Source organism: Phalacrocorax aristotelis, chromosome 4 (assembly GCF_949628215.1).
Source record: "Phalacrocorax aristotelis chromosome 4, bGulAri2.1, whole genome shotgun sequence".
In the NCBI taxonomy this organism is placed as follows: Eukaryota; Metazoa; Chordata; class Aves; order Suliformes; family Phalacrocoracidae; genus Phalacrocorax; species Phalacrocorax aristotelis.
In genome coordinates this window covers 60,383,035-60,455,123 of record NC_134279.1, presented here as the reverse complement: position 1 = coordinate 60,455,123, position 72,089 = coordinate 60,383,035, and positions in this window count along the sequence as shown.

The following is a 72,089-nucleotide window of genomic DNA, read 5'->3' as shown; positions in this document are numbered from 1 at the left end:
GGGCTTGGCCGTCCAGCCAGTTTTTAACCCAGCGCAGAGTGCACTCGTCCAAGCCGTGAGCAGCCAGCTTCTCCAGGAGAATGCTGTGGGAGAGAGTGTCAAAGGCCTTACTAAATTCCAAGTAGACAACGTCCACAGCCTTCCCCTCATCCACTAAGCAGGTCACCTTATCATAGAAGGAGATCAGGTTAGTGAGGCAGGACCTTCCTTTCACAAACCCATGCTGGCTGAGCCCAATCACCTGGGTGTCCCGCATGTGCCGCGTAACAGCATTCAAGATGATCTGCTCCATGACCTTTCCTGGCACCGAGGTCAGGCTGACAGGCCTGTAGTTCCCTGGGTCCTCCTTCCGACCCTTCTTGTAGAGGGGCGTCACATTCGCTAGTTTCCAGTCATATGGAACCTCCTCAGTTGACTGGAACTGATGATAAATGATGGAGAGTGCTGAGCAGATCCTCCACCTGCTTGCACCTCACGCAGGTCCTGTCTTGGGAGCCCTCCATGACTGGAGCAAGGCTCTGGCACTCCCTGCAGCCAGAGACCTGGGTGGCTGCATGTTTCAGCGGCAGTTCCATCTGTGTCGCCACATACCTTCTGGTGATAGCTCTTGTCCGAGCGGAGACCATGGCTAAGTCTTTCCCAGGAGGGTGTAGACCCTGAGGAGAGCTCGCCAGCAGCCTACTCACCCTGCCTGTGCCAACTGCCGCACCACGCCCTTTCTGGTGCACCACGCCCTGTTTGCCTGTCCTGGTCGCCGCGTTCCTGGTCACTCGCGCTCCCTAGGGGCCCGTTTAAGTCTCCCCCCATCACCCCAGCAATCCCCAAGCCCCATCTGCCTCACTCGTGAGAGCAGCCAGTTGTTTTTGGCATGAGGGCCCCACCGGACTCTTTATCGGGTTCCCTGGCACAGGAACCGCCCTTTTATACCCCAATCTAGCGCCCAGTCGTAGGACTCTGCTGCTCAGGCAGAGTCAGTTAAAATAGTTTACCCAGGACCCTGTCCAAATGGCTTCTGAGTATCTCCCAAGGATCTCCATACCCTTCAACCTCTACTACTCCACCATCTACTACTACTCTACAACCTCTGTAAGCAACCTGTGCCAGTGCTTAGTCATCCTCGCAGTGAAAAAGTGTTTCCTGTTGTTTGTATGGAACCTCCTGTGTTTCAGTACCTATATCTTTTTCAGGTTTGTGTATTTATCTCATACTGCAGCCTTTGCATGCTCTCCTTTTGCTATTCTATTTCTATATGCAGTTATTATTTACCCTTTTTGGTCGGAATGTTTTGGTCATTATTTAGAAAAAGAATGTAAAATGTAGGAATAATATAGCTTTAGTTTACTGTGAATAACTGAACCAAAAGAAAACTCTTAATAGCCCACAAGGTAAAGTACCCACAAAATATGATGACAAAATAGTCAGGGTTTTTCTGTTTGTTTATGTAATCTCTACAGGGCCAAGCACATACATGAAATGGGAAGTTATGCATGCACACACTGTATATGTTGCACGCATTTCAATAGGAACTCAGATTACTGCAAATGTAAAAATAGAGTAATAACAGAGTAATAACAGAGTACACGGTGGATGTTAGTTGGATAGTTAAGAGAAGAAAAGCAGAGTGAAACATTTCAGACAGCTTACCAGTGAAACAGAGAAACTTGCAACGAATTCTCTGTCAGTCCCAAGCATATGAATGTCTTCTAAAAATTTTCCAGCTGCTGGGAATGTTCATAATATTCCAAGTTAGGGGGGAAAAAAGTAGAATATGCATTTTTATAGTCAGTTTGCTGGAAGCATTTATCATTTCGTATCTCAGAAATTTGCTTTTGGGGAGTATAATCTCATGAAAAACATAGTCCACTAATGCTGCATATGTCTTGCTCTTCAGAAGAAATAGATTTTAATGTCTAAAAGTTCTATTCAGCCATAATTTAGCTTCGATTAGTCAGTTCAGTTTGGGTGGGCAACACTTCACATCCTGCCAAAAATGCTGACACTAATAATGCTTGCCACGCAAGAGGCACTCTTCAGTTAAATCCTATACAGACACATATCAAGGCAGTTTAAGCAATCTAAATTCAAGGTGCATTTGATGTTCCTATACTGTTTATTCTCAATACATACAGTTTTTAAAAAGTTGGCAATAATAGCTGGACTAAGCTGTTTTACAGTTTCTTCTCAGCTATCATTCTGAATTAACAGCTACTTCAAATCTCATCACTTTTTACTTCTTGTACAAAAAGAATTCCTTTAACATTGCCCTCTTAATAAAAATTTCAGTCCTGACTTCAAAATATTTTCAGAAGGAAGATGTGGCTGACCAACAAACCCCTACGATGGAGGAATGCTCAGAGGAGATGGGCAAGAGAGATGAGCCCATGAAGCTCAGGGAATAATGGAAGCTGTGACTGACCACAGCTATTGCAAAGAAGCTGGCTGTATCTCAAAACAAAGGGGACCAGAGTGGATCAACAGGTTGTGTAAATGTTTCTGAGTTCATTAAAAGAGTGTGAGTGTGCTCTTAAGTTAGCCAGACTGCCATGGGTGGGGGGAAGGAGTGAATATGTGAGTCAGCACAGAATAGAATATAAAAACTAGACAACTAGCAAAAGTATTTTGAAGGCAGTAAACAGGCTTCAGCTGGCTTCAGCGCATGTATTCCTTCCCAGTGGCTGGGGATGCCCAGTATCGTGATGGCGAGAGTGACACTGGTAATGGGAATCACGTTGGTATTGTGATTGAACTGTGTACTGCAATTGCTTTGTATTTTGTTAAGTGTAACTTACATTTGGTTTATGTTATGCAATATTGTAAGGGACAAGCCCCAAGTGGCTGTACTGCAAACAGTGTCAGAGACAAAGTGCAAGTCGTGGGGAGGGGCCTAGTGTCATTCCTTTTACCTGACTGATGCCTCAAACACTCCAAGAAGCTGAAACAGTGGAAGGTTCTAGAAGTACCTGGATGATGGCCATAAATAGGGGCTCTGGCTTGCTCTGGGTGGGTTCTCTTTACACCAAATCCCTTCATTAGCAGGTCTGATGCTGGATCCATGATTGCTGATCTCTCCCCTTCTCTCAAAGTTGTTAAGTAATGCAACTTGATTTCCCATAAAGCCTCATAGCTTAGGTGGATATAATTGTGAGAGGGCCAATGTGTACAGAGTACTTTTTCTATGGAAATCTCCCATTGACACTGATGTTTATGTACAGACTTTGAGTGATATCTCTCCTTAATCCACACCGAGGAGATCAGGTGGGATGTGACAAATATATTTTGTATTTCTTTGCTTAGTCATAAATCCTGTGTAACACAGCTATCTTTAGTATCAAGTTTACTTATTAAACATTACACCCTCCATGTGTGGAATATCTAAAAGGTCAGAGAGTACTGGACTCTGACAGAAGAGTAACATAATGTGTTCATATGAACATAATGAAAAACAAGTAATTTAAAGTTTTCCTGGAAATGTCTTAATAGGATCAACATCATCGACTAACAACCTCAACCAGACTTAGTATTTTCTTGTCAGTCTTAACATCAAAAAAAGTGAACGAATAGTAATCATAAATGAAAATAAATGTTGTGCAATATCTACCTTTCATGCACCTTTGTACTGGTCCAGAGGATTACTTTTTGTCTTCTACACATGATGATTAAAAGTATTTTCAAAGCCCTGTAAATGAAAAAACCATTTAATATATTTAAATCATAAAATGAAAAGTTGCATATATGACTATTTCTATGTATTGTTAATATAACTAATAATTGAGATAAAAATATTTTTTTAGAACTGAATATACAGACACTAATATACATGGTCAGATTCTCAGCTGTTAAAAAAGGATGGAATATTTCTAGAGTTAGTGGCGCTTACTAAAGTGTAGTGATGATTTAGAAAAGCTTCAGATCTTGTCTTGAGAATACAGTTGCTTTTATATGTCTGGATTACCAGAGTAAACTGATACTGTCATGTGTAGTCTGTGTTTTTGAAATTATGAAATTATTTATGAGACATGTAGAAGACAGAAACACCTTCTTTTCAATACAGCATGTAATATCCATATTAATTGCTTTTTTTTTTCTTTTATGTTTTCAAAGTTTTTTCCAGAATTATTTAGGGATACAATAATATTGTCAGGCTTTGTCAATCTTCCGTCTGGAAGCAACTAAGTCCTTCTATTTTATCTGTGTTTTCTGAAGATTAACCATGAATAGAAAGATTTACATGAAACTACAAGCAGCAGATAAATCCAGATCAATGTTACTGATGTTTAATACTAACTCATAGAGCATTTACTATTTTCTCCCACTTTCTTTTACTTGTAAAGCTATAAAAATAATCATTACTATTTCAGTTACTTTAACCTACATTCCAGTTTATTTTTGTGAAATATCTTTGATTTAAAGTGATGCTTCTAAACTATTTAAACAAAAAGGAATCAAACTTGCTGATATTCTGCTATTGTACTGTAGAGAATATGCCACATCTTACTAGCATAACAAAATTGCAAGCATGGTGCTGAATAACATTATTCATATTGAATTATTCATATTCATCTCAAATTAAACTCTGAACTATAAATCTAGGTTGTCTGTTTGGCCTTTACTAGATTTACTTTGGCCTGAGAACAGAGTATGACATGTTGAATTACTTGAGAGTTTTCCATGCCCCTTGTTTCCTAGAAGCATTTGGTGCTGTTATGTTTCGGTCTTTTCCTCCTGTACATCTATGTCAATCCTGCAACTCTTGCCTCATACTATGCCGACAAGAGAATGCAAACGTACAGCGTGAGGTTCACAGATCAGTGGCATATGAGCAGCAGCAGTCACCTGCCAGCAACAGGGATTTACTCAATCAGGGGAATCCTTCTGTGCTGGAAGATGGAATCTACAGCCTGGAGAGAAGTCTGTGATTCTTGGATATTTTACTTCCTTTCAGGCTGTTAACCAACTGCCAATTGTCTTACAATGACACGAATGAAGAATTCTTCTGTCACCAAAGGAATAAATGAGAGCCATTTATTTATTTATTTATTTATTTATGTTTAACTGTTCCTTGGTTAATTAGCTTCTTGATCTTTGTATTGCTACCGCTCCTCAAACTTTTTTCCCCTCTCACCCTTCTGCTCACTTCTTGCTTTATCTTTACAAATCTTTTCTCTTTATCCTTCACTTTATCTTCACTTCTTTCTACCTACCAAATACATCCAATGAGTCTGAAGTATCAAGCAAAATACGAAATTGTTTTCAGAAGAATCTGTGCGTTATTTTTAACATGTTATTCCCAATTCTTTTCATTTGAAGTTATGATACATTGTATTCACTTTTGAAATAAAAAAGGCAAAAAATTTTTAAAATTTAACTGGCAGATTCCATCTGGTAACAACCCTTTACAATATGATTCTTATTCCTAGTCAAATAAGCCAAGATTTTGAAATCTGTGTGCTTAAATTAGGAACCTAAATAGTTGGCTATATAATGTACTTCAACTTTTAAAATACCTAGAAATTTCTAATGAGATTAATGTAGTTTTTGGCTTTAGCCCAGTTCAGTCTTACTGATTTCACAAATAAGACTTTATAAAATTCTATTATTGGTCTCTGAAGTAGCTTACTTTATACTGATGACCTCAGATACAACCGCCCTAACTTTGGGCTACAAAATTAATGTCATTATTTCTCAAAAAATCCATCCACAGTCACTTCTCCGTCTTCATGAGCTTCACATTTTTTCCTGATTTTGTCACACTGAACTAACTTTTCCAAAGTATGTGACTATAGTAATAGGAATACTATCTTAATTACATGCAGTAAAACTCTCATCATTACATGCTGAAGGTTTTGTTAGGTAGGCATGTATTTATCTGCATGCAAATAACTTATTTTCATCACTACCTGAATATGCTGCAGTTACAAGCTGTAAAATTCACATTAAATTAATAGAGAATTTTCCTTGAATATTTGTGAATACTTGCCATGAATGCAGTCCTATATACAGAAATAGCCCATGAATTCTTGACTCAGGCCTGCTGTAAGAAATAGAAGCAGACACTTGCCACTCTGCATTCAGGGACTTGACACAACCCTTGAAACTTGTCACTTCATATTGCTTAGTTCTAGTGAAAAGCCAAGTTCACCAATATTGTTGCTTTCCCTCTCACAGTGACTGTATGATTTTATTTTCAGGAAGATTAACTTGTAAACCAAACAACAATAGTTACTACAGATTATGCAGTCTTTCATCCATATGGTTACAAAAATTATTTGCATGCTATACCAATTAAATGCAGTTTGTACTTGGTGAGGATTATTTTTGTCTGAAGGGGAAAGATGCTCTTTTAGATGAGGTGCTCTTTGCTCTTAATTTTCTGCGACAGAAGCAGAAGTTACTCATCTGCCTTTTTTTTTTTCCTAGTTACTGCATTTGCTCCAGGGATGCTATTCATTTCCATTGCATATTGCTTGGAAATATACTACACCCCCATGAACTCAGTCCTCTCTTCTGACTTTTCTAAAATTTTCTTTTGAATTAAAAGTGTTACTTTAAACAAGCCTATCTTAAAAACAGAAACCCCCAAACCCACTTTCCAACAACTTTTGTAAGCTTATTAAATGGCTTGTACATGAACCCTTATGCAGTTAGATGCAGACTCACGTGGCTTTTTACTCCATGTTCTAGCTAAACTACTCTTTCCAAAGTCTCTATTATCTGCTTCTCGGCCAAATCCCCAAAATAGAATTCTTATGATCTTTCTCTTTGTCCTAGTGTAAACACGTAGCCCTAAAGTACAGTACTGACTAGTGGTGGGTCATGAGTTTTGTACTGAAGTTGATGTCACAACTGATGCTTGTCAGACTTGCTTGGTGTGACCTTTTCTCAGCCTTTCTGTAGTTTTATTTTCACTTGGTTTAGCTCTAATAGCATTTTCTCTAACAGACCAGGTGTCTACAGCTAATTTATTTTATCTGTGGGTGGTATAACGCAATTTTTATATAGAGAGCAGTAACAAGTAGTTATTCTATGCAGAATGAGTTATTTACCTGTACAATGCAGTGTACAGGTCTGATAGAACAGCAGATGCCTTCAGAAGTGGAGACAAAGGAGGTATTGTAGAAGAGTGCAGGCATGGGATAAGAGAAGGGATGTAGGTCTGGCACAAAGGACCCCAGGGCTATGAACAGCTCACCCATAGTCAAGTGAAGAAATGCATATCTGGACAAAACTGTCTAAAAGACATAAAAGGCACCATATAACATAAACTTGGAGTAATGTGTAGCTGCAGACCAATGAAGAAAGACCAACGGTGTAAAAGCATGTTAGCAAACATGTCAACATTGTTCCAAGTGGATCCTAGAACAAGAAAGAAGAAATCACGAACATGAGCACAGTATTCTTCCCAGCAGATGCTAACAACTCACGTGGTCCCCTCCCCATCACCTTCCCCCAGCCGACTACCTTAGGACACACAGAAGGGTACGGTAACAGGGAGCACGATACCAGAAAACAGATCCTTCCATAAAAGCCCCTGATACCTCCAGTATCTTTTCTTTAACTTGAAGAGCTTTTTGAAGATTACAATTAAGTGTTTAATTTTATTGCTGATAATAAAACATAAGATTACCTTACCTGCTGGATATATTCACACAGACACACGCACATGCATGTGAGGTGAAGAAATAGCATCCAGAAGTTGTTTATTACAGATTAAGTCCTGCTGTCCCTACTCACCTTTGATATTGGTAGGGATTTTGTCCATGTAAAGTCTGCAGAAAGGAAAATACATAAAATTAGAAAAATGGTGCTATTTTACATAAGGCTAAAAAAAGAGTTACATTACTTCCAGTGCAGTCATCCTAGATACAGATTTAGAGCAGAAAATCAAACGAAATTGTGCCATTGCTCAGGCTTAATAGGGGGATCGAAGAATTATCACCCATAATATTACCCTTTTTACAATATAGAATTGATGAAGCATCCGATACTGGGTACTAATATTGCATTATGGTAGTGATGCAGCTTTCATCTAAGAAACCACGCTGACTATACAGAATATGTGCAGTGCAATGTTTTAAAACCAATCACAGCTTTTTCTCTTTTTTACATTTTTTTGCAGTGCCAGGAGCATGCCCCCCTTTTTTTCTGCATGATTTTATGATTATTGTTAAGAGTAATGAGCATGTTTTTTTACACCTTTCCAGTTCTTTCTGCTTCAGTCTCCTTCAGTGAAGAAATTTGTTCATAAGACATCTTCCTGGAGGAAAGAAGTGGGGGATAGAGCAACACATTCTTTATTTCTGAGGTTTTCTGCAGCAGCACAGCTAATGTATTCATTCTCTCTGACGGTAGTTAAAGCTACACTTTGTCATGGAAACTTCTTTTTTTTGTTGTTTCCGTAGTATTTTAAGCAGACATGCGTTTGGGGGGATATTTTTTTTTAAGAGACAATAACTAGTATAATGGTTAGAGTACTGTACATATAGAGCACACCTCATATCATCGGCTACTTTCCTAAATATTCATCACCTAGCTCCTGCAATAAAACTGGCTTATATTTTGAACTAAGCATTTCTTCCATTATTTCACCATTTCCTACTTTTGCTAAAAATTTCTCAAGCTTGGTATTTCTATTCTTTTTGGAAATATCTTAATTTTGAAACATGTTGTCTTCTGGACAGCTCTAGATGTCAGCTCATAATTGATACCCTACCATCCTTTGACTCTGAAAAGGCATAAACCTACACCCTCTGATTAGTGGAAAGGCTGACGGTCCCAATACTTACAGGAGGCTTTCTTTCTATGTCTTATTTTACTGTAGGGGTGGAATCCAGATTCAGTTGTGATTTTAGAATGACTATCTAATTATGATTTCATCAAGAGCATGCCACACCCATAATAGAATAATCAGAAGAAGCTCTGCAGCCTTCAAATTTCTGTTTTTCATTAAGAAAACATTGGAGAAACAAGTAAAGAATGCTGGAGAATCAAGTCAGACTTGTTGCTTGGGAAGACAGGAATGACATCTGCATTCTCTCCAGTAACCTATTTATAATAAAAACCAAATGATTCATCAAGGGTGCAGGTTATCTGAGGACTTGTTTTCATGTACCAATACATTGGAAAACTGTCTTTTATATACTTTAAACAATTATGATGATGCAATGTATGTTTCCTGACCAGTGTGTGGCTCCTAAACAGGTGACTAAGTAGCAACCATGGATTTGCAATAGGACTGAGATAAAACAAGCTATGACAGAATTTACTGCTTAAGGAGATATGGAGTTAGGAGAAAGATTAGAGAGCACAGGGTCATACAAAGGAAAGAGAAAGTTAGGAGATATGATTACCATTACTAATTTTCAGAGTTCTCTTCTGTTTCTTGACTTAGGTATTTGGTTGATTGACTATAATGTAATCAAATTAATACATAAAGTATTACTCATTTCTGTTTGTGTGTATTTACAATGAAACTAAGAAAATAACATTGCAGGGAACTAACACTTCACTTTCTCAACATAGGGGTAGGGCCAGAGTGAAAGATTTTGACTTTTCCATGGAATCCATTTAACAACTGAAAAAAAAAGATACAGGAAACTCAGTCGCCATCACTGCATTTTTGCGCCAGCTCCAGCTCTGTTACTGCAGCCACAGCTTAATATTGAGTACTACTCTGAGCTTTTCACACTGACATAGAGTTGCTGATATCAGTGCAATAGTATTTTGAGGTCCTGTTCTTTTCACCTCGAAGTGTTGGAGGACTAAAAAATTTTCCCATTAATTAAGCTTTTACATTTGAGAGCATAATATTGAATTAAGAGTATTATTTAATATTAAATAGTTCAGTGACGTCTGACTCTTCCTGGGGAAAAGTATTTGTACTTAGTTCTAGAGCATTTATTAGATTGCATTTTCTACCTTTCTATGGCATGTAAAAATAAAAAGAGAACATGCAAAAGCATACCAGAAATAATGCTTTTCATCACAATCTGAAGGTTATACTGCCTGATGAACAATTGCTTAAGACTAATTCTTTACTGCATGATTACCTACCTTCCCCTTCTAAAAGTCCCTGAACTATTCAGAAAAATGGCTGAGGTACCACAATAATGTGCAGACAGAGTTTGTCAGACACACATGAATTAAACCTGACCAGAAGACTTCCATATAAATTGAATTTCCTTGAAGTTTGCTAGTCCTTCAAAATGAAAATATTTAATGGTGCTGTACCAGTGCCTGTCACCAGTCACTACTGTAAATGCAGCTCAGAAGGAAGGATCCCAGTGAGTTCAGTACTTTCCCAGCACATTTTTCGATTCATGGCAGTTGATACCAAAAGGAATAGTACTCAACTAGAAAATTCAAGTGATAAGAAACTAAATGTTCTCCTCTTCTCATTAGTATATGACCGTAGTTCTTTCAATTCCAAGTTCCTTTCTGAGAGGGACTCTTTTTTTTTTTTTTTCCTCTGAGTTCCCCTTTAGGTAAGTCTAGGATCCAACATGTACCTGAAGAAAGATTTTTTCCTTCCTTTTATCTATTTTGCTCAAAAAAGGCTAGGTTGGCTACAGTTTGTCTGACTCAGTCCTGTGAACTGCATGATGTCCTCAGTGAACATTAAATTCAGTGTGCCCTGTTACAGCAATAAAAACCTTTCTAGTGTAATACATGGTGTATGTTGTACTTCCCTAACAGCTGAGCAAAGAACGAATTGTCATTTAGAAAGATAGACTTCTTTCAGGCCTTAGCTTACCAGGAAATGCTCAAACACATGGTAGAGCTTGCTCTGCCTGCCCTTTCCTGCTTAAGTAGCATTAAACAAATATTTTCTACACTAACCACACAGACGGTGTTGTGGTTTGACCCCAGCCAGCAACTGAGCACCACACAGCCACTCACTCACTTCCCCCCACGGCGGGATGAGGGAGAGAATCAGAAGAATAAAAGTAAGAAAACTCGTGAGTTGGCATAAGAACACTTTAATAATTAAAATAAAGTAAAATATTATTAGCAGTAATAATAATTATTATAATAATTATTATAATAATAAACAAAGCAAGTGGTGCATGATACAGTTGCTCAACACCTGTCAAACGATGCCCATCCCATCCCTGAGTAGTGATTGCTACCCCCTGGCCAACTCCCCTCAGCTCATATACTGAGCAGGACATCATATGGTATGGAATATCCCTTTGGCCAGTTTGGATCAGCTGTCCTGGCAGTACAAAACCCAAATAAAGCGCAATGCCGGTGTTTTAACAACAAATCTCCCAGGCAAAACATCACTAATCACTGCAGAGCACAGCAAACTACAAAACACAACACTGATCTTTAACATGTACAACAGAAACAAGAGCATGATGCAGATTGGATAAACTAATATTGAGAAAACATGAATCAATATGGTGACCAGCAACTGTTAACATATATAAACTCCTTAATACACTCTAGCTAATCTGTTATTATGTCAAACCCTTTGACGTCCACATTGGGCACCAAAAAGGACTGCTGTGGTTTAGCCCCTGTCAGCAACTAATCACCACGCTGCTCACTCACTTCCCCTCGTGGTGGGATGGGGGAGAGAATCAGAAGTGAGAAAACTCGTGGTTTAGCATAAGAACAGTTTAATAATTGAAATAAAGTAAAATAGTAGCAGTAGTAATAATAATAATAACAACAACATACAAAGCAAGTGACAGATGATACAGTTCCTCGACACCTGCCAACTGACGCCCAACCCAGCCCCGAGCAGCAAAATCACTGCCCCCTTGGCCAACTCCCCTCAGCTCATATAATGAGCATGATGTCATTAGTATGATGTCATATCCTTTTAGTCAGTTTGGATCAGCTGTCCTGGCTACGCTTCCTCCCACCTTCTTGTGCATCAGTGTGGTATCAACATTATTCTCATACTAAATCCAAACCAGGGCACTATACCGGCTACTAGGAGGAAAATTAACCCTATCCCAGCCAAAAAGAGGATAGATGGAAAACCCAGGCTGAAATTGCCTGAGCATTTTGGTTTGGAACTGCAGAATGAAAAAAAAAAAGAAAGAAAGAAAAAAACAGTAACATTTTTAATGCTTATCTTGCAGGACTGGGTCTTTTGTGGGTTTTTTGCATTTTTCTTCTCCATGTTGGTTTTTAATTCAGAATTTACCAGATTATGTATTTGATCTGTAATCTAATACGTAACTCTCTGAACTGTAGAGTATATATAGGTCCTTCATAATTTCAGAAGTGGTCTAGTTAATGAGTTTTGTAAGAATGTCAAGGTACACATATTAATAATTATAATTATTCCTAAATAAAAAAATTATTTCAGAAGAAACCCTTTTCTAATGCTTAAATGAAAGTTTGATAGTAAAGTACTTAATCTATTGAATATATATATGGCTTCTAGTCTCTGTAACATGAACTTCTTTGTTAACAGGTTTGTTATGTGACTGGAGATGGGATGAGAACCTTATTACTCAAAAGTATCAGCAGTAACATTAAGTAAAAGACTATTAAAAACCAATTTCAAGAATAATTCAAAGTCAAATATATGAATAAATAAATGATTGAAGCATCATCTGCTTGAAAACTTCCTCATGCTCATCGCCCAAAGAGATTTCTGTCTTGCTGTTTTCTAGGTTATTGTTCTCATTATCATAGGTTTGTTCTTTAAGTTTGACCTCCCATTCTCATTCACCCCAACTTTCTACTACACAATGAGGGATGCTGGAGTACTCACATTAGATATGGGTATAAGCTGCAAAAACATTTTGTAGGGGAGTTTTCTTGCAAGATCAGCATTCCCATCTCCATTCTGCACAGCTGCATTCAGAAGAGTAGAGCAGTGATGCCAGGACATACTACATCCTTCAGTTTTCATCAGCTAATGGAAAAAAGAAGGTTAACAGGTAAGGAATTAATTCAGAATCAAGATAAAACATTGTAATGAACATAGCAGTGGTAGCAATGAGTGCTTTGATATAAATTGAAATAAGAGGTACATGCCCTCAGACTAAAAAAATTTAATTCCTTTAAAACTGGGTAAAGTCAGTAAAACCTAAGCTGTAGGTCCTTTCACTGTTATATTGATAAACATAGGAGGAATTAGAAATTATATCATCTCAGCTCAGTTTTCCCTTCAATTACTGTATATAAACCCACAAAACAAACAAACAGACAAATAGAAACTGTAGAGTAAAGGCATGTATAATTCAGTTTTAAGTGTCAGGTTTCATTTTTGTACTGTCCGATGAAATGTATCTAACTCCTGACACTCAAGAAATAACTGAAGCATTAAAAAGGCTTACCTCATAGTACATTTCCATCCCTGTATAAATAAATATATATTTACGTATATATATAAAAGGCTTTCTTTCCTAGCCATCCAGTTATTGCCATCCTTATGTCATTTGACTCTAACAGGTTATGTCAGAAATAAAGCACGGTCTTAACATTTGAATCTCAGAAATGGAGAAAAATTCATGAAGCTAATGAATCTTTCTGAAAATAGATTCTAAAATACACTACAGATAAATCTTGCAGATGGGATCATAAACATGTATGATAAGCATTTTTTTATAACAACAAATGTTGGTTTATACAAATAAATTATTCTATTCCACAGAATACCTGGAAAAGTATGAGGTAATCTCAATCAATCAGCCAGTGAATAAGGAAATGGAAAAGGATAAAAAACTTGACAAGATATGAATTTAAGGTTTTATTCAAAGCCCAAGGATGAAGGAGGGTTTCTTCTCAATTTCTTCACTGGGCCTGTGTGCTGAGCGACACACTGTTGCCTGTTAATTAAGGAACAAAAATATGGAACAAACAAATACCTTGGCTATACTATAGATGTCTGTCTGAGATAGGTAAAGCACTAGGTTTTATTTATGTATACTTTTAAAATGAAAGGTTTTCTATTGGTAGTCAGAAATTCCATTTAATACCCATTACTTTTTTCTGTTGTCTTTCAGTGATGAAAAAGTCTAAACTACAGAGCTGAATTACTATGAAAATAATACAAAACACTATATATTTACTGTTTATTAAATAAATTAAAAAATCAATATACTTTTGGTTTCTCACTTTTTGCTGGAACTGTAGAAATGCAATATTCCGGGGAAATCTTAATCATATAGAGATGAACAATATGTTCTTTTCAACAGCTGAATGTAGAAATCTACGCCCAAATAAAATTAAGGGCAGAATACAACATAAGTAATCCAGACAATTTCATTTAAAGTTGGCATATCCACAACTAGAAGTTAATTTACCATGCAGCTTGTCTCTATGTATACTAGAACGCAGTATAGGGCAGGTCTGATGGATACTCAGATTCTAATAGGTTTCCTGGCGTTATGAACAATATCTCTGATACAAAAACTCGTTCTTGTGCCTTTTTTAGTGTCTATGCAATACCGAAAAAATTTTTGATCTGATTTTAGAATCAATCGCAGTACACAGCATAAAGCGCTCATCTTAAGTATCTCATTTCCAAAATACCATTAATTGTGACAGAATATTTTATAGTTTATGAAGTACTTATTATTAAAAAAAATTTCTTATTAGAGGGCTATTTATTATTTTATTCTTGTGGTTCTCTAAATTTATTTTAATATACTTTTATTGCTACAATTAATCTATTGAAATCACTAAATATTGTGACATTTAAAACATTACTTTTGCCACAACAACAACAACAAAATCCACCTCTGATTTATAGGATGATTACTGTTTAACATGGCAGTTTGGGGTACATAAACTCCAGTGAAAATATGTTAGACCTGAATGTCTGTCCCCTCAGCCTGAAACTCAAGTCTAAGCACGTGGGTGGGAAGAATAATGGCAACAGCTTTTATATCTTGTCAAACAATAATTGCTTTAATTTGTTCATGTGGCAAAATGCATTTGTCACAAGATAGAATAATCTAATCAGACCTTTTTCTACCTGTGGGACCTAAGATATTTGATTATGTAAGAGATTATGATCCCATAATAATAGGAAAACCAGAAGACACTTAGGAAAATAAATATAATGATTGGAAAATGAAACAAACCCGGAACAAATGCAATCTGTCTTTGGTCTGACCCCTTCTTGATCTTTGTTTTAGAGGTTCAGCTCTACTCCATGAGGACCTAACCTTGTTATAAATAAACCAAAATAAATGCAAAGCCTGAGAGATCTTGAGTGAATGAAATACATTTCATTGGTCTAAAGATGCTGAAAAAGAATCATATCGTCAGATTGGAAAAAGATGTTAAGAATGAAAAATTTAAAAATACAGTATAATAATTGCAATGAACTATGTGTAGAAGGGAACACAGTTTCTCTACAGATGCTTTTGTATTGTGCCCTGGTCCTTTGTTAGTCTGGAATCACCATGTTTCATTATGTTTATCCACCTTCTTCAAGGTTCTTTTTATAAGGGCTCTGAGGACTGAAAACACCTATTACTTCACTGTGAAAACCAGTATGTACAATTCAACTACACAGTATTTGCATGTTACAGAATAGTAGGATGTAGTTTGAGAACACATGTAAAAAGAATAAAGTTAGATACGACAACCACACAAATGCAAGATTGAGACCTTTGAAGTGCCTTTTCAGCTGATGTTTAAACCTGGAAATGCCCAAATGCTACAAGTTCCTCATGTTTTAATCTTAAGTACTCTAGGTAACTAAAATTCTGCTGCATGTGTTGCAGGCTTGAGTCTTAACAAGGTTAAGAGGATATCTCATGCTCACTAGCTATTTTTACCAAGTACTGATGGGTACCAGTAAGTACACGCACAGCTCATGTTCCTGAGAGCCTGAACTGACCTTTGTGCAAAACAGAGCAACACTTATTGCTTCTTTCAAACGACACATAATGATGATACTGGTGCCACAGCTCCGCCCTCAACTATTTCCCAAAATTATTCATTCATTCATATGTCTTTGCTTTAACTCTACCAGGATGTGGTACACACAAATTCAGTTCTGCTCTTTAGCCCAAGGGCATAGGACATTACACACTCTTGTGACTCTTCCTGCACATCGAACAGACATTGTATAAAGAACCCTTGAAAAAAAAGATAAACTTTTTATCACTTGCTGCTAAGTGACCTAAATATTAGTCAGTGGAGTCAGACTTTTCTGACAAGAGTTACTTTTTCCTGCATAGTTTCAGAAAAGCAAAATTTCCACACCTTATAATGGGCTATAGTCCAGCAGCTGTAAAACTCGGGGAACTCAAATGATGTCATTAAATTTCCCTTTAGCAGAAGACAGATTTCAATCTTGGTATCATTTAACCTAGAAAATATTTCAACTATTGGGCTGTTGTTAAGAAACAGGGGAAGCCCTGGTTCTGGCTGTTTTCAGAGAGTGCCCCGTGCTGTTTGAAAGACAACTCAAATGCTGCTATAAGAAAGGGTATCTAAAATACCCTGCTTGGAGATACATGTATATATAAATCCCAAAATATATCCTACATATTCTGGACACCTCTGTGCATATCTAAACTCCTGAGGTTTAAAGGCAAGTTAAAGTAATCCATCTGGGTTTTTTGATTGTTTCTTTTTTTTTTCCCAGGTGTCACAACATTAAATAAATCCTAGTAGAGCAATTCAATTGATATTCAGACACTTCATACATATTTCAAGGGACTCCAGGCAACATTGAAACCAGACTTCCAAATTTTTCAGGCTTCAAAAAATTATGAATTCCACTGTCCTGATTTATAGCAATTCACTTTCAATATATCCAGTATTCTGAAAATGTCCTGGTGGATGGCAATGAGGCCACTGAGAGAGTAAAATACCACTAAATTACTGATAAAAGTTCAAGAACAAGTATAGCAACAAGACTACATTTAGAACAAAAATAATCTATGAAAAGAATGGGGATAGCAAAAGTATTCTGAACTATTTTTTTAGTTATTTTACCCTGAATATGTAATTGTTCACAACTGATCTTACATTATTTAAAAAATCATGTTCATTTCAAAAAGGAACTGGTTTCAACACAGCAATGCCAGGTCCTTTCTCATAATTTCTGTAACACCATTTGCAATGGCTACATTTAAAATACAACATTTTTAACCAGAATATAAGATGCCAAGTTACTGCTGAGCACTACTTATAATCTAAGGGTAAAATTGAGCTTATTTTCATGCAAATGATTCTGTAAATCAAATTATGTACTTGAAGCATCAAAAAAAAAGGTGGGGAGAAGGATTTTACTAACAGTAAGGAATAACAAAGAGTATCTCTAATCACAGTTATCTCTCTATATTTTCCTCTCATGCAATTCTTCTGCAATGTCCTTCAATATACATGTTCTGATTTAATTTTTGTTTCCCCGATTATATCTCTTTAGGATGTCTGCCTTAGTGCTCTGAATATGCTCTGGGCATTTCTATTATTATTCTTGTCTTTCAGTATGTGATCTTGAGCTTTACTGATTGCATGCCATCGAAATCCTGAGCTGTTTGCAGAACTATTCACTTCATTTTGGCTTTCCTAGGGTATTCTTCCAATACCTTAGTGTTTTGCAAACATCACCTGATTTATCTTTATGATACCACTGTGAAGTAAGCTCTTATTTACCAGCAGAGGAAACTGTAAGTACTCAACAATTCTACAAATCAAGTCTCATGGATTTTCAAGTTCAGTGTTTAGAAAAAGGAGGATCCACATTTAGTGGCAACCTGTGAAATTATTGTCATATGTGATTTGCTAAGCATTGTACAAGAACTTTGTCATAAGTGCTAGTATAGCATCCAATTCTCAGGGTATTATTTTACATTCATGAGATCAGTCCACAGCCTTATTCATCATATTTTAACATCTTCTCTTGAAATTCTGCTACAAATTTGACTTTGTCCGTGTAGAAAGAAATCTTTTTGATCATGTGATTAAAAAAAACTTTATCACAGTGTTAATTTGAAGAGGGCATAATTAAAACTGTCCAAGCAACATAAACACTGGTATTTCCAAGCCTTTGATTATGCACCTCTACAATCTTTAGTTTCTTTTCATTTAATCTTCAATTTTATAACATTTCGTGGTCATGTCCAAATAATGTGCAATTAACTATAGAATAATGTATTTCCCTCATGACAGAAATAACCAGTATGGAGCACAGAAAAAAGATATTTTATAGGTAGTAATGAACTTTGTCAAAACACAAGAAATAAGTTTTATTAGAATGCATCAAAAAGATGCAGTCAGTTATAATATAAGTATTATCATTGTAAGTAGTCATTAGTATTGTAAGTATTTGTGATCAATTCCCTCAGGTGATTAAAAAGCATCACATTTTGTAAGACTCATCATTGTTGATATGAGTCTCATCTATCCAGGCTGGTAATAACTACTTGATCTAGTTAGACCACCCCTCAGTTTGTTCTTATTTATGATTATTATTCAAAGTGAAAAATAATAATCTTTTCTCCCCGAAGGTGTGTTTTGAAGCAATGAAATAGGAGAGGTGGGGAAAGGGCTGGATGGAAAGCGCAGAAATAGCAGAGACAGCAGCACTGAGTGGTAGGTGCTGCTCCCAGAACCACAGGAACCACAGTGGCCTCCCAGTAATACTGCTGCAAAATAGTTTCTGTATCACATAGATTTAAAATTGCGCTACCACTGTAGTAAGAGTAATTGTCCCTCTTTTTCTATTGTGTATGGCACTATGGCATATATCATGTATACTAGGGTCTTCTGTTTATAAGACTTAATAAACACAGCTTCAGGTGGTATAAATCAATAAACCGATGGCCCACTATTTTTAGAAGTAAGGGCAAGGCATATGAGAAAGTCTTACACTTCTATATATGCAGAAGAATGAACTGTGAATTGAAAGTCACTATATATTTTTCATCATTATTCATGATTTACCTGCACCAAAAATTGTGCCAGGTCAATGCTAAGTTCATGTTCATTGGGATGTTTAAGACATTTTTGACCTAACACTGCTCCTCTAAAGTCAATGAAGCTTTCACTATTAACATTAACAGAAACGGATCTAGGGCAATGCTGAGTGCTTTAGAAATTCCTGCATGAGAAGTTGCACAGGGAACCAGCCTGAAGGGTTTACAACCTACTGTTACAGAAGATGCAACACCTGGGACCAAACAGTAGGATGAATTAGATGGTGGTCATGAAAGAGAAGTAGAAAGAGGAAAGACGTAACTTAGTAACTCAGCAAGTGTTTTCCTTCAATATGAATAGTTGTTGTTGTTGTTATTATTATTGTTGTTGTTGTTTAGAAATTAAAGTGGAATGACCAGTGAAACAGTGTCTTTGCTACTCATCTCTTAAAAGGGTGGGGGCATCTTGTATTGACATTTTAACTCAAACAAAGGTTTGGAATGGTAAACAACATAGTCTAAGAGTTACAAAGACATTTCTTAAAGAAATTGGCATGCTATCTGGAAAACTAAAACATTTCTTTATAAAATAGAACATGTAGGTCTGAACAGAAAATACAAAATAAAGCTCAGTAGACTTAGAAGCTTAGTGGTGAAAAATGTCAGTGTAAATTGTATACATGTAAAAAATTATATGATGTTCAGATTGTGTTTTTGTAGACCGCTGTAAAATCAGAAAATATATTTCCTATGGTTTAAACCCTTGTTAATAATTATATTGAAATGTCTGTAGTCCGTTAATGGTCTGAATCCTTAATGGACACTGGCAAAACAAAACCTAGCTTTGAACCTTAGCCTACATTCAGACAACAGAATACCCTGTGGCGTCTCCATGAGATATCTCACGATTAAAGAAAAGTAGTTCAGACAATGATTGCTTTGGTTAAAATTATCGAGTGGAACAGGTTTATTACTAATGGATCACTAGAATACGCATTTACAGATGGATTCTTCTGTTGGATTCAGTCTCTCCCCTAGGGGCACCAAATGCAACAGCACGTATGTGTAAAACAAGAGTCCATCTCTTGCACAGATAAGAATACAGTGAAGTACACGGTGTATGTGAACAGCTGCTGAAAACCATTAAGCATCTTTGGGTGCTTAATTATTAGAAAGTTCTGAATTCCTTACCATCTTCTCTTTCTTCAACTAATCACAAGTTCCTCTGTTTCCTGCATTTTGTTCACTATATCGAGTAAGTATTTCCTAACTAGCACTTCTCTTTTCATGTAATTATCCCCTCTGCTTGGTTTCCTTGTTTTTCTGGATAATCACTTTCCTCTTCTATCATCAAGGCTTAATTTGTAACTGTTTCTAGTATTCATTTCCTAAAAGGGATTTGACAATCTTCAGATTATTTATGTCGCCAGATGCATATAACTTCTATTAAAATTTGTACTATGGCACAAGGAAGGGAACTCTGAAGAACAGCAAACAGCAAAATTTCAATGAAGCTGTATAAAGTAGGGATGCTTCTTAAAGGGTTGTTTTTTCAGTAAAGTTCTGGGCTTGAGCTCGCATTCTATAAATTACCAGAAATTATCTCAATCTATTTAAATCACTGGCAACAGAAAGTAAATATAATATTATTACATACAAATAGAAAGGATCGTAAGTAGCAAGTGAAACTCCATAACATTATTCTGTCATATAATGATAGAAATTTAAACAAGTCATCTAAATGTAACCTACACTTGATTTTTACTCTTTTGGTTTATGAAAATATTAAAATTATACATAATACACTGAAGATACTCTTGTTACCAGAATCAATATTTCAGTAATGAAGAATATGATATTCATTGACCAAAGGCACTTAATCCTTAGTGTATTCTTCAAACTTAATATCCTTTAGGCTTTTAAATATTTCCTTTCTCTAATAATTTTATTTCCTTGTTTTTGGAGGCTTCCTTGCATGGGTTTGCAGCATACAAACCATCATTTATTAAGTTTACACTTTTTTAACAACTAATTTTTTTCTAAGCTGATACTGGCATCATAGTATTAAGTCACACCTCAGATTTAACTCACTCTGCTTCTATTTTACATTTTAAAAATGTGTTATTCCACATAAAAGAGACATAAGACTCTGTGTGAGACATATCACTCTCTATCCTACCTTATAATTTGATCTCCACAACCTGTTGCTCCATAATACATCATGGGCGTGTAAGGCCCTTTCAGCATTCTAAAGACTATCACTAGGAGTTTCATTATTGGGTTATATTACACACTTCTATATTCTGAACAGCATATCAGTGCAGGAACATGATGGTAAATATAAGATAAAATTATTAAAAAGGTTTACATTAATTTAGTACTACAAAACCAAGACAGAAATAATATTTTCAAAATGTGAAAAGCTGTGGCTTTCATCCACCCATAGTCCAGGAACTTTAACATAATTGTTGTAAAAGATTAGCCTGTTCAGAACCAACCATATCTCAGACTCTTCAAGACGGAGACCATGCTTTAATAACATCAGATACTTCAACAGTGTTGCAACTATTGCACAAATATGGCAGAAGTGTTACATTAAAAAAATATTTTAAAAATCTGTAATTGTATGGGAAATTTAATTCACAAGGGTAGTAATGTGTATGATGCCAGTAGCGGAGAAATAAATCTCAGACTGTAATTTCACTGTCTGTTCAAACTGGTGATGAGGCATTTTGAAATCTACAAAGGAATTCACAAAATTTAAAGTCAGCATTTGCACATATTTGCCCATAATTTTAAAACTGTCTTGAGAAATACAAGATTTTGCTGTAACTGCAAAAAATGCTACCTGTAAGAACACGGTAAGTCTTTGCAGGAAGACTTTAAACAAACTAAACACCTCCAAAATTGCATGTATTCACAACTAATAGGAAAAGTACGTGCAATGAAGTTGCAATTCCAGGATCTGAATTAGAAACAACACTAAGTTTAGATGGATATAGCCTTGCTCATTTTTTTGAAGACTTTCTGAGCACATAAGCTTTCATACAATAGCCATGTATAATGAGGCATCCCAGTTTCATATACTGTGAGGGATACAGAGAGCAGAAAGAGGAAGTGGAATTAACTACAATTGCCCTCATTCATAAAAAGGAATGAAATATCTGCTTTTTTCTAAAGAGGGTCTTATTTCTTCATTAAATATACACGTGAACATCTTTCTGCAATTCTGAACACAGCCTGAAAAGAATTATTGTCGTCCTTAAAAAAAATTGAGGAGGATCAATTTATTAGATTTCTGAACAGTTGGAAGTATATGAAATAATATGTGCCCTGAAGAAACTTTATCATATTACGTGTCTTTGATAGATTTGAAAGACCTGATTTGTATTTCAATCAGTAAGATTTGTCTTTTGTATCCTTTTAATCAATGAATACAACTGCTATATACATTCCCTGAGGCAGTAATTGCCACTGAGAAGCACTTCGCAGCCAAGGAAACAACTCGAGCGAGGGTGTATCTTGTTGCTTTTATGAACACTTGTAATAGATTTGATCAGTAATTTGCCATATAACACCATCATGATACAGCTCCCATTTTCTCAGATAAAATTGCACGTGCTTTCTTTCTTATTCCATAGGAATAACAAAGGACTTTTTATTAAACTACAATTATGGGCAAATCTAGTCCTATTGGCTGAAAGGCACATCAGTCAGCAAACATTTGCACCTCTTATTATGCAACTGTAATGAATAAGTACATATGACTCCAGGTGGAGAAATGCATCCAGAGTATCCTGTACAACGTTCTATCCCAGTCATTATTCTGACTGATTGTAAAGAAGAAGGAAGCTGTCCAGCTTACACCAATATTGGGAGAAAAATCCTCTATTTCCCTATGTATAGTAAATTAAAGAAATCTGGGATCAATTTATGGTATTAAACATAAAGTTGACAAAAGTTATGGAATTAAACTTTCTGTAGAAGACATGAATCATAGCCATTCCAATTTTACTAAGAGGCAAATGTTTTGCTATTTCATACCATGAAGTTCCTATTTAATGGAAAGTAAAATAAGTTTGTAGTTGCATTTTGGAGAAACTGCTTAAGAAAAAACAGGTTTTAAGAGACTCATGTCGTATCTTAAAAATCTTTGCTCTCTAACACAAGAGATTGACAGGATGTTATTATACAATGAAAGTGCTCTGAGTACCACATAATATATTCAGGGTGGAATTCAGCATTTTTTCATATAGAATATGCTGAAATAATGCACTTTTAGTAATCTGTGTAAAAAGTCTTGGCCAAATATTTACTATAAGAAAATTACTTTTATAACCATCTCACTTTTTTTGATAAGGTAACATCACTTCCAAAGCTAGACACAATAAAACCTAAACGATTGAAATTTCTTAGTAAAGAAACATTTCTTCCAAAGATTACAAGTAAGCAGAACAGGTTTCAGCACTTGGATGCCTGAAGAATGACACTACTAACCTGTCCCCAGGTAAGGAATAAGGAAACAAAACCTATTTAAAACATTCTGTGGCAAAAATTTCAAATCTTGGGTACCTGAAATTCTTATCAGAATCTTTCATTGACCTGCTTTCAAAAAGAAGGTAATAAAGTATTAAAACATTAGATTGAACAAGATAGGCCTGTTCAAGAAATCATATTTTGCCATAGCAGAATGTGACGGTTAGTGTAAGAGTTTTTTTTAAAGAAATTGTTCTCATTCTGTATGTGTTACCAGTCTATACAACTTTTAAAGTTTATGACAACCCACATCATACTTCTCTAAGCATAACAGTTAACATATTCCTTACACTTAACATAAACATAGTGACATTAAATGACAACTTGTTGTGGTTTAGCCCCAATCAGCAACTAAGCACCACACAGCTGCTCGCTCACTCCCCCCAGCCCAGAGGAGCACCAGAAAATCACAAGAGCAAAAGCAAGAGAACTCATGGGTTGAGATAAGAGCAGTTTAATAATTAAAATAAAATAGTAATAATGGTAACGATAACAATTATGTTTATGATAATAACAGTAATAATAATAATGGTAATACAATGAAAATAACAAGAGAGAAATGAAACCTGGGGGAAGAGAAAAGACAAAAACCACAAGTGATGCAACCACTCACCACCCGCTGACTGATGCCACCAGTCCCCGAGCCACCATTGCTGCCCCCCTGGCCAACTTCCCCCAGTTAATATACTGGATATGACATCATATGGTATAGATTATCCCTTTGGCCAGTTTGGGTCAGCTGCCTTGGCTGTACCCCCTCCCCTCCCGGCTTCTTGTGCACCCGGCAGAGCATGGGAGGCTGGAAAAGTCCTTGACTAGTACACGCACTACTTAGCAAGAACAAAAACATCAGTGTGTTATTAACATTGTTTTCATACTAAGTCCAAATCACAGCCCTGTACCAGCTGCAGTTAAGAAAATTAACTCTATCCCAGCTAAAACCATAACACAACTGTATTTAATCACCATGAGTATGAAAATTTGAAGATTCTGCCTAACACTTTCTAGGGACAATTTTATAAGTGTCTTTTATTTACTCATTTAGATCACACCTGAAAATATAGCTGTTGTGTTATTTCCATCAACTATATTTTATTCATCCATATTTATGAAAGAGAAAAGACCTATATATTACTCTGTTCATCTACATCAATATTACCAAGTAATACAGTATAATATGAGCAAATCAAAACATTATTTTCAGGACCTGATATGCAGAGTAGCTGTTTTTAATGGAGGTTACTTTGAGTTCCTTGAAGAGGAACACACCCTCAAGTTCAGTTTAACCTAAAAATAATCCTGTTACTGGGCTCTGTGATCACTTTGTGGGGCTAACTAAAGCACAGTCAATGAGGATAATCAGTATGTTTGCTTCAAAAGCACGCTTCTGATCATTCTGCTAGTGCAGGCATAACTGGATACTTACCTTGCATCGGCTGATGCTGCCCTGAACTGATCAGGGCAAGGGAGAAGACAGGGAAACTATATAGCCATGACCATGTCTTGTAATGCTTATAACACACTGTGTATGGTGTTTTAGTAATTTTTAAAGAGTTAGATAACTGCATTTCCTGTGTCCCTCTTCAGACTGCACATCTAAAGCCTTATAATGCATGCAAAAGAACCCCGATGATTTCAGCCTAAAGTGCTGAGAAGCAGTAACAGCAATTTCTGTGGGGATACAAAAACTAGGAAAAGATGAATGAACGTATATGTACAACGGCATATGGAAAGGTTTAACAAGAGCACTGGAACAACCATCAGATTGTTATCACTAAATATTAGGCAACTAAATAGAGACTTAAATACTCTGAATATCACGTTGAACAACATACAAATAACAGGATTATATCACTGGTGATGACTGAATAATTTTCTAGAAATTCTTTAAAAGATTAAATGAGAAATTTGAAGAAAATTTTTGTATTCACTAACAGACATCTGATCATTAAAAGGATATATAACATCATACACCATGCCACTTATTAACAAACATGGAGCATGCAACAGGTAAATATGTTACTTGTTACTACCAAAGCATGAAAAATGAAACACGATTAAATATCCTTTCTTCCCTTCTTGTTCAAAAGTTATCTTGCAATAATTGTTCTACAATCTTCAGTTGTGATCTTGTGATAATGTATAAGCAGGAAAATGTATATCTAGTATATATATGGAAAGTAGTAACAGCTTTACACATAGCAGCAAAAAAATGCATATATTCAAATAATTCACCTTCCTGAGATTCTGAATATCATACATAATATATATAATGAGAGTTTAAAAGAATAATTAATTAAAGCAAAGCAGCAAAATCTAGTAATAAACTATGGGGACTTAATACAATGGGCTATCTCTGCTGTAGAAACAATTCATGTCAGCTACAGATATATAAAATTCTCCAAGAAATGTGGGAGTAAGAAAATAAATCCATCACACAATATTAGTGCCCCCTATTTGTATTTCTCTTGAGCTATAAGTTATTGTTAGGAGTTTTGCTGTATGGTTACTATACAAGCACAAAAAACCACAAATTTCTGCCACAAGGAGATTAAAGTCTAATCATAAACCAATATATTCTACTGTATGCCTAGGAAAAAAGAAAAGATGAAACCGTACCTTTCCTGTGACACAAGTCACAGCACATCAATCTGAACAGCTGTAAAGCTTCTGAAGACAGCATGTCAAAGAAAGATTTTGAGGAGGAATTTGTAAGAAACAGAGTGGAAGTTCTTTTTGATTGTTCCTAGAAAAAGAGGTATCTTGGGAGAAAGAACAAACTACTTCTTTAAAAGTGTGTTCAGCTTAGCAATGGGATGCGGCATCACAGGCCAGAGATTTACCTGATTCAATTGCTTGTCTTCGTTTAAGTACGTGATCCTAATTATAAAGCTTTTGGCCTGATATCAGGGGCCAGGTTTTAACCTCTGAATCTACAAAACAGCTGTATTCCTTTGGAAGAAAATAAATCTCAAAATTCTGGAAATGAGAAAAACTTGAGAATAAAATTATTTAAGATGAACTGACTCTGGAGAAATCTATAGCAGCTATAGACACCTATCTTCTCATATGTAAGTTCTCTTGACAGCTGTCATTAAAGATAAATATATGTGTATGTACTTAAATAAAACATAAAAATACCTTAAGCATTGCAGGAAAATTGCAGGGAAATTGTTGCAGGAAAAATGTTAATGATTACAAAGTTTGTTGTCTGTTTGTTTCTTAAGGCTTGTAGAGAGAAGAGAGATTCACATCACTAGAACAGCAGCAGTATAGTTATAGCAAAGTTGAAATATACTTCTTCAGAGTAAGACAGGGATATTAACACTATAAACCACTAATAAATCTTAGTCATATATCAAAAATAAGTCTGAAATATTCAAGACCCATCTTGTACTGATATATTTAATTTTTTACTTCCTAAACTTGTACGGTTAAACAAGTTTAATTCCATGTGCTATTTTCTGCTTTGTCCCAATTCCCTGTATTTTACCAGCCATTATAAACACCACTATGATATAGCCTCATCCAAGAGCAAACAGTGAAATTCTTTTGGAGTGTATATAATTCACATTACACATCTGTCTGTCATCTGTCTCTAAATATCACTTAAAGCAAATGAATAAATCAAAAACAAAGCAAAAAGTCCTTCACAGAGGTAATTTTTTCAAAATGAGGCATTGCTGTCAGTCAGAGTATTCCTGAACAGTTTTTGTATGCTACTTTCCAAAAGGTAGCTACTGAGTTTGTATACAGTCATGATAAGTTTTGCAAAGCAAGCAAATTCATTCAAATACTGATTTACTAGAGTTACTTACGGGTGATCCTTTATCCCACACATGAATTCATTGCGTTTTCTGCAAGTGAAAAGTTGCTTTTTCTTTCTGGTAAAAATTACTGTTCACTTTGCATAACCATTAGCTTTGATGTTCATTTGCTAGCAACTACCGGTATTGGCAAGACCATTGGAACACAATAAAAAAATAGTTGGTTTGTAGGGAAAATTTGGTGTTATAGCTGATGATATTCCCCCTCCTTACTTCCACCGCAAAAGTAAATAAGCTGAGTATTTCCATTGTTTTTCATCTCAGTAAATTGCCTTTACCTGGATACCACACTTTAATTAAAGATGGACAGCTTGTGAACTCTATTTCAGTGAAGAAATTTGTCAAAACTTTATTGGACAAGAGTTGATGTGCTTTTCTTTTTCTCTTTAAATACACAGTTTATTAAGAAACCAGTCAGAAGACTAAGTTTCATGTTTTCACCTGGAATTTTCATTAACTCTTTTCTCCAGATACAGACCTGATTATACTTTTATTGAACTCTGAAATCAATGAGACCGTTCAAATGACTAGAGCTAAGCATATGTATAAGAGTTTTGTAGAATCAGGGCCTAGAAGAAGATATTTTATTACAGTTTTAGGTTTTTCCACTTTACTGTCTTAAAGCTACTACCGAAATCTTAGTTCCATGAACTGCAGAGCCACAGATACCCTCCAATTCTAAGGAAAATATGAACTCTGTGTATCTAAAGTGGTTTTCAGGATTTTAACTCTAGAATACTATTATGTTTTAATGTTTTTATTTTAGTATAGGCTACCTAGTGTGTCACACACTATATAAATCGTGCTCAATTTGAAAATCAAGTGCAGTTGATTTTGTATAACCTGTTTTCAAAGCTGATTGTATTCCACTGATAGCATAGCTCTCTGGGGAACTGAATAACACAGGGAGTCTGTATCTTGTTAGGATTTGCTATACAGTTGTTTCCTTTATGCTTTCAAAACTCTTAATATTTTAAATACAGTAGAAGAACTTCAGAAAGTCTATCATTTTATAACGTATTTAATTTTAGCAAGAACTTATACTGGTTAGGTCCTTGTAAATTTCTCAGCCTATTTTCAACCCCAAGCTACAGGGAGGAAAAAAACCCAAACCAAACAAGCCCAGTCACACAAATATTCAAATAAAGGCACAACTGAAGGACAGAAGAATGCTTTTAAGAAACAGGATGGAGAAGTAAGGTGTAAGAAATTAGGGCAGCATGATAGGCAAGGAGGCAATTAGGAATCTGCAATTCAGAGATAGGCAGAAGGTGATACAAAGGGCAAAAGATAAAATGACAGGTGAGGAATGGGAAAGGTGTAATTAAATGCAGAGAAAGATGGAGCAAAAGGATAAAAAGGAAGAAATGACAAAAACATCTGCTGACTCAGATGACGTGTCAGCACTCCAAAGGCAAAAATGTAGACTTGAACTTGATGGGAAGTAAAATACATATATAAAAAGTTTTTTTTGTTTATTTTATTACTTTAATGGAGTAAGAAAGACCAGATTAGGTGAAACAGCAGAAAGTTTCATTTTCTTTTTTTTTTTCTGTAATGGATACTTTATATTTAATGATGCTTAGATTCACATCTTCCTTAAATGATTTATGGTTTATGTTGTGCTGGTTTTGGCTGGGATAGAGTTAATTTTCTTCATAGTAGCCAGTATGGGACTGTGTTTTGGATTTGTGCTAAAAAGTGTTGATAATACAGGGATGTTTTAGTCATTGCTGAGCAGGGCTTGCACAGCATCAAGGCCTTTTCTGCTTCTCACCCCACCCCCCCAACAAGCAGGCTGGGGGTACACAAGAAGCTGGGAGGGAGCACAGCTGGGACAGCTGACCCCAACTGACCCAAGGGATATTCCACACTGTATGATGTTATGCTCAGTATATAAAGCTGGGGGAAGGAGGGAGAAGGAGAGAGAAATGTTTGGAGTTAAGGCATTTGTCTTCCAAGTAACTGTTACGTGTGATGGAGCCCTGCTTTTCTGGAGATGGCTGAACACCTGCCTGCCCATGGGAAGGGGTGAATGAATTCCTTGTGTGCGCGGCTTTTGCTTTACCTGTTAAAATTTACCTCAACCAATGAGTTTTCTCACTTTCACTCTTCCAATTCGCTCAGTCCCCCCCGTGGGATGGGGGAGAAAGTGACTCTGGTGCTTAGTTACTGGCTGGGGTTAAAACACAACATACATGCTATTCAATTAATAAACCTGTATATTCTTGATCAATGATGAGACATAACCGACACATTCTAGCAACCTTCTTTTTCTGACAGTACTGTTAACTAGTGCACTAGAAGAGTTTAGTTTTATTCAGTACTTTATGCAAGTCTCCTGAGTCTTTCTGATAGATGTAGCTGCAAGGTGTAAGTGGGTCTAAAATTATTTAGACCCAATTACCTGTGCATTGGGAGCCACTTATTTTAAATTAGGAGATTCTGTTTCATCACATCGCTAATACACTGCAAGAATATTACACTAGCAAGATCAAAGACTGTTAGGAACTTGGGTATGAAATAACCTAAATAAAGAGCACAGCTTGGAGTTTCTCTGTCCTTCAGTCTTGACTGAAGTAAAATAGAACCTTTTTATTGGTAGTAGGAATGGATTCTCAGTTACTGGAGGAAAGAACATACAAGACGGGTTAAACTTTTTTGAAAGCATTAAAAACAAATGAGATAACGAAGTACATAAAGCAGAATCAAATAGATTTTTATGAGGTTAAAGGATGTATTTACTATATAAATAACAACATCAGAAGTATAAGGTACACTTGGAGTGCCTTACTTAAATAGACACTATACACACAACTGCTAAGTGGCAGCTCCAGAAACGTAATGTAAATTGTAATGTGCATATAAATTAGATATATAATATATAAAAATATAAGACACAAATATCGAGTGTCTTGTCCAAGATCATACAGCAGGTAACTGTAGTGGAAGCAACTGCCTATTGTGCTGACAAAATAGAAACACACAAACAAAATATTAGCAGGTGTTTTGCTTAAACCTAAACATAAGCACTCAGATAATGTAATCGCTGTGTAAGTACTCTGTAACACCGTAACCACTATTGAATAACACGAACAACATTTTGTAACAGCTAAGCATAAATATATTAAAACCAGTCACAATCCCAAAGGAGCAAAGGGAAACCTGTCAAGCGGTTGTATAAATAGGTGTCACGGTTTAGCCCCAGTCAGCAGCTAAGCCCCACACAGCCACTGGCTCACTCGCCCCCGGCAGGATGGGGGAATCGGAAGGCTAAACGTGAGAAAACTCCCCTGGTAGGCTCACTTACAAGCTGCATCAGGAAGTTATCTTCCACACACTCCAGGAACCTCCTAGACTGTTTCTTCTCTGCTGTCTTGTATTTCCAGCAGACATCTGGTAAACTGAAGTCCCCCACTAGAACAAGGGCAACCAATGGTGATACTTCCTCCAGCTGCTCGTAGAATGCTTCATCTACCTCTTCATCCTGGTTGGGTGGTCTGTAACAGACTCCCAGCAGGATACCTGCCTTGCTGGCCTTCCCCCTTGTCCTTACTCATAAGCACTCGACCTTATCATCAAAGTCACTAAGCTCTACGCAGTCGAAGCACTCCCTAACATACAGAGCCAAACGATGACATATTATGACATAGGTTATCTCTCCCACTGGTGGATCACTGTCTCAGTCAAAATGACCATACTGCTTACTGTAACAGAGTTCCTTTAAGAATTAGAGGCAGTAAAGACACCAGCTTAGATTTCAGTATGATACACCAGCTGATGACCACATCCATGGAGAGCATATATTCTGCTAATATGTCAAAGTCCAAACCATAATGACTCGTGGTTTTATCAGTCCAAGTTAGATTACTATACTATACTGGTGCAGCCTATCTGCTGTTCTCACAGCAGATTTTGTCTTAACACACATCAACAAAATTCTATTGTTATTATTAGTGAGACAGCTTCACAGTTCACTGGATAGAATTGGCTGTTTAACATTACAGCATTTCAAAAGCTATAGTAGTAGATCTATCAGTCACCATCTTACACACTCCCTTATTTGCTCTGTAACACAGCCAGAATACCTGTTCCGAAACTGGATTCATGTAAGATTAAATCTCTAGCTGCTATTTGTCACCTCCCTGCTTTTATGTGCACTGCTAAAACTAGAAGTTTTATTTCTATTTCACTTTGAAGTGTTTCTGAAGTCACTGAGACCTAAGGCCAGCTGATGAAAGCATCCTCTACACTGACATAGATCTTAATATAATCTACACCCCTGGGAATGACATACTTTGAAATTAAGACCTGGAATACAAAAGAGAAGAGTTTTAAAAAACTAAACATATTCAGCTTTCATTGGTATGTTTAAATTCATATTATGGACTAATGCACACACGCCTGCTGATACGATTATGTGTGGAAGTATGTAAATACACACATTGTACATACAATTGCTTCTATTCATGTATTTAATTTATACTGTTTTAATAATACATTTCAGAGATCTATGAAAAATCATTAGTTATATCATACTATATTACTAGTGTATATACAGAGAGATATCTAAGAAATGTAGGAGAAGATAACATGACACATATTTTGTGAAAAATAAAATTACTAAATAGGTATAGTCTGGAAAGGTCCAAGTCAGCCATCTCAGGTGGAGTAGATGCCTTTTATTTATATGCCGAAATAATAAGAAATTAGTTTTGTATCTTTTCTTTGACTTCAAGCTACTAATGCTAATACTGTTTCAGTCTTGCTGTGATATTGTTTTTCTAATTGCCTCATAAACTGGCAATTTAAAAAGAAAACAAACAAACCAAGTGGTGTGTTTTTGCCATAATAGTACTTTTATTTTAGTTTCTCATGGTCTGAACTGAAGGGAAGAATATTATTCAAGATGCCTAGAATCAATTTTAAGTTATTGTGCTTTAGAATAAGATAAAAACTGACTGCATGTTCTGCTTTCTCATCAAAAGTCAGAGCACATTTTCTTAAGTCTCAGCTAACTACGTCATGCTTTTGCTGGCCTTCTTGCTTCTTTAATTTCTGTTTCCTGGTGTACAAAAAGATAAATTTATCATGGAGGATTAACATGGGGGTAAAACTGAAATTTGAAGTTCATTAAACTATATTTTATTTATAAGATTTTTGTTCCTGAAATTCATCTATAATACCTAATAACTTAGGATCTTGGTACATTCCTTGGTCCTGGGTCTCTGACGAAGCACACTATATATATTTTCATTCATCCTTGGGCAGTTCTTCAGAGGGAACCAATTTATTTCCCCAAGATAAAGCTTGGTGTGGTTGGAAGAATAGCTGAGGCAGGGTATTGAGGAAAGAATTAACCCTGAAAAGAACTACAAATGAGATTTCACCACATTTTATTCTCTTTACCCCAGTTCTGGCCTCCAATCCACTCCAAAAGGCTTTGAAAGCTTGAACATCTTCATACTAACTCATGCAAGGAGGCAGACTAGCTTTCCCCCATTCCTAATACCATCTCTTTACATAGCTGTATAGGAGGAGAGAATGGAGCACAAAGAATAAAAATAATTCAAAACACAAAGGATCTGTGGGGGCATCAGCTTTGACAGTCAAAGAGTACCTAAAAACACCATTTCCTCAGAACGAGCTTCTGAAAGTATATCACTGATCTGAAAAAGCTAACATTTTGAATCAGATATTCACATTTCAAAATCCTAGACTTTCTGGTTGGGTTTTTCAGAATCATTTGAAAGAATTTCATAATTATTGTAGAGGCAGTTTAGGTTTTTGGCTAAGCTATGAATTCCAGGGAAAAAATGAAAGATGGCATGTCTGGCATTAAAGATACGCATCTTATGTGCATTAGAAAAATCAAAACTAATGATGAAATCGTTATTACTAAAGTTTTAATGAATGATTTAGACAAAGCTATAATGTGGTGGATCATGAACTTTACAGGGCATGCAAAGTTACATAATTATGTTACATAAGTTATTTGATTATGATTTAGGAGACTGGAACTGTAATCTTAATACATCACAGAGGAACAGTTTCAGATGGTGTACATGAGATTTAATGGGTAAAGTTTATACCCTTGAGTAGAAATATTCCTCAAAAGTATATAAAATGTGAATAAAATCTAATAACATTATCTAACAATTGGAAAAGGCTCATGATGTTAAAAAGTCCAACATTGCAATTCTTAATCAAGTGTTGTTTAAACTTGTTTCCCTTAACATGTATTATAAGCGCACAGAAATAATTATAGTAATAATCGATTCTAGAGATGACCAAGATAATGATAATTTTTTGTCTGTGCCAAAGGATCAATTTTAAAGCATTTCAATACAAAATCACCAATCTACAACTGTGTTTTAGCGTGTAGTATTCTATAGCATGTAACTCGACCTGGAAACACTGACAACAATCTTCATCACATAGGTGAAAGTTTTTCTTTGAATTATGCATTAATTTACTCACAAAACAGAAATTTAATTTCTAAATACTGTTTCAAATGTATTATCCGTTGCTAATATTTCATATTTTGATATATTAATTAATTGCAAGTTTTAGAAAGCATACTGTAGCCAAACTGCTTCCTTTTCATTACACTGTCAAAGGTTCAGGTGCATACTGATCTGTTGTGGTCTAGTCGGCAACTCAGCCGACACAGCCGCTTGTTCACTCTCCCACTGGCGGGATGGGGGAGAGAATCAGAAGGGTAATGCTCGTGGGTTGAGGTAAGAATAGTTTAATAATTAAAATAAAACAATAACAACAACAACAACAACAATGCAGTGAAAAGGAAAACAATGAGAGGCATGAAACCCGGGACGGGGTGGGGAGAAGGGGAATGAACAACCAAAGCCAACCACACATGACGCAGCCGCTCACTGCCTGCCAACCCGACGCTGCCAGTCCGCGAGCCGCAACTGCCCCCGGTGCACCAACTGGCCCCATTCATATACTGGTCGTGGTGTCACATGGCATGGAATGACCATCCCATTGGCCAGCTGGGGTCAGCTGCCCCGGCCATGGCCCTGCCCTTCCCAGCCCCCTGCCCACCTGGCAGAGCACGGGAAGCTGGAAAGGTCCCTGACCACCACAGGCACCACAGGGAAGAGAATTAACTCTATCCCGGCCAAAACCAGCACATTCTCCACCCCTTATTCCATACCATTTACACCATGCCCAGGTCCCATATGATGCAATACAACCATACCAACCACCACCCCTCCCCTTCCCATCCTTTAACATAATACAGAGACATCATTCCCTTAGTTTATGGACCTTCCCCATAAAATGTCCACAAAAATGTCCATTGAGTTCACCCAGTCCATGACTCTGGGCTCCATCTGTCTTATCAGCCTTTCAGGGTGGGAGAGATGGTGTGTGCGGCGTTGGGTTGCTGCATACCGAGTCAGTCATCGTTCCATCACTGCTGCACGGCTTGTTTCATAGTTGATCTTCCATGGGTTGGGAGATTTGTACTATGAAATAATTGATATGGCATATAGGAAAATTTCCAAGATTCCTGAGCAACTGGGGTTTCCTACTCGAGCCCGCTGGGTGGAACCCATTTACTCCATGTAGTATCAGTTGCATGGTGTGTAGAGGGGACGTTTCCTTTGAACATCGAACCCAGCAACGGCAGTCAGGGTGCCAGGAGAAGCTGTGCTTCAGCACCAACCACTTCTGAAGCAGCTCGGACCCCTTCATATGCTGCCAATATCTCTTTTTCAGTTGGAGTATAGTGGACTTCGGACCCTCTGTATCCCTGACTCCAAAACCCTAGGGGTCGACCTTGGGTCTCCCCAGGTGCTTTCTGCCAGAGGCTCCAGGTGGGGCCATTCTCCCCAGCTGCAGTGTAGAGCACATTCTTTACATCTTGTCCTGCCCGGACTGGCCCAAGAGCTACTGCATGAACTATTTCCTGTTTAATCTGTTCAAAGGCTTGTCGTTGCTCAGGGCCCCATTTGAAATCATTCTTTTTCCGGGTCACTTGATAGAGAGGGCTCACGATCAGACTGTAATTTGGAATATGCATTCTCCAAAAACCCACAACGCCCAAGAAAGCTTGTGTTTCCTTTTTGTTAGTTGGTGGAGACATGGCTGCTATTTTGTGGATCACATCCGTTGGAATCTGACGACGACCATCTTGCCATTTGATTCCTAAGAACTGGATTTCTCGTGCAGGTCCCTTCACCTTACTTTGTTTTATGGCAAAACCAGCCTTCAGAAGGATTTGGACTATTTTCTCACCTTTCTCAAAAACTTCTTCCACTGTGTTGCCCCACACAATGATGTCATCAATGTATTGAAGGTGTTCTGGAGCTTCTCCCTCTTCCAGTACAGTCTGAATCAGTCCATGGCAAATGGTAGGACTGTGTTTCCACCCCTGGGGCAGTCGATTCCAGGTGTACTGGACGCCCCTCCATGTGAAAGCAAACTGTGGCCTGCACTCTGCTGCCAGAGGGATTGAGAAGAATGCATTAGCAATATCAATTGTGGCATACCACTTGGCCGCCTTTGACTCCAGTTCGTATTGAAGTTCTAGCATGTCTGGCACAGCAGCACTCAGTGGCGGAGTGACTTCATTCAGGCCACAATAGTCTACTGTTAGCCTCCACTCTCCATTAGATTTCTGCACTGGCCATATGGGACTGTTAAAGGGTGAGTGGGTCTTACTGATGACTCCTTGGCTCCTCAGTCAGTGAATGAGTTTATGGATGGGAATCAGGGAGTCTCTGTTGGTGCGATATTGCCACCGGTGCACTGTTGTGGTGGCAATCAGCACCTGTTGTTCTTTGACCTTCAGCAACCCCACCACAGAAGGGTCCTTCGAGAGGCCAGGCAAGGTAGACAGCTGTTCAGTTTCCTCTGTCTCCAAGGCGGCTACACCAAAAGCCCACCTGTACCCTTTTGGGTCCTTGAAATACCCTCTCCTGAGGTAGTCTATGCCAAGGATGCACGGAGCCTCTGGGCTAGTCACAATCGGGTGCTTTTGCCACTCATTCCTGGTTAGGCTCACTTCGGCCTCCAATACAGTTAGCTCTTGGGATCCCCCTGTCACTCCAGCAATGCTGATGGGTTCTGCCTCTATATAGTTTGATGGCATTGAGGTGCATTGTGCACAGGTCTCCGCTAAAGCTTTATACTCCCGTGGGTCGGATGTGCCTGGCCATCAGACCCACACAGTCCAGTAAGCCCGGTTATCCCTTTCCTCCACCCGGCTGGAGGCAGGGCTCCTCTAGTCCTGATCATGGCAGTCACAACTCACTTCCTGTAAATGTGAATCAAGAGTCTCTCTATTAAGCTCAGATATAAAATCAGCACTTCTACTCCTCTGTCTGGGGACCTACTCACTGGAAACTGGAGCAGCAGCTTTCCTGGAAGAAACTCCCTGAGTGATTGTTCTTCCTTGCAGTTCACACACTCATGCCTGTAGGGTGAAGGTAGGCTCATGTCCTCTCCGTGATCACGCAGGTAGAACCATAGGGTGGCCTGTGGTGTGTATCCTCTCCTTTGAGCAAAAGGACGCTTATTCCTAACAGCTGAGACACTACTCTGTAGAGGTGGGGAGCAGCATATATCTTATTTGAGTTGCTGGACCTCTTGGGATAGTTTCTCCACAGCAGAGATGAGCAAGGAAGAGATCTTTGCTTCATAATCCCGGAGTTTATCAATCACCTCTGCCACTGTTGGTGCCTCATCCACTCTCCAGGACATCACTGCCAATGAGTTTGCATACAAGGATGGTGCACTCCGTACAAACATCCGCCACATGGGTCGTGTGCACTCGGCTTCATCTGGATCTTTGGATGACTGTTGATCATCCAGGTCACCACAGATCACCTCAAGCACAGCTAATTCCCTTAGACACTGGATGCCTTTCTCCATGGTTGTCCATTTTCCTGGGCGATATGTAACATCTTCTTTAAAGAGATACCTTTCCTTCACTCCGGACAGGAGTCGCCTCCAGAGGCTGAGGCCTTGTGTTCTTTTTCCAATTGCTTTGTCAACACCCCCTTCCCCAGAAAGGGGTCCCAGTTGTTTGCCTTCTTTTCCCTCTAATTCCAGGCTACTGGCCCCATTATCCCAGCATCGGAGCAGCCAGGTGACAATGTGATCACCTGGACGACAGCCAAAATCTTTTTGCATATCTCGCAACTCACTCAAGGACAGGGTTCGGGTGGCCTCCGCTTCATTTATGACTTCTTCCTCCTCTTCTCCTCATTATGACCCTGCTGCTTCATCATCCTATTCTAAACAAGCCGATGTCTGCTTCCAAGATTTCTTCTTGTTATGGGGGCAACTGATACTGGCACAGGCTGATTCTCTGAGCCACCTCCAGTACTTGTCCTGGGGGTTTGAGTGGCTGCAGTGCCTGTCATCGGGGCTGGAGCGACCACAGTGCCAGTCACTTTGCCTTTCAATCCAGAGACATTCTCTTCCCCTTGGGAGCACTGAATACTGTTGAGCAGGGCTTGGTACACATGGGCCAGACCCCAGCACGTTGCAGTTATCTGTGTCTCTCTGGAGTTCCCAGCGTAACAACACACTTTCTCCAAATATTCTACTAGTTCTTCAGGATTCTGCACTTGTTCGGGGGTGAAACTCCAAAACACTGGGGGTGCCCACTGCCCTAGGTATTTGCCCATGCTATCCCAAATGCCCTGCCACTTGTAACTATCAAGCCCTGCGGCAGATTCTGGGTGATATTCTTAAGTTGCTTAGTCAAAACCAAAACAACATGCCCAAAAACTAACAATAAGTGCACCTTAAACACCCAAGGATGTTCAAGATACAAAAAGGTTGTTGTAATAAAGGTGGAGACATCATAGAAGAATGTTTTAAAGATAACCATTCTGTATTTCCTCCATATAAAATCTCTCAGAGGAGGAGGTATAATTGCTAATTGCCTCAACAAGGTGGCATCCAAAGTACAGTAACAGTTTCAGCAAAAACCCCAAATACCAGATAAAGCTCAAAACTACTGTTTACATAACAAATCTTGTAGGCAAAACGTTACTAATCACAGCAGAACACAGCAGACTAAACAAACCAACACCAATCTTTAACACCAACTGCAAAAAGGACAACATGGTGCTGTGACCAGCAGCTGTAAGACTGTCATGGTTTAGCCGGCAGCTCAGCCCCACACAGCTGCACGCTCACTCCCCCACCTGTAGATGGGGGAGAGAATCAGAAGGGTAACGCTCCTGGGTTGGGATAAGAACAGTTTAATAATTAAAATAAAACAATAACAACAATAATGCAGTGAAAAAGAAAACAATGAGAGGCACAAAACCCAGGGAGGGGGGAAGGGGAATGAACAACAAAAGCCAACCACACATGACACAGCCGCTCACCACCCACCAACCCAAAGCCACACCTCCCCCAAACTGCAACTCCCCCTCCTTAATATACTGGTCATGGCGTCACATGGCATGGAACGACCATCCCATTGGCCAGTCGGGGTCAGCTGCCCCGGCCCTGGCCCCGCCCTTCCCAGCCTCTTGCCCACGTGGCAAAGCACGGGAAGCTGGAAAGGTCCCTGAATACTATAGGTGCTACAGTGAAGAGAATTAACTCTATCCCAGCCAAAACCAGCACATGATCCAAACAGATATCTTGTGTCTTTTATGCTATGTATCTTATATATATATATACACACACATCTATCTCACACCTAAACCATTAAACGACCTGTTTTCATTCACTTCATATACAAAAAAGGAGTTATTGTGTTGCAGAGAGAAACATTCAAAATACAAACCCACTGTTCTCTATGAGTCATGTCAAGCACTTTTCTCTCTGCATGAGGAGCCTCTAGGGCAAACAGAATGTCAGGGAGCCTCAGGAATGGAACAGAGCGCAGAATAAGAAACATAAGCGAAATGTGCAGAGTCATAATCATATTACATGCAATTCTGGTCACCACAAGAAGGAAATGGTATAAGAAAAAAGGTAGAATTGATAAAAAATGGATTCTGGAAGAGCATGTTGCTAAATACTAGATTTCACATGAATAAAAAAGGAAGAGTTGAATGAGGACATATACAGAATTATGGATTCTGACATTACTTCTTACAAAATTAAAAGATTGGTCCTTCAATGAAATTTTCAATCTTCAGGCTAAAAGAAAAAAAATCCATTTTTTTCATATTAAACTGTGGAATTAATTGTTTGCCACTGGATGTCACAGGCCTAAAGTATCAGTCGACTTCACAGGAATTAAGACATTTATTAACAAAGGAAGTCCATCAAGGGATATTCAAACAGACAGCTACAATCTCTGTTGAGGAAATTATTAAGACAAAGATTCTAAGAAACTAGAAGTGTACAGTATGAGGAATATATTTGCCTTGTACCTCTACCCTTTTCCTTGAAAGACAATATTGTCAAGAGAGTAAGATTTGTCTCCCGGTCATAGAAGCTGAGTTAGCTCCTCCTCCCTTTCAGTTGGGCTATAAGGATACTTCCCATTCTAGAAGATTACTAAAATAAGATTATATTGCTTTATATGAATATGACACTAAGGCTGACATTAAGAGGTTTCTGCACGCATGTGCAGAGGTTGTGTTATCAACAGAGACATAGACATAGTCCAGTTTTTGGTTTATGAATGGATATTAAAGAAACCCCTTACAGACATAACTGAACGTCAACCAAAACAAGAGCTGGCAGCAAAACCACTATTTAAAAGAAGTTGGTTTATGGCTCTCAAGCTTCAAAATATTTATTCAGGTTATCTTTTAATGACCTACAATGAAATCCCATATTGTCTGTCATACCCAGTCAACGATGGACTGCCAATAGTTTGTCCAGCCACAAAGTTTTTTCAGACAGTATTACTTAATCTCCATGTTCTTTGTCTTCCTACCTGATAGCCAGAGATCTTCACAATAAATTTAAGTTTAAAGGATTATGAATTTTTAATGGTGTTCAGCCTTACATGCATGCTAATCTTTACAAGTTTGAAGGTTGTAAATTGAGACAGAACATCAAAAAGCTATATTTGTTGTTATTTTCTGCAATGTCAATTGCAGGAGCAAAATTTTTCTCTTTTTACACATTGTTTTTTATCTACTTGCTGTTCTTATATTATTTAGTTGTATTATGGCTTTAACTGTTCTCTGGTTTTGTATTCCTCTCCCCTATTTCAGCATAAGCTATATCTGTTAACATATCTGATTCCTAACACTCACAAAAATGTCATGAACTATTCAGGTAAACTCTGGTGAATAGTTGTAAGTACTAAATTTAGTAGTTCATCACAAAGCAAGTGGTTTTCATTAATAAAATTTAGCTGGTGATATGTTACTTTTCCTATTGTTTTGTTTTTTAAACTTAGTTCTCCCATTTCTATGTTTTAATGTTCCTTTATCTTTGAACATTTTGTAAGGGTATGTGGAATGTGAGAGCATCTAGCTCATTAAGTTTCCTGGTAAAGGACAGTTTTTGTATGAAAGAAATAACAATAAACATGGAAACCGAGAAATTAAACACACAGACACACAGAAATTAATGAGGTGATAATGGAGACAATAACAAAATACAGGATTCTTCAGCCACTGACTGATGGGCCATTAAACAAACTACAACCCTGACACAGCCTTGAAAAAGGTTCACCTAACTTAGTATCTGATAAGAAGTGGGAACATGATTATCACAATATTATGGGATAGTTGAGGGGTCTTGAGGGACCACAAGAAACTTTTTATGGGACATCAGAAGGGGCATGTAGGATTTTGTAAAATTTATTATGGGATGCTTAGGGAAAGGACCAAAGTGGGGGAGAGGTTGAATCAGGGTGGACTGGGCAGGGAAAAGGATGGGAAAATAGAAGGGTAAGGACCTGAAGCAGTAGTCAGTACTGAGTCTTATGCTTGATGCCTGCAGTCTGTTCTATCTTATTATCAAACCTCTGTGCTACGTATGAGTGCTGCAAGGTCTAACTGCAAGCAACTGGAGAGTTCATGGATCACATGGTCTGTAAGTCTGGGTGCCAATAGCTGGTGAGGCCAGCAGCTATGTGGTATAAGTGTATGTGTCAGAGGTCTGAATGACAGCAACTGGAAAGACCTGGACATGTTTATATTTTCCCCAGTGAACCGAGTCCTCCGTGCATTTGCGTGTATTGGGTTTATGTGGCAAGGTTTTAGTAGCAGGGGGGCTGCAAGGGTGGCTTCTGTGAGAACACCCTAGGAGCTGCCGCCGTAACAGACTCAGCCAGTTACAGCCATCTTCGAGAGGACCCACCCACCACTGGCCAAAGCTGAGCAAATCAGCAATGCTGGTGGCACCTCTGTGGTGACATACTTAACAAAGAATAAAAAACGCTGCACAGCAGCTGTGAGAGGGGAGGGAGAAAATGAGAGGAACAGCCCTGCAGACACCTAGGTCAGTGAAGAAGGAAGGTGAGGAGATGCTGGAGCAGACTCTCCTGCTGCCCCTGGAGAAGACCATGGTGATGCAGGTTGTCCACCTGCAGCCTATTCACTCAATCCCATGGTCTATGTCATTAATGAAGATATTAAACACTATTGGTCCTGGTACTGACCCTTGAGGGACACAACTGGTTCCCATTTGGACATTGGGCCATTGACTGCAATTCTTTGGATACTGCTATCTAGCCAATCCTTATCTATCAAATCCATTTCTCTCCAATTTACCCATTAAGCTTCAGGGGACATTAATTAAAAAATTATAAAAATTATACAACTAGAATATCAAAAGTCTCTCATTAAGTCATCCTTCAAGGTAGGTGAGATAGGACTGCTGATGTCATCCAGTGCTCCTAGACTTATGAATGTCCAGCACGCAGCATCTGTTGACCTTGTGCTTCAGCCATGTATGCCGATGTAATAGACAACTTCCTAGCATAACTACTGAGCGAAGGGCTTAAGGGAAAGAAAGAAATAGAGACTGCAGGACTTAACCAACTTAGGATTTAATTTTGCTAAACACTCATACAAAAACAGTTTTTGCTGGTTCTCAGCTTCAGTAACAAGATCTTGATTTTGAAACATTAAAAACCTTAAATCCAACCTACACTATGTTACTTACTTCAGCGGGACCAGGATTTCTGCCTACTGACCTTTACTATGGAAGGACAAAGTATCTTCTAAGGAGTCTGTTCCCTGCCAATTTATTTCACACGTTTCTTTGCCTGTGTAATTCCTTTCTGCTGTTTGCATCGGCTGGTAAAGTCTTCGGTTCCTTTAATCATCATAGTCATTCTCTCTGGTAATACAAAATACAAAATGTCTTTATTAAAAAAGGACATAAAAGCCCCTTTACTAAATCATTAAACATCTAAACAAACTTAGTTAGCTATTTATATATCGGTGACATGTTGTTTTAATCTCAATAATAATGGAAGACACTAGCCTTCAAGCACAGTCTTTCTGAATATAAAATAAAATAAATTAGTAGCAAGGAAATTAGTAGCAAGGACAACTTTAAGCAAGTGTCCTTTCCTTTTGGAATCAGTGAAGCTACTAACATGCTAAAACTTAATATTTATGCTAATATAGCGAGAGGAAATAAATATTTCACTGCAAGACCTGGGTTTTATAGCAATATAGCAAAACTGACTGTATTCTCCTACTGGATCAGACCAAGCATTTGTGTCTGTATTAGTATCCTCTCTCCAAAAATGACTAAAATGAGTCACTTCTGAGAACAGTGGAGCACTTTTCTGTACCCGTCTATGCAATGTATCCAAAAGCAAGAGAATGGCTTAAAGCCTAAAGAAAAAGACTTAAAATGGCTTCCACAATACATGTGACATTTATAAGTAGAATCAAACATATTAATGGTTCTGCTATGTATTTGAGCTTCAGTAAAACACAGACCTTATTCTTGTGAAAAGTGAAAGTGAACCTGAATTACATTACAGTGAATATGAATTTTATACACATACACACACATATCCATTCTATACTAGGCATAAACACATTTTACCCTTTTTGAGCATTACTAAATTACTGTTGTCAAAAAATTACCTTTTTAGCAAGTTCCGTAGTCTAAAGTTGTCTGAAGAAATATAATTTAATGGTTTTTAATACAACCTTTTTGCTACACTTTCATGCGGGCAGAACAGAATCCTCTGATATACTTTTACTACAATATTAATTAATAAATTTTATCAAGCCATGGGGGTTTTCTTCCTTAATGGAAATAATCACAACCTTCCCATATTCTTTCCTCTTAAACACATAAAGTTATATATATTTCATATTATTTGATCAGTCTGATCACACCTCCTTCTGAGTATGGACATTGATTTGTTTTGAATAACAAAGTTCCATTTTACTGGCCCTTCAATATCCTACAGGACTGTCTGTCTGGCCCTTAGAATGAACAAAGAAAAATCATTAAAAAACACCACTGACTGAGCCACCTTCTTGGTATAAATTAATACAACTTCATTTAAAGAAAATGTAATATAATTCATGCTATATGAAGATCTAATGTTTAATAATTACTATTATGTTAATATAGTAAATAAATACAGTTAATGATCTATTGCAACAGGTTCTCTGTTACTGAACACTAAAGGGTTACCAGAGGTCATCTTCAAACTTTATATATGTGTGTGTTCCCCTGAAAAAAGTGTTTTGCATGTTATCAGATGAGCTGGAAATTCATTTGTTTTCAAGCAAAATTAGATAAGCTACAGTTCTCTTCAGGCCATAAACTGAAAATTTGGGATAGATTTTGTCTTTCTTAAACCTTGCCTAGCTGAAAAAAAAGGGGACCAGAAGGTAAAAACAGCTTGCATAATAAAATTGTTTTGTGTTCTGCAAGATATGAAGCTTCATTTTTTTATTGAAGGGCTGTCATTTTATAACGTATTTAGGTGTTTTTTACGAAGGTAAGCTGAGCAGATATTGAAACACTTTCAAGACTGAAAATTGCAAGGTAGAAGTAGTATTTTGGCAGAAAAGAAATTTATGAAGCTGAAAAGCATTACACTCTGAAAGAGTTTATGTTCATGATCTTAGTAGAATCAGATATATGAAACAAAAGCTTTCCTATGAAGTTTTCAATTCTCCTCCTCAGACATAAGTACTCTTAATGATTGCCCATTGTTTTAAATTAGCTTTCAAGACACTGTACTAAATGTAACCTTTTTGTCCAACTAGATACCTTGAGTAAATACTATATAATTGAGCTGTTAATTATACTTGCAGTAATTATTATTGATGAAATAGTATTAAAGTGTAGGATACAATCAAATAATAACCATTATATTTAAATAAGTGTATCTGACAGTAATTAATAACTACAATAAAATTGTCCTAAAGTTGGCAGAATTTCAAACAGATGCTCTTTCATGTAGATGAAAAAATGTACTCCTCTCATCCCAAGGTACAACCAAATATGCAGATTTTATTGTCATTTAATCAAAAGCAGTTGTAAAACTGCCATAAGCTAAAAAAATGTAATTAATGTTTGTTCAAGAGAGCTAAAATATTTTTAAAAACCACATTCCATTGGTTACAGGTTCTTTAACTTAATTTAATTGGGAATATAGCTTTAGGTCTACAGGCAGGAATGTACTGTGTTCAAAATTATGGTCTATAAATCACAACAGAAAAAATACAGGCATTCTTCTCCAAGTACTGCAGTGAAATTTTATTCCGTTGCTCTCTCAAATTCAGTGTCCATATGAACAGGAAGCTAAAGTAAAGTCACCTTTGTGCCTTGCTATTTCAACCCACTCAAGTATGTAAATATGACAAAAACTTCCACAACATTCCCTGCTCCGGGTGTGCCTGCTCAAGTAGGGGGGTTGGACGAGATGATCTCCAGAGGTCCCTTCCAACCCCCACCATTCTCTGATTCTGTGATTGCCCTACAGGACCCTATGTGCACCGAATTTCTCAAGATTTTTGTTCAGTTCTCTGACTCAAGCATGTTAATCTGAATGTTGACCCTTCTGTAAACCTTGCAAAAGATTGCTGGAGGCTCTGTCAGAATTAGCCTCCACACTTTTGCTAAATAAAGCCTTTCTTTATGTAATGATGAAAGCTAAAACACAAAAAAATTATACATGTATCAAAATCATTCCAAATCAATCCACTAAACAATATTTAACAGATAATTAAATTAAAAAGTGTATTTTCTACCCCTTAAAAAATATTTTAGCCCTTGCATTCATATAGATTGAAGATATGTTAAAAATTAAGGAAAAAAAGTCTGCAATTATAGAAGTAGCATGAAAAATGTCCAAACATTTTATTGTGAAAACTTCTTTCAATTTAAAATATTTCAGTATTCCCCAAAAGAAAATAATAAATTTCACTTTGTTGAAGTGCTCAAAAATTAAATTAAATTCTTTTCAGTATTAGTGCCATTTTCCCTTGAAAGAATACACACAAAATCTCATTGGTTGCAGTTTAAAGGCTAGAATAATTTTTATTTCCCCATTCCAGGTTAAAATATGTAAACATACACATTTATGACTAGATGCATGAAACATATTTATCAATAGGAAAACACATTTCATTATGAATCTTTTTCACTAGAAAACCATAGCCAGCATAGAGTGGAAAACCACACTTGTATTATTTGAAAGGAGATGCTAAAAGGCAAAAGCAGTCTAATACCTTACTGAACAGATTCAAAATATTTTATGGATAGAAAACCAAAATTATCAACTTGGAGCAAAGAAAAAATATTTGCCATTTTAATTTCTGAAAAAAATTATCTTTTGTAAATGTTTAAAATTTGAGTCTTGAAGTTTGTACGTTTTGCAGCAATTGCTAAAGTATACTATTCTATACTAAGCTTTGTATTTTGGGTATCAAAAATTTACATGTCAACAGCAGAATTTCCATTTTGCCATGCAGAAAATGTTAAATGAATAAGACTGGCAACAACTTATTTTAGCAACAGAGATTCCAAAGTCTTCACATTTTTCCATTAAAAAACATACTCTGTCACCTGGCAGGGAAAGTAAATGGTTCCATAGTTTAATCAAATTGGAATAAATATTGAAGGGCTAACGTGATTTTACACTTGTGTATGCTCTGCTTTGCATCTTCAATTCTTTTGCTAGTGGTACTGATTTTTATGGAAGATTGGAGAGAGAGAGGCATATTTGTCAGAAAAATCAATGCCCGTTTTCTCATAAAACAAATTGCTGTTGAGGAATGCCACTAAATATGTTTTGCTGCTTGCTCCTGAAGTGGAATCTCTAGAAAAAAAGACAGTTCTACATCTTATTCTCCACTTTAATATACAGCTTATAGTAAGAAGCATACATGACTGAGCTGAAGTTACAAGGCAACATTTTTGGTGTATTGACTGCAATCAGGTTGCTTCTTACAACATAATTAATAGTGAAAGGACAAAAAAAACCAACCAAACAAAGCCAGTTCTGACTTAAAGTCTTTCAAAAAATAACAGCCTTGTTTCATGAAAGAATAAAGTGATTATTCAAAAGTATAGTTAGATTTCTGTAAGGTTACCAGAGGAATAAACCTCGATATGTTTTTGAGTGTATTTGAATCATGATAAACTCTACCATTTCTTGTTCACTGTTATCACACTCTTCTGCCTCCTTCTCCCTGCTCTCTCCCCCACTTACAACTGCACGTTTACAAGAAATGCTCCAGATCAGACGCAGCTGCCTCTTCTGTTACTAGAATCTGTTTGGGTGTCCTGGCGCTCTTGTAGTCAAGGACATGAACATATTACAAAAGGTCAAGACACACCAGAAGAAATTCTGTGGTGAAGCTTTTTCTCCCTGATGGTCATCAAACACTGGAACAGGCTGGTCAAAAGAACTGTGGGAGGTTTTGGGATCTCCATTTCTGGAGGTGCTCAGAACTCACCTAGACAAGACCCTGAGCAACCTGCCTCAGCTAGACGCAATCTGAGGAGGAGGTTCGATTAGATGACCTCCACAGCTCTCTTAAAACACAAATTACTCTGATTCCATAATTTAAAGAAATAATATCCCTCCTGTATTTTTGGCCACCTGTTTGCCTTATTTTAAGCCTTTGTCTAGATCTTCTCCACATTAAGTAAAATCAGAGAGATTGTCACAACTGCAAAAGGACATTATTTTTTGCTTCTCAAATTATCAGGCTTTCCTAATTTGAAGTGACTACTGTTTTTCTCAATGTATTTATGACACCATGTCATATACGCAATAACTTCTCACTCTGATACATCTCTAGATTGTATCTTTCCAAAAAAAACTATCCTCTCTGAGCTTATCCTGAGGGACAACTTTCCTTTTCACTTTCAAAAGTCTCTTGAAAAACTAACTCAATTCTTATGAGACTTTTAGCAGGATTGGCCAGCATGAAGAATAATTCAGGAGCAAACTAGAGACAAACTGTTTAAGGCAATTAGAAAAAAGAAAGAATTAGAAAAAGAAAGAAGGAAGGATACGATTAGGCCCTCTCAAACAGAATAACATTGTTGTCAGGGGCTTTTTTCCCCATAGCTTTTCAATTGTTTTGATGAAATTGTATATTTGAACGTTATGTACTTATTGAATCCTGTTTGATGCCTTTCTCATTCCTCACCAGATTTAACTCCAGGTTGGCCTTGGCTTTTCTAACCCCATTCCCACAGGGCTGCACAGCAACACGATACTTCTCCTGGGTCACCTGCCCCTACTTCTACCTCTTGTATGCTTCCTTTGTACATCTGTGTTCCATCAGGAGCTCCTTGCTCATGCATGCACGTCTCCTGCTGCCTTTGATTTAATTCAAGTAGTTGTCCTCAAATGCCTTCCAGATTTCACTCACAACAGAAACTTTAAGAAAACTGAAGTACACACTCACATAAAAGGATAAAACAAACAAAAAACCCCAACACTGTGACAAGTGACTGGAAAGTGCTATAACAAAGCACTGTCAAATTCAGTTAGCTGTCCATGGAAAAAGTAGCACAGTCAGTAATTGTATCTTAGAAACAACTTGTCATTAATCTTCAGGAGGCTGGAGAAAAAAACACAGCTATTATAAAACACACACCCCCCACACCCCCCCAGTATAAGCTTAATAAGTAATTCTTTTGATTGCTTTTGTTTCACTAATGATAAGATCTGTTTCTTTAACATTTCTTGATCTTTTGTGATGTGGAAGCATGGACTGGTATGTAAAAAGCTTGTCATCATTGTTATCCATTTTTTTCATCACTGCTGTATTCTTTTCCCAGTTGTTGATTCCAGACTTGCTTATTTCCAGCATTTTTATTATCTACTATGAATTGGCAGTACAAACTTACTGCTTAATCTAAAATATGTTCTGCCTTTCTTTGGCACGAAAGCAGAAGAGCACTTAATGAAATTTATGCTAACAAGGCTTAGATTCAGGTGCAAAATGCTTAACACAAAAGTATCTGAGGTGGATTCCATTATTAAAGTAAACATGTTCCTTCACTCTAATTATTCTTTTTTTAGAATCTAAGAGTTAGGGACACAGTCAGACTGTATAAGGTCAATATTACTGTAGTAAACAGACAGTAGTAATTTAGACTATTAACCACTTAACTATAATAGAACTGCTTGTTCTTATTTGGTTACACATCCCACTGGATAAAACACATTGATTTATTATTATCTCATGAGACACTTGAATTAGGCACACAGGTAGAGAATATGTAAAATTCTTTTAAATTGCTAGTCATAACACTGAAAAAGCTAACATTGCTACATACTAAACAGCTGAAATTTGGGGCAGACAAAAATACGCAACTTCCGTGAATACGTAACATATAAAAAAATATAAAACATAAGTGACTGGAAACTGAAACCAAGTTACCACACTTCATTTACTATTGCAGGTAGGAAACACATAATGAATTAGATTTTTTCAGTGCTTGGGTTTATTTCTCTTCTTGCATAAACCAATGGCTAAATTTGCCTAGTGTTGCAAGGGAAAATCTCTCACTTCAGGTCTTACGAGCTGATAATGCTTACAGCCCTCTAAACAGGCTCCTATAACTTACCCACAAAAGCTTGAACCGCACACACAAACAGATGCCCACGTATATGCACACCTTCTTCCAGAACACTTGATGGTTATTTTCAGTTCTCAGTCATACGAGTGTTAGTCAAATGCCCTCTCAGACAGTTTTGAATATTCTTTTGACACAAACTACTCTCTCATCTGCTGTTTTTAGTGAGGCCAGTTTTCCAGCCATCAAATGAAGATCAAGATTGAAAAAGGTTAGATTCTTCTATCTACTGGTAATGAAATGGTTCTTTAGGATTTAAATAGCCATTACATATTTCAAAACATCTCATAAAATGTTATGTGAATAATTATTTTACATAACCTTCTCCTTTACTAGTGGAGAAGCCCTCCTACAGAGAGGGAGGAGTATTCATTGTTTTCCACAGTGAGCCTCTTCTGCATTTTCCTCTGTCTATACTCTCTCATATATACCCTCATAGCCCTCCTACTCCAGCAACAGCCATGCTTTGTACATATGGTGCAGCCAAGCAGGTAACAGGAGCAAGGACTGATTTCAGTTTTCGGCACAAACAGCCAGTAGCTTTTTTTGTTAGTCTAGACATTCTGCTGTCAGTCCTCTCACTGCTGTGTAATGTAAAGACAAAAATGCAGTAATAGGGCAAGGACCAGGTAGAAGGAAGAAATCGAGGAAAGCAGGGACTTTATATTTACCTGCATTAATAAGACTTCAGCAAACCTACAAATTTTATTTTAAGGTTAGTCAAAAGAACAAATAAATGGCATTCAATAACCGATTCCCTTTCATGTGAAGTTTTCAGATGTCATGATGATACTATGACACTATGATATAAACTAATATGATACAAACACATTATATTTCAGTTATTTAATTGGTAGAATGAAGACTTTGAGAAGAAAATTGTCTCAGTGCATCCATTTCTAATAAAATTTTCTAAAAATTTCTCTTTCAGAAATGTTGGCTAGTTGTCATTGTTTTAAAGCAAGGAGCTTCAGAAGACGTTTTCTAATAAGATTTCTTCACCTTTTCAGAACAAACTCTGTACCAAGTTACCTTGGTTTATAATTTGAAAGTACCTTTTTGGAATTATAGGAAAAATAAAGTTACATTGACAGTGGGATTGACTGGTAAATAAGATGTTTACACTCTAACATTAAACCATCTCACAACATTTAAATTATAACATACAACTGCAAAGGCGGAACTAAATTTTCACCCGCATTTTTCAGAATCACAGGCCTTTGTTTCATGAGTTTAAAGAAAACACATAACTTTAGCTGAAGCCATATGTTCCTTCTCTTTTGGGAACAGAAACAATGGACTGTTCCAGATTTTCTTCCTACTCAAGTGAACAATAAAAATACTCCCTCCCATTAATTTTTTTAACTTTCTTGTTCCAAAAAAGGTTTCTTATATTAGCACTTACAAGCATGCAACTACCCAAGAAATGGCAACAAGAATGGTACAAAACATAAACCTTACTTTGATTAATTTCAAATTCTTTTACTGAGGGTAGCCTCTGAATGACTTCAAACAGAGATTTAAGTACAAAAGAAATGTAAAATACAAATAATAAGCACTTTTCAAACACTGGGGAGACAAAGAACATTGGGCAAAGGTCATCATTTCACAATTGGCTGCACTTTTTGGCCTGTAATTCAAAAAACATTTCACAAATTGTCTTCAAACTTTCACCTGCCCCTTTGCCTACTTATAAATTTTTAGGAAAAAGGGAATCAGGTCAAATATCTTGGAAGGAGTAGGCTTATAATAAATAAGGCTGGCTGTACGTAACCAATTCAAACTTTAATCTGCAGAAAATGTCTTTTTACAGTAGCTAAGAACTAATACATACTGTGTAATAATTCAGGCTTATGCTTGGAGATGAAGTGATTTGTTGCATTTTTTCACTACGGTCTTTAGCGGTTCTTAACTGACATGCAGCTGGTGAACATTGTTAATAATTCCCACTTTAACGTAGAGACTTTACACGTAGAGAAACACGTTCTACTCAATCTAGTACTATAAAAACCTTTACGATATCTAAATCTATTTTTTTCTTAAATAAGTAGTCTCACTGACTAGTGCAGAACTAGGTATATGAACAAATTTTGACTTTGAAGAAGTTATTTTAAATTTATGTAATTTCTTAAAGAGTCTTAGGCTCATGGCCTGTCATTGCCATATCAGTATACTGTCAGAAGAATACATTAGTATTAGTGAAGGCAACACAAGCTAGGACTGGCATACTAAAAATATTGGGAAGGAATCAGAAATCCAGAAAAAAAAGAAATAAAACAATAAAGCCAACCATCTAGAGGAACTAAATCCTTCAGAATCTGTTTCTCATCTTCTGAACTTGTGAGTCAGACTTGTGACTCATTCAGACTTGGGAACATGAGTTCCCGATATTGTTCTTTGTAAACTAAAAACATGCAACTTCTTAGAAACTGACAATATGTTTAATATACAGAAATATTTTCTGAATAAAGTGATTCCTGATTACGAGTTTCAAGACCCTTTTCTATGAACACAACACAGTTAGAGAGGCAAAAAATATTAAGATGAGAGAATATTCAGAATTTCCAATAGGTTAAAGTACATATTTCTTTGTCATTACTTTTCAGAAAAATGCCTCACTACTAGAAATGCCAGAGACAGGAAGGTGATAAAAATAATGCCTTCTTGTTTTCTTTAAATAACATTTCCAAGTTATTGGTCAGAAAACTGTGCCTCAGTAAGCCTAGATAAACTACTAGAGAATACAATAAAGAATAGGTAGATTTGTTATAGAATGGGAAACACCTAAGAGTGTTCTGTAAGAAGTTGTCTCTCATACATGCATTGGTTCTCACTGAAGGAAACAGGAATGGACATAGACCGGAATGATGTTTGCTATAGCAAAATGAACTGCCAAAAGGCTATCAGTAAGCCTCTTTAAAGTCTCTTAGGTACTACTGGATAAGAAGAAAGGCCTTTTGTATATTACTGACTAATTTAGCACAGAAACAAGTGATTACTTTTTCCTATTTAGGAAAGTCACCTGTGGAGACCAAGGGAAAATTGATGTTAAATATGCTGCAAGATGATTTAGAAAAAAATGAAGTAACATTTTGAATTTTGAAACTTCAACAACATAAAGAATCCAAAATATAATAATTTTCACAGCTCAAATACTGTTATCTCCTTATCTCAGCCTTTTTAATATTCTAATTCTGTATACAAAGATAAACATTTTCCCTATTACAGCGCTTAATACCAGCTCCTTCAAATAACAAAATTTTTGCTTTTTTCTTTTAAACCTGTCCCTCTCTCTCGTGCTTGTTTAACTTACATTTGTAGTCTTCAAGGTGAGATGAGTGATAAGGGGCATTTCTCAACCCAGTTTTTTCCAAGTTTGTTTTGTTACTTGAAAGTCCCACTCTAAAAGCTTTTCATAAACTGTATTCCTTGGCACTCATACATCTGTAAAATGCAAAATTCTATAATACATAACAAAAGGTTATAGGCCAAAATTTTAGTAACAATTCTGAAATGTTTATGCCCTCTAAGTAGAAAAACAAATTTATATTATATTAAATAAAGCTTGTTTATTAGCAAACTAGATGTTAATGTCTTCTGCACCTGCCCAGAAAGGACTTCACATTTCAAAATCACCTTTGCATATCAAAGGCAAGTAATGTTTCATTAACAATATAATCATGACCTGGTATTTAAAATAAAAGATCAAAATTAAGATTTGCAGAAAAGCTGAGACTAGGAGAGAACTCCTGAGATCACCTAGTCCAACGCCCCTGTTTGAAGAGGGTCACCTAGAGCAGGTTGCTGGGTTTTTAATATCTCCACAACCACTCTGTGTAACATGTTCCAGTGTCTCACCACCCTCACAGTAAAAAAAAAATAATGATTTTCTTGTGCTCAGATGGAATTTGCTGGTTTTTAAGCTGTGCCCATTGCCTTACGTCCCACCAGTGTACACTACTGAGAAGAATCTGGTTCCCTCTCCTTCATTCTCTTGCGCCAGGTATTTAAACACATTGATAGGATCTGTCCTGAAACTGCTCTTCTCCAGGCTGACCAGCCTTGCCTCTTATGAAAGATGCTCCAGTACCTTAATCATATTTGTGGTCCTGTGCTGGACTCACTCCAGTACGTACATATCTTTCTTGTACTGAGGAGCCCAGAACAAGACAAAGCACTCCAACTGTGCAGAGGAAAGCAGAGGGAAACACACAGAAATACACTTGTGTTCAGTAGGCTGCCCAGTGAGTGCAAAAGACACAGGTGCAAAATTATGGAGTTTATTTATCAATATGTTGTTTTGAGCGATTTGCCCGCTTTAAAAGTTTTCAGCCCTTTCATTCCCAGTGACTTCTAGTTACATGCCTCACATCACTGCCCTCTGTGCATTAACATCTTTTTGGAAGTCTGCCCTATCAGTAAAATTACTGCTGATTCAGTTTAAAAATAACTATTCATTAAGAGTGGGGAGAGATAGTGTTTACATACTACGGAATATTACAGTGTGGCTTTGCAAGTAGATGTGCAGACAGTGCAAAGAGGAAGGAAATGCCAGGTTAGGAATACGTTTTCAGAGGTTGACAACAGCTTCATCATTGAAGCAAATTGTGCCCTGCAACAACGCTTTAAGAAATTATTCCTATGTAGGAAGACTGCCTAGAGACATGACTTATTCTATGCATGTTCCAGTTCTAACATAACAATATTTTCTTTCAGCTGCCTGCCTACACAGGCCATAGTATCCTGTTTGCCTATATTTCTATTTTCAAATCTACTAACAGTGCCTATGACTATGTAAAAAATCAGTCTCCACTTTTCCCTGGTATTATGACTGGTAGTAATGGCCTTTTGAGATAAGCTTATATATATCAGGAGTGTTAAATGGGCCTACTGGCTTAGTCTCCAAGGATTGCTCAAATTCAGGAGACTCAAATGCCAGTGATGCACTTGGCCACTAAGCCGGCAGCCACGTGAACTGGTTTGCCCAGAGAAGTCTCCCTTGACAGGTGTTAGCAAGCAATAACTGTGTAAGAGAACAAGAGGCATCCTAAACTCACCACTTGAGCTAACTGGAACGGTGTACCCCAGCAGAGGGTATAAGATTCCTGAAAAGGTTCAGGAGGAAATGGGTTCCTGTAGAAACGCCTCTCGGTGGAAATCAGAGAAGCCCTAGATAGTGTTTTCCAGTGAAGCGAAGTTAGGATTTGATTATGGCTATCTAGGTTGCAGTAGTGTCTCTTGCTTTATAGCTACTGAACCAGGAGATCGCTTACTTGCTTATGCGGGGAGAACATAGAAAAAATAAAAATACATTTTTCATCAGCTCTTGAATTAATCCTGTTTCAAAAACAGGGATCAGGCTTTAAATAAACAAATAAAACCACCAACCTCCTCATACATAAACAAATAAATGAAGTAACCTCAAGATATATACCTTTTTAATGTAGCTCTTTCACATATAATAGGATTTTATGTCAGTTAAAGACTCTAAGGCAAGTAACAAATTCTCCACTGTAGAAATAGAGAGTAGGAATGACAGAATTTATTAAAAGGAGATCTGTCAAACTTAATTTTTTCTGGTTTATATTTTTTAATATTTTCATTTTCCAAATAATTTATGATATAGAAATTTATAACCAATCATTCTGTCTCAGTGATGTATAATACAACCAGGCCCTGATAAAAAAATCTGGACCTTTTAATATGCCAGCAAAATTATCACATCAATAAATTGTGTAAATTAAAAGGCTTAATTGAGCTTAAATAAAGCTTAAAAGGCTCAAAGTAAAATTGAAAGTAGCCTTTCAAATTCTTTCCCTCACCTTTACAGTGAATTTCAGAAATAGGCATGTTTCAGCCTAGTAACACAGCTCATGGGCAGCTTCCTGGCTTTTGATTGAATTCACACATTGTCACATTCAGTTTCTTTTTCATAACTAAAATATTTGTCAACATTTTGATAGCCCTTAGCTGCCTCCATGAAGGGTGGGTCACAGTGTTACTGGGACTCAATGTATCTATGTTTAAGTTTAGACATGTCAGGTTGGGCACCTAACCATGACTGAAAGATTTTTTCAGTTTGTTATCGAAAAATATTGTCAAAATACCAATCTCTCTTCCATGTATTCCTTCTGAAATAGAATACACATACAAATATAAGGTTAATGCTGAGTGAAGCCAATGGAAATTTAAAATAAATTAATGAAAAATTTACAAAGTCATCACCTGCTGGCATTTAGTAACAAGAATGTTCAGTCTTTTGATTTGGAAATGTGTTTAAATCAATGCACCAGAATGATGAGAGTTTCTTATTAAGTTGATGAATTACACTTGCTCCCACTCCTATTTAGAAGCGTTATTTCGTATGATCAGGAGACAAGGAAGGTGAAGTATATCCTCAGCTATTCTGAAATATCTTTGAATCAAAATATCACCTGGAAATTTTCACAAATCTTAATATTTTCTGTATTAACACCAGGACAACAAAAAGCAAATAAAGAACACAATCAATCAAAACAAGCAACCTTGGTCTAAGAGAATGATTTCTGATACATCCCTCACTGCTTCACGGAGGTCAAATTTAACCCTGTAATAAACCAAATATGCAGAGTAGATGGTAAGATCTTTAACAACTGACACCTCAGATCACTTATGATATAGTGAATTTTCATATAAATCTATCCCAGATTATTTTATCCAGCCAGTAATTTGTAACTAGGGTACCCTCTAGTTACAGTACTAAAATCTACTACAAAGCAAAGTACAAATCTACTACAAAACTAGTACAGAAGTACAATCCCCTACCTAGGGTGACTACCACTGAACTGATAGCTATATCACATATTTGATCATTTTGAACTGGGACTCTCAGAAATATTCTCATCTAGTACAAATCAGCATGAGTACAATTATTTTTGTGGGATAAAAATTCTAAATATGTAACAAAATTTCAGATAAACTCACCCTAAGCATTCTCTTTTATGTCACAATCCACAATATCTATCAGAAACTACTAGTAGCTAAGAAGCTTCTAATGGCTAGAATTATTAGGCTAGAATGTTCTATTCCTGTTTAGCTGTAAGAAAGTTATATACTTTCGTATAGAAATGTATACCTACTTTTCTCCATAACACATTTCCTTGGGGGGAAAAAAAAAATCACCTCATTGAACCTTTTGATCCTGCTTACCGCTCACACTTCTGTACTGTAACAGTAGTGCTAGTCATTTCTATTTAATAATTCCCACAGGATGAAAACAAATTCCCATCTTCACTTTAAAGTCATTCATGCCTTGTGGCAGGACATTCCTTTTTCCTTAAATAGCACTGTACAAAATATTTTGCAGAGGATGCTGGGCTTCTTTAAGTATATGTTTAACATGAACGTGAGACAAGTTACTTTTAATTTAGATCAGGATTTGTTGTTTAGTTTTGTTGTTCGTTACTTGTAACTTTATTTTCTAACCAAATTTGCTTTCTCACTCTCCCAAAACTGGTAATTCATAGCCCAGAAAGAAAATAAAAATCAAGTTATGTGGTTTTCAAACATCAAACTGAAAGAATTCATTTCTTGGGCAAAAACTTCCTTTAACACAGGTAGAAGCCCATACAGTATAAGAAGGACAAGTTTGGTCATTAACCCAGTAGTATGCTCTACTAACTACATTCATCATAACCTTTTTAGTTGCAGGGGCAAGGTTAGTATGTATTCTGATAGTATGCATTTTGGTTAAAAAAATTTCACTGAAATAATTCATGATTTGATAGTCCTCTGTATGGAGGACTATCAAATACACTGGAAAAATGTTTAATAACTCACACTACTTTAGTCTGATATCTATCAGTAGACCTCTCTCTATTCAATGGATGCTTCTACTTAAGCTCAATGGCATCACATGGTCTGTTCCACACGATTTCCAGTAAATTTGATGATACTACTAACAGACTGTGTTTTGAGAAGAAAAAGTAGTTTAAATTGAATTAAAACAAATGTAAAGTACATAAAGCAAATGTTAAGTTCTTGACCTGTTCAGCTTGAGCCATGAAGCCTGAGTGAGAGCAAAGACATCCACTTACCCTGTGTTGAATGCAGCAGTTATAGGAAAGGTCTGAGACAAGGTATACTAAACCTTTCACAAAGGCTTCATACAAACCACAGTCTAACAACTTGTATTCTGCTCTGGATGTTAATTGGTTTCTCGATCTTCAATTAATTTTGCAAGTCTTTATGAAAGGGACTTTAAGATTTTCAATGCAGTAAATTTAGGCTGCATCAAGCTCAGAAGTTTCATCTGTTACAAGCCAGTAACAAAGCAGTCTACAGTGTAAATGTACAGTATTGGCATTAATTGATGGTCCAAGTACTGACACAGGATAGAGCTATTTATTCATTTCTGCTCCTGGTGTAGCTATCCATTCTCTTGCTTGCCTTGCAAAAACCTTGCCTCTTGTTTCCAGACTATATAATAAACAATATGTTGCAATAACAAATCTTGTCTACCATTACAATCATATAACAGATATCTCTACTCACATATTTTCATATGCACAAGTATGTGTTTTTTGTGAACTAGGCAGCCTTCGACAAGAAAGCGTGTGCTTGCTGAATCCTGCAATATAGGTTACAGTGGCTGGCAATAAAGCTTCTTTTGCTGGTTGAAAGAAATTCAAAATTAGTACATGCCCCAAAATTTTGTATAATTAATATCTCACAGTGCTCTACTATTCAATTACCTATATGCTAGATATAGATCTAAATAACAGAAAGCATTCTTCAAATGTTTCAATTAGAACCCTGATGTCAATGACAATTAATGGGCTATTACAAAACTAGTGCTTGCTAGATCAGACTTTTTCTGATTTGGGTCAGAAGTTACCATCTTGAACTTAATACAAAGAATGCGGTGAAAACGAACCAGTTCAACATGTTTATGGAAGGCTACTTCTTTGTAGACAAAATGATCTAATGTGATTTTCTTGCCTTTGAGTGAAAAACAGTATAATGTCCCTTCATATAGCCTTTTCCTCAGACTGCCTTGAAAGTAAGTTATATTTGTAATTCATAGGTGGCATTATATCCTGGATAGATCATTCTATGTCTGATTTACTAGTTATTTCAACCCCTCTCTGCACACTAGATCATATCTATGAGGTTTCCTTAGTTATTTGGCACATCTTGCATTGTGAGCTTGATTCTTTTAAAGTGCTTGGATTGTATCTATTTAGTTACTTGGCTGCTTCTCTTAGTCTCCTACACTTTTTTCTTCTTTCATGTACTTTGTAAACACCTCTGGCTGCCTCACTTATGGTGAATAACAACTATGTCCCTCCCCCATTCCAAATCTTGTCTCCAAACTCTATCTTTTCCTGACAGTATTTCTAATCTTCTCTCACAAGTTTCTCCGTTTACTCCAACTTGTCTTAGAGCTCCCCTTGCTGTTGGATGTTGTTATGAGGCAGTGAAGCTTAAACAACTTAGTGTATCTTACAGGCAACATTCAAATAACTGTTCACAGTGTTTTGATGTTATGGTGTTATATAAGCCAGAATGGTACAGCCAACCGGACGAAGTTTTTAACATTCAGTAACAACCACTAAATAACACAAGGTTTGTTTATGCAATCTGCAAATCCTTGAAGAAAAAAATGGTTTACAATACAGGTTTTCTTCACAAATAGATAGCAATACAGGTATTTCTATCAAAAGATCATGCTTATGAAAAAATATTACTTTTGCTTTCAAAATAATTATACTTCCTAATCTTTAAAAAGTATTAATATTACCAATACGGAATAAAGCTGCTGGAATATAAAAAGTACTTTGATGAATTGTAAAAATTATCATTGAAGTAGAAATATAATCACAGATATAATCAATCAGGAATTAAAAGCCTAGCATATAATTATAATAAGTTCTATTCCACTCTTAAAGACTGAAATGCCATTTCTCATACAATGAACTACAATTTCTCAATCATTCAGGTATCATTCTTAATCAAAAGGTTACTAAAAATATAAGATTTTAAGCTTTCACAGTACAGTTTTTAAAAACTGAAAAACAATTTTATTACACAAATCTATTCTTTAGCTCTATAAAGGTATTAAAAAAGGTTGTTCTTAAAGCTTTTTTTTATTTAAACAATACGTGTCTAAAAATATCATAAGCAACTGTGTGACTGAATATAATTTATTACTGCTGTTGGTTATATATTGTAAATAATAAGTCAAGAACTTTCTCCATTAAAAGACACAGGATTTCAAATACATTATTTTAAGAAGTTAGTCATATCTGAAATCATTAAAAATAATGATTGATGGATCTAGTAATTGTTTATACAATTATTATCATATGCCGTTTCTTAAACTATCAAAGGAGGTTTTGTTTTTACTAATCACCGCTACAATACTAATGACTACATAGATATGGGTGGAATTTTAAATTTCTGCTTCCTTATACACAAGAGTTTACATTCACATCAGAGTACGACATTCTGCGATTAATTTTTTAATGGAAACTGGAAGAAGGTCATTGTGATTTGATGGAGAATATTGCAGTAAATAAAAAGCTTTAAACTTGATTATCTATCTTTAAATGCTGAACCTTTCAAAACTACAGCTTTTCAAACAAAACAGAAAATGAAACCTCCTCTGTCAGAGATGACGGGGGGAAGAAACCCAATCCCCAGAACACCAGCAGAGCTGACCACAAAGCACAGGAAAACCATCCTTTTCTGAGAATCTGGGGTACACAGAGACTTCATAGTACACAGAACACAGAATATAGTACATAGCAGTAAATTGGTTTATGGTTATAATTATTTTTAAGAGATTGACTTTTTAGGATATTTTCAGCAGTGCTTTCAATCTGCTTGAGATTTTCTCCTTCTGTACTACTAACAGGCACTGAATGAAAAGCAACACAAAAAGAGACCTGCTTTTTCTATTCCTACAAAATGCTATCCAAACCCAAAAAGAACCAACCTAATAAAACATATGAAGACAGCACTTGTCATATTTCATTCAGATGTTATGGATATAAAAGTATTTTCATTTATCTGATCTGCACTTGCACTGAAAAGATGTTTTGTTCTTTGTTGCTGTCTGGCAGAACAGAAAAGAAGCATAAGTAGAAAGGCCCTGTGGTAAGAAATGACCTGACCTTTCTAGCAAAGTGATAAAAAAGTCTTTATTAAAGGCTGAGAAACACTAGGACTACCAAGATTTTTTAAATTAATTGTCCATATTACTCAGACAAGTCCCAAATTTTCTTGTGTTTGGAAAACAAAAAGTCTTATGACTAATAATAGACTAACAGATTCTGAATGAGTAAATCTATGCACCCCTAAAACTGTATGATGTATTTATGATAGTTATTTCAACATCAAACATGTTATCTTCCATTGTAAAGGCCTTTTCTGCATTTCATCCTACCAACTTTTGTCTTTTCCTTCTTTCCTTTTTTCCTTCCTTCTCATTTGGGTCTAAACTGCCCAAAGATAAATATTTTGAAATACAAAATTTTTTTAGATCTTTTTAGGAAATATTAATTTCAAAGTTTCTTGGGGTATTATTAGTTGTTGTTATCATTCTTGTTGTTAAATCAGTTGCATTATCTCACTGGCAGTCTTTCATTTTTAATTGTTTGTTCAACCTGATTTTCAGTGGTTGAGGTCTATGCAACAATGAGCTCAAGATTATCAGATGGTTTCTGAAACTCTAGTTTCATTCATGTAAGTGAACAAAGGCATCAGCTAACTATCAAAAAAGAACCTGTTTAAACACATCACAGCGAAACAGTAAGTAGTCTTACTGCCAGGTAAAGCCATAAAAAAAATCTAGGCCCTATTATTCAAATTATTTTTGTCTCTGAGCTTAATCTATTTGCCCTGATTCCACAATGCGTTCTTTTCAAGACCCCTCACAGATCTAGATAATAACCATGATTAATATAACCAACTGACAAATAAAAGCATTGGCAGTATTTTTTATACTGTTACTTGTTATGAATTATAAAACGCAAAAGACAAGAAGCAATAGAAGCATGCCGAGGGCCATTCTAACAGCAGGAAGACAGGATGAGTTCCTTGAATAAGCCCTTTGCAGACGACTAGCAAATGATGAAATATTGAGTTGAATGCCTAGTTCCCACTTCAGGGTTGCCTTCTATGCCCAGGATTCCATGCTCATAGAAACAAAAAAAAGGACAAAAAGGGAAAAACCATAGTTCCAACAGGCACAGAGTAATTTTCTACCCTTACAAACAAGGAGAGGGGGAATAATCAGTTTAATTAATGACTAATGCATTATCTTGCTATCTGAAAAGACAGATCAGGAAGTACTAAGCAACAGTATGACCATATGACCTTTCCTATTCATGTTTTCAGAAGCTGATCGAGACCAATATAGGACTTTCTCAATACTACTTTTTTATATTTTTCTGCACAATTTAAAAATCGAACAAATAAAGCTCCACTATTTCCAGTTGAAGATTACTTTACCTATAGTAAATTAGCAATTCAAGATTTCTTGAAATTAAGTTAATTTTTCACCTACTTTGTCTCTTATTAGCTATTTCAACATATACCCTCTAGTTATTCTACAAATCCTCTCAAAACTTAGAAAACAGCCATCAATGTCCCTAGCTAAAAAGGTTTAGTTTATGTAGTCTTATAAAGAAATATTATTTTTAACACTGCTACTTGACTAATTCTTTTACCTGCTGCAACCACATTACTTTCTGTATCTAATTTAATTTGTCCAAACACTTCTCCCCACTGGCATGAACTAAATTTTCTAGATAGTGTGTGGGATGGATCCATTCCTTCTGTTGTGGCTGAACACTGTCAGAATCCTCCATCCCTCTGCAGGTGCTGATTGAAAATACAAAGAATCTTGTCAGGACAAAAGTTCTGGTGTGGGCTTTAGAAATGAGAGTGGTGAAGTGCAGAGGAAATACAGCAGTACCAACACAGCTGCTCTTAGCATTCCCTGTTTTTAACACAGAAGAATTACATCAATGCTACCATGTTAAAGGAACTTTTTTTAGTAGCCACTCTCTTGATGCAAATACAGCGTAGAATGAGCAGTGACTTAAAACAAGGCTTTCAGAAATGTAAATTCTCAGAAACAAATTCTTTCAGAGCTACTCACCTGTCATCGTTATCCTAATGAACATCTACTTCATAAGGAATAGGAATGATATTAATATGCTTCAGAGATTTGGGGAATCTAATTTATAATACCAGAAAACCCCCTCATATAAGAATCTTAACTGGCATAATCTCTTAATTGAGAACTCCATTGAGACACTTTCTTTGCCTCTCTGCAAGTTTGATTAATTTGATAAAAAACATATATCTGCAGTAGTCCAAAACAATCTTGCTGTCTATACAGAATTGTATACCACCACTTACAGGAAAAAATGGTTTTGTTTGTTGGAGAGAAAACCTCACAATGTTCATATGGAAAAAAAAAAATTAAATTATAAGAAATACAGTGTAAACAGTCTTTGTTTATTGCCAAATGCACACACTTGAGACTGAATTACACCTCTTTGACCTGCAGCCTCAATGCATTAATAACTGGAAAAGAAAAACAGAAAGGGATACCTTTTTGTGCTGTACACTTTTCATGCCAATTTATGTTATGTTATTGAGAACACATGGGATTCATGAAAGGAATTTTCCAAAATGTGAGGGGTTGTTAAAGAGAAAGAAAGACAACAGTAGCACAATAAATTAACCCTCCAGCTAGATACAACTCTATTAATTGCAGACACTCTTACATTAAACTGTTTCCAACCCCCTGCTGATGAAACCTCTCAAAATAATTTCACCCTTTGACAGCTTAAATTATGATCTTCCCGCTCTATAAAAGTGGTTGACACATTTGTACCAAGTATTTAAATGACACAAAAAAGAGAAAAAATGGTGGTGTTTTACATGCATATGAAATGCTCCTGAAATTTAATTATTTTTCTTATTTTTTCTTTTGTTTTGCCAAACAAACCCTTTTGGGTTTATCTATATACTTCTTTATAAAAATGCTTATTTATATGGAATACATGGTGACAGCTGCAGGTAAAGCTACTTAAAACTTTCAGATATAAACCCCTTAAAATTTCAGTTATAAGTTTCTTATAATTTTTCTTGAACTTTTTGTTTGAGGCAGAAAATTATCACATTTACCCTTTGGTTAAGAAGATATGTTTAAATGCTAAAAATCAATCTGATTGTGTTTGGTAAGTGCACTGGTTAAAAATACAAAAATAATAAAAATGCATTTACGTGAATAGATGGATATGTTGAATAGACGAACAAATGTCAGGAGAGGTAGGAATTACCTTTGAAGTTTACTCAGGATGTCATTTACTAACCTTGAATGTAACTTTTTTCATATAACTCTGGGGAACATGGAGACATCAGGGAAAATTTAGCCTTTTGTCAGCCAAAAATTCTGTGACCAATTAAAAAAAAAAATCTTACTACAAAGAATCTTTTTAAATTCACTGGCAACTTTTTAGAAGTGATTAACAATCAAATTTAATAATAAATGAGCGAATTGTTCAATTCTTTTGAATAAGAATATTTAAAATAGAAGCTAGACAGTGCATTTGTGATATTATTCAGAATGCACCATTAAAAACACCAAGGTAGATCTTACATTACAGCAGAGTCTCTAGTGACAACATAGTGATACTACACCACTAATGACTCCATGACTTTAAAATTATTTGATATCTAAGAAACTTCTTCAATGAGTAACAAATCTATGCAACCAATTTCACGTAGGAGAGGCCACAATTAATAAGTCACGCATTCTGTGTAGTATGCCTAATGAGACCATTAATAATTTGGAAGTTTGTAACCAATGAATGAAAGCAGGTTTCTCCAACATTGTCTTTCAAGTCCCCTGGGCATCAGTCACATGTGCCAGACATTGAAACTGATGAACCCTTTGCTCCTCTAACACCTGTGCAAAGTAATAGCTTAAGATGGCATGTGAAAAACAGGATTACATCTGCCAAAGATGATCTAAGTTGAGATATTAATTATTCCTTTGGGAACTGGGTACAACATGAATACATCAACATGAATTTTTCAGATCCAAAGCTAGCAGAATCCACTGAGCTTGTATAAGCAATCATTAAGATATGGGCAAAACTGCTACACTGCAAGTTAGATTTTTAGGTCTTTGGCTCTACTTTAAATTCATAAAACTGCATGGTAATTGTCAAATCAGCAGTTGATTTCACTTGTAAAAAATGCACAGCATTGTGATTTCTCATTTGAAGACCTTTATTTGTTTTCATCATCAGTTACATATGAATAATTTCTCTTAAAAATAATGAGCTCATAGAGTGTTTCTACAATATATGCCAGAAACCAAGTGTGATAGTAAATTTGAGTTCTTCAATTTGGCAAAGTATTGCTAAAGGTTAGAGTTTTATTTTATAACTACACTAATGACTACCAGTTTAAATTTTAGCTTTGGATTACCTTTTCATAGAATCATACAATTTAAGTCCAAAATAAAATGGCAACAACCTCCTAAACATGAGAAGGGGAACTTCAAGGTGTTTTCATAGTATACTAATGTTCTTAGACACACTTTTTCAAATATGGAATAAACTTATTTGATCTAAAAGATAACCTGAGTGTTGCAGACATTCAGATACAATTATTTTCTTAGGGATTTCACTTGAAAAAATTGATTGAAAGAAGAGAGCTCAAAGGCAATCCACATATATCCACATTCCCTGTCAACTAGCTATACTCAACACCATTTTAAAAGTGATCTTTGAATTCCTCCCCTCCCTTTGGGTGGAAAAGAAAAAATCAGCAATATGTTTCAGCTCAAATCCTAAGCTTCAAACCCATCTATAGAGTGTCTTGGACATCCAGAGACAGCTAAGGCAAGAATTTCACAAAACTTAGGATGTGTTTGAATTTCCTACTCTGTTGTCTAGAGCATTTTGAAAGAATAAAGGGAAAAGAAAATAAATGTTATTCAAACTGTTTAATTCATCCCCTGTCACTGATCAATATAAGGCAAAAGAAACTTAGGGCAGAGAGGAAACCTTAGCATAACCTACTGATTGTGAAAAAAATAGGTTAAACATAGGAGCTTTATAGGAAAAAACCCAAGCACACAACAGAACTTCGGACCATTAGCTGTTTTTCATGTAGTTTTTGTATGTTGTGATTAGATTTCTTAGTGTTTTAATTGTGAATGAAGCTTTGCCTTGTGTTTGGAAGACTTAGAACATCTTCCCAGTTTTTTCCGGTGTTTTGTAAAGGCTGTGTTCCTTCTAAGCTGTGTTTTCCTAAAGCCATCATGAAATTACTTTTCCTTCACTCAAATATTTATTTTGATGACACTTTCTGCAATGTCTTGTTTTTTAGGCTTAGACATCTATATCAAATTTTGTTAAAAATGTATTAGGGTTAGAAACCACTGGCAACCCAGCTTACAAGACTTATTTTCTTGGGAGAGAAACTTAAAAAAAAAAAAAAGATTGTGCCTAGGAAAAATGGAAATGTACAACATAGGGAAATAAAACAACCATTGAGGAGGTTAGTGATTTGCTAAGTGCAACACAAACAGGAAAAATAAAAACATTAAATGGAGCGGTAAAGGCTTAAGAGATTTATTTTTTAAAATCCTTCAAAACGGCTTGCCATAACGGATCAAGCTGGCAACTAGAAAGTTGTCTAAGTTCATGGAAAGAAGTGTAACCTGAAGTCTCTGTTGATGGTCAAAGACAGTTGCTTCCTCTAGGACAATTATCTCCTTTCGAGACGAAGTAAACTGATCTGAGAAATACACAGTCATGTGATATGAAAATCCTCCACAGAAAATAATTAAACAAGATAGGACATGATAAAATATTTTAAAATACTTAACCTAGTGGACAAATTGGTTTCACCTCTGCCTCACACTTGGCATTTTAGCATGCTTTGATAATATGTATTTTAAAAATGTAGAATCAAGCAGAAAAGTGAACATTTATTATACTCTGAAGAAGATATAAACCTACAAATAAAACAAATGTTAGCAAGCTTTTTACTGAAAAGAAAGCTCAGTAAATTAATGCAAATTAATATTGCAAATGCCAAGGAAAGGTTTGTAAAAATATTCCTACAAAGAACACAGAACTTCGGTATAAACTGCTATGGAAAAAAAAATAAAAAGAATCTCTTTGTAACAAATTGAATATCTCTTAAGACTTCTCTTAAGAACATAAAACAGTGCTTTGATAATACCTGAACAGTGTGTCCCTCTTATTTAAATGTATGTTTGGAGACAGACTCTGACTGACTCTGACTACTTTAAACACATGCAAAGATGTATGTGTGTGTGTATGTCGAAAGGGTGAATTTAGTTTACACTGAGAGATGATTTTCGGTACTGTCAGGCTATGACAGAGGCAAGTGAAACATTTAGTATTTTAATGCATGAAATCAAAAGCAACAATACAAATTGAAAATTAACTGCCCATTCTCAGAAGAAAATACCATATACCAAAGGAAATTAGAGTGAACAAAGGTATAGGCATAATTTAAACTGATGAATGATCATTTTTATTCTCAAGAGAGATAGACTAACAGTGTGATTTTGAGTCACAAAATCGATCCGTGATGAAATGATCAGATGGGATCTATACTGCAAACTAGTTGAGTCTTAGGAGTATGGAGAGCTTCATAGGACAGTGTGTAACTAGGAGACTCATCTTAACATCTTCAAAAGGCAGAGCAGAGTCTGGAAGATATATATAATGCCTGATTCAAGTCTCCATTCTAAGTATTCTGCTAAAGCTTTTCTGTGCTTGTTCTGAGCTGCGACCGTTCCGAGTAGCAGTCTTCCTTGTGTATTATACCAGCTATGGTAATGAGAATAAACTGTTAGCTAGAAAGAGCTGTAGTTGTCCAAATGTTCCTAAAGTGTGGGCTGTTAAAAACATATTCAAGCAGATCAGCTGAGTGTTTTCATGCTACAGTGTGCCTACTCAAAAGCACATTGTAACCATGATGATATACATTTTCACAGAAATACTTCCACACTGCTCTTTTCATTTCTGAAGTATATTGCATTTCTTAAACAAAACAGGTGGACCAAGTACTCAGCATTTTAATTCAATAAGAGCATTGTTTTTGAAAAAGATAGTGACCATACTAATATCATGCTATAAGTTTTCAAAAGTTAAAACAATGAAAGCTTTATAAAACATTTCTGAAGTTTAAGTTAATGTTGAGTTTAGTGAACACTGCCAAATATGTAGACATTAAAGGGTCTATTGTGCATTCACTGTTAGGGAAAGGTAGTTATTACATATAACAGAAGTCACCAATCACATGAACTTACAGTATACAAACCAGAATACTCTATGCTGTAATTTTTATATTGGGTTTTTTTTGGCAGGGAAGAGGAGAACGAAGAGGTGATGTTCAGCCACTACTGCAATGACCTCTATTGTGATTCGCCATATATCTTAAGTTACAGTCTACAGGAACAGATAAAAGTAACTGTCAGGATGGGACTTAGAATAGTGCCATGCATTTGGTGCATTTGGTGCAAACAGTGCATTTGCTCACACTTAAGCAAATGGAATGGATGAAAGGGCACTTGTACAGGAAAAGATAATCTCGCACACGAGTTAATTGAGTACCTGGACTATATCAGCTCTTTGACATAATGTTTGTCTACATATTCATACTGACATGCGTGAGTATACGTTCTTATAAACACATATGTAACCTTAGGACAAAAAAAGAAAAAAAAATCCTTTCAGCACAATTTTCCTGGTGCTGAATGACAAATACCTAATTTTCAAAATAGCGTTATGATACATGATATTACATGAAGTGATCATATTAGAGTCCACAAAGGTTTTGAAGTTCTGGGCGTTATGATGAAGAGCCCTGGCATAATGCTGCATTTGGTTAACTTTATTACTACAGTATTAGTGTTATTTTCTAGTGTAATATATGATACATATACAGTTTAGTACTGACACCATATTTTTTTAATTTATTATGCTGTTTTATAGGCCAAATAATTTTGAAAAATGTAAGATACCATTTTTAAAGCATGTGAAATATAAAAACATTTTCTTTCCTCAAAGAGGAAGATTAAGAGGCAAGTTAGAATAAACAACTCTGACACTCAGAAAATTTGGTAACCTGTTTGGATTCAAAATTTACCTCCTTACACAGTATGCTTCTTCAACTGTTGGCTGACATCTTACAGCAACATGGTAATGTATTTTGTAAAACTAGACACAACAAAATGTCTGTTAAATTTAAGAAACCATGTGAAGAATTATAATCTAAATAAGTGTTCTGTGACAAATGCCCTTAATTTTCAGTCTTGTTTTTATCCACTATTTCTGAGTGCTGAACTCATAAACGGTTAAACAAATTACATTGCTGCAGAGGACACTCAAAGAAAAAGAAGAAAGAAAAATGAAAAAGAAAAAGAAATGAGGGACAGAAAAAAAGGAAAAAAACTCTACCCAGGGAATGTCAACAGATTTCACATTTTAAAATTAAAGAATATCTTAATTTCAAAAGGGCTTTTTTTTTGCAATCAAAACAACTCACAGAAAAAAGGATCCGTGAAAAGTTTGTCTAATGTCCATGAAACCAAGAGTCCAGAAATAGCTATTGATACAATTCAGTACACCAAAATATGTCTGAAGCTCTGACAAGCTTTGTACCAAAAAGACAGCCATTAATATCTCAGAAACCTATATAAATATTCCTGTACAAAGACTTTAAAGTTCTCAAGGGAAAACTGGGACACGCAAAAGATACTTGTTTGTTCTGAATTGATATTCTTCTCATTAAAACAGAAAATAAATATCTTCTTTGGCCTTTATCAGTAGAATAAATATTTCTAATATCTCTACATCATCTCATAACTTCTATGAATTGTTTATGTTTTGATACAAAAGAAAAGCATCCACAGGGATATCTACAGTGTTCTTTACATTCTTTATACAAGTAGAGGGGAAGAAAACAGCCAATAGCTTTTCATCAAAGAATATGATCAACTAGGCTTCACTCAAAGCAAGAATTGAACTCGGGCTTCCTATATTTTGAAACTGCCTCCTCACCATTGGCTGGTGACATTTCACGTTCCTTATTTGAATTTCACACTTTGAATTTACAGTTAAATAAACCGTCTTCAAAGAAACTGCCTCATTAATAACACCATAATGCAAAAGAAGACTGAAGTTTCATAGAGCATTTCTAGCTTCATCTTTTGAAATGTAGATGGCTATTCTTGGGTGAACTGTTTTTTTGGTTTACAGAGCCTTTATATTAATGGATGGTCTGAAAAATCCAGCACAGAGTAATAATGACAAATTTCTGAATTAAACCCTTATAAATATCCGCTATAAATATCTGTCACTCAAAATAGTATTAATTTTAAAACATCTCCATTTTAAAACATCTCCATTAGTTAGCTAATGAAGAAAAATCAAAAAAATAAAAACCAAAAGTGAAAAATTTCTTCAGACTATTGCTAAATAATCAAAACTATTTGCATGTTCATATATGTTCTTCTACTGTCAAGTGATAGATTATTTTAAGCTAAACTTTTCTCATACAAAAGTGAGTCAAAGTATAGATTACTCAAATGTACTGTAAACACTTAGATTTGCCTGTTAGTTCATCTAATCTAATCTAAATCAATCTGAAATGAGCTCTTGAACCCTTTAGATTTTACTTACTATGAAAGAGTTACAGAAGAAATCAATGTTTCAAATTCAGAAAGGCTCCTTTCTCTAGGAAAACAGCCTCTTAAATGAAACAGAGCAAGATGGACTGGTTGGACACAATGCAATTGTATTACACCATTCTTTTAATGATTCCCTTACTGTATTCAGATTAAGTACATCATTATTTCAACATGAAAGTGACACAGGTAGTCTCAGAAACAGAATTTTAAATTGGATTTTTTTTTTTTATCATGAGGACTGTCAAGCACTGGAAGAAGTAGGGCAGAGAGTTTGCTTAGTCTCCTCCTTGGCAGTTTCCAAAAGCCAACTGAATGAAGCCCTCAGCATCCTAGTTTGACCTCAAAGCTGGCTCTGCTTTGAGCAGGGGGTTGGACTAGAGACTTCTTGAGCTGAGTTATCCTATATATATTTCTAAATGCTTTTTTTGTCATTGTTGGTTGGTGTACTGCAATCATATAATTATAGGACTTAAAAAGAATATCGATAAGATAATAAAGGTTTTATTTATTTTGCCCTACAGTGATTGCAGCTTTTTGAAAACAGTACATCAGGATAGAGTTTCTCTCTGAAACAAAAATAATAATTGAATTAATTAGGTTCATTATTATTCAGTAAATTGAAGCATCCCAAGTAGAACATAAATGTTAACTGTAATAGATTTTGGGGGTTTTGTTTGTTTTCTTGTGTTCTGATGAATAAGAAATAAAAGATTAAAGGTAGGATTGATAGCTGAACATCAGCTGCATACCAATATAGTCCAAAGAGGTAGTAAAGATACACATATTGACCTCAATGAGGCACAGGGTCTTACACAATACCAGACTTTGTAGAGACCATTTACTCTAGTTTCCAGTCCATGCAGGTTCGAAGTTTAAAGTGTGTAGATGTTAGTTTTAAGTTAGATACAGTTGCAGGGAAAAAATGCTTAGTTTATGTGGTTTAAACCTAATCAGGATTCAAGCAGTTTATTGACTTTTTAACGACACGTAATTAACTGGCAGTCTATAAACTATGTATTTGCGATCAATATCTGCAATACAAGAGGTAAGCCACAATAACAGGTGCTTATGAATTGTTAATAAACACCTACAGTCTTCTATAACCAAGTACCTAATCAGACACAGAGTTATGTGAGCACAGACATGCTCTCACAGGACGTCTGTGCCTTTAAAAAGAAAGGACTCCATGACTTTAAAAAGAAAGAAGTTCAGTTTCCAGAAGCAGATACTAGCTGAGTAGAACATTTGATTCTTAGACTATCTTACAAACATGTTTTACAGTTTAAGAGTTAGGTGTCAGCTGAATAAGATTTTTCAAGGATATAAATGATTGAGTTCATAAGGTTCTTACGCCCTTAATTACGACAGAGACCTTGCTCTGTATAAGGCATGTGTCAGTATTCTTCAACTGTGAATGCAGGTGAGCAACTGTAATGTGAATGACAATTGTTAGTACGCTTTCTTCTTTCCATGAGAATAATCTCCTCTTCAGAGTTCAAATTCAGCCACAAACAAATGTCAGTACTGGATTAATCTGGGGAGTGATTCAGCTGCCAAACCCAATCATGAGGAAACATTTTAGATATCTTACTGTATCTGAAATATCTGCACGGGGCTGGCAGGTATGACCTGTCTATTGGAGATACACACCCTTCTTCAGTAGCAGCTGGAAGTAGAGACACCCCTAAAATGGCACTATATACTTATCTCACTATAGCTGCATTATAGCCATTCATTTTTTAAAGTCCATGTTGCCTCATTAAATAACCAAATGACATTACTTTGTCTGGGGCCAGAAACTGACATTTTTATAGAAATCAGTATTCAGGGAGTAGGGGTTTGTATTCTCACTGCCAACCTTGAACAACATTCTCATAGGAGTTAACCATGTATATGCACACCTTTGTTCCTTTGGGATTATTTCCAAGGGAGATAAAGCATTAATTCATGGTCAAAGTTGCCCAATGTTTCAAACAAAAGAAGAATAAAAGTAGTTTAGGTTTGCCTACCTAATCAGAAAATTATCTATTATCACCATTTTTTTAGCCCCTAAACTAGCCAAAATTTTAGCTTTTACTAAAAAACATGCATATTTTCTTCATATTTAATGTGTCTTTCTGTATGAATACTGACCCCTAAAAT